The 72,089-nt window shown below is 35.9% G+C and overlaps 3 protein-coding genes across 4 annotated transcripts in view; 2 read left to right on the top strand and 1 right to left on the bottom strand.

Annotated features, from left to right (window-relative positions):
- Positions 1-30,741: 30,741 nt before the first annotated feature.
- Positions 30,742-31,416, top strand: LOC139868200 (uncharacterized mitochondrial protein AtMg00810-like). Its single transcript, XM_071856530.1, has 3 exons — positions 30,742-30,765; positions 30,895-30,910; positions 31,007-31,416. Exons 1-3 carry the CDS (start codon positions 30,742-30,744, stop codon positions 31,414-31,416), a joined length of 450 nt encoding a protein of 149 aa, XP_071712631.1.
- A 15,865-nt stretch (positions 31,417-47,281) lies between these two features.
- On the top strand, positions 47,282-48,749 carry LOC139868201 (protein JINGUBANG-like). The gene is made up of 2 exons (XM_071856531.1): positions 47,282-47,770; positions 48,048-48,749. The coding sequence occupies exons 1-2, from the start codon at positions 47,282-47,284 to the stop codon at positions 48,747-48,749; spliced, it is 1,191 nt and encodes a 396-aa protein (XP_071712632.1).
- Positions 48,750-71,669: 22,920 nt separating this feature from the next.
- The window catches only part of LOC139866673 (inactive protein kinase SELMODRAFT_444075-like), a 4,342-nt gene continuing 3,922 nt past the window's right edge, over positions 71,670-72,089 (bottom strand). For both annotated transcript variants that reach the window (XM_071854966.1, XM_071854965.1), the window contains exons 8-9: positions 72,047-72,089; positions 71,670-71,927 (exon numbers count right to left, since the gene is read on the bottom strand). The exon at positions 72,047-72,089 is cut by the window's right edge and continues 95 nt beyond it. In XM_071854966.1, coding sequence (XP_071711067.1) covers positions 72,068-72,089 — 22 coding nt within the window. In that variant the 3' untranslated portion in view covers positions 71,670-71,927; positions 72,047-72,067. The remainder of the gene's footprint in view (positions 71,928-72,046) is intronic.

A 72,089-nucleotide genomic window follows, 5' to 3' on the forward strand; every position in this document is an offset into this window, starting at 1 on the left:
TTTTTTTTTTTTTTTAATCCTTAACTTATAAAACAATTAAGAAATTAATTTTAAAATTTTGTTTCCCTTGTTATTTAGGACGAGGTCGTTTCGGATCGATGTCCTAGTCCGTCCTTCGACAAAATTTTAAAATTTGTCTTTTTGTAGCGATTGTTTTAAAAGCTAAGATTTTTGGGTTTTTTATTGTTTTTGCATACTTTAAATCAATAAGATTAAAAATAATGATAATAAAAGTTCTCGTCCCTCCCTCGGGTAAAGCAATTTCGGTTCAAAGACCTAGTCTTCAACTTACGACGAATTTTAAAAATCATATTCTTAACTTAATGAGATAAAGTAAATTTTTGTTTTTAAATTCACACAACTTAAATATAAAATTCAAAATTAATATTAAAAATTCAAAATTCACACCAAACTTAAAATTTAAAATGCATAAAATTAAAATTTCATATTTTAAAACTTAAAAATTCACACCAAACTTAATTTAAAAATTCATAAATTCATACCAAACTTATATTAATTTTTCAAATATTTACAATTTTAAAAATATTGTTTTTACAAAGTTTACAATATTAATTTAAGATTTAAATATTAATTTTAAAAACATAGTAAAAATAAAATTAAAAATCTTTTTGTCTTTTTTTTATCCCACTTTAATCAATCAAATATTATCAAAAATATGCGCCCCTCTTTTCGGTAAAGTAATTTCGGTTCCAAGACCTAATTTAACTCCTGACGAATTTTTGAAATATTTTGGGTTGATTTGATTAAAGATATTTATACCTTAAGAATAAACGTTAAATTTCGCAGTGATGTAATAAATTTTTGAATGATATCAATAATTTCGGTCGCCAAACCTAATTTTATTTAATACCAATTTAATACTTTTTAGCGAACAAATTAGCGTTTATTATCAAAAGGTTAAAAATAAAAATAAAAATAAAAACTGTACAGACATACCTGTGAAATAGATTTCTTAGTTATATGATCTATTATATTCATAAGATAGTCGGTTTAATTGGTTTTCCATGGCTGCATAGGCGTAACCTCGAGCATTCATTGTCTTTTCTTCTAAACATATGAACGGTCCGTCTCTGCATAAAGTAACAAATTCGGTATTTGAATAGGTTTGATTATTTGAACATTTACCTCCATGTGACCATTTTCCGCATTTGTGACATTTTTCTAGGTGTCGTGCTCTTCTTTTTGCTGCGGATTTTGATTTTCCTTTACCAAATTGTAACTTATTATCTTCGCATCTGGATCCTTTTCTAACTCCGTCCATTCTTTCTCTGATTACTGATACTATTTCACTCGGGAGTATGTCATTATTACGTTTAGTGATCAAAGCGTGTAGCATTAGACCATGGTTTAGTTCACAGGCAGTCTTCATTTTGTAAAAACCTAAAAAAATAAAAATTCAGAATGGGGGGAGAAGACTAGTTCTTTAGGGTCTGCTAGGGAAAGACCATACGTGTTCCATTTTCGAGAACTACACGAAAACAGACAATCTAACTCTAACAGAAATACTTATTATCCTTTAAAGACTTGATTCTCCCCACACTTAGTTAGCTGTGGTGTCGAAATTGTGATTAACTTCGTTGTCGACTTCCATCGGACCATGTATGTAATGTTTAATTCTGTGACCATTAACTTTAAATTCAATCCCATTTGAATTTATTAATTCTATCGTTCCGTATGGGAAAACTCTTTTGACTATGAATGGTCCAGACCATCTTGATTTCAATTTTCCAGGAAATAGCTTGAATCGTGAATTGAAAAGAAGAACTCTGTCTCCTTCTTTAAATTCTTTTGAACTTCTGATTCTTTTATCATGCCATTTCTTCGTTCTTTCTTTATAGATTAACGAATTTTCGTATGCTTCATGTCTTAATTCTTCTAATTCGTTTAGTTGACTTAATCGTAGACGTCCAGCTTCATGTAAATCAAGATTACATGTCTTCAAAGCCCAAAATGCTTTGTGTTCAATTTCTACTGGAAGATGACATGCTTTTCCATAAACAAGTCTAAAAGGTGTGGTTCCAATTGGAGTTTTGTAGGCTGTTCTAAAAGCCCAGAGTGCATCCTCCAATTTAATGGACCATTCCTTTGGATTTGATCCTACGGTTTTCTCAAGAATACGTTTTAAAGCTCGGTTTGTATTTTCAACTTGTCCACTTGTTTGTGGATGATATGCGGTGGAGATTTTATGAGTTACTCCATATCTTTTAAGAACTTTCTCAAGTTGATTATTACAGAAATGAGTACCCCGATCACTTATTAAAGCTTTCGGTGTTCCAAACCTTGCAAAAAGACGTTTTAAAAAGTTGACTACAACTCGTGCATCGTTAGTTGGGAGAGCTTGTGCTTCCGCCCATTTAGATACATAATCAATGGCTACGAGTATATATAGATTATTATGAGATTTTGGAAATGGACCCATAAAGTCAATACCCCAAATGTCAAATACTTCACATACTTGGATGACATTTTGTGGCATTTCATCACGTTGACTTATTCTTCCGGTCCTTTGACATGCATCACAGGATTTGCAAAGAAGGTGTGCGTCTTTGTAAATTGTAGGCCAATAGAATCCAGCTTCATAAACTTTTCTTGCTGTTAGTTGAGGCCCATAATGCCCTCCTGTTGGTCCTGTGTGACAATGGTTTAAAATTTTACTAGCTTCATCTCCAAATACACATCGGCGTATTATTCCATCGGGACAACTTTTAAACAGATGTGGATCTTCCCAGAAATAGTGTTTTATATCACTGAAGAATTTCTTTCGTCTTTGGTATGATAATCCTTTTTCAAGGAATCCACAAACTAAGTAGTTTGCATAGTCTGCAAACCATGGGATTTCTTTATAATCTATCTTCAATAGATATTCATCAGGAAAGTTGTCTTGTATGGCCGATTCATTCAGAACTTCTAATTCGGGTTTTTCAAGACGAGAAAGATGATCAGCGGCGAGATTTTCTGCTCCTTTTTTATCTCGGATTTCAATATCAAACTCTTGTAAGAGTAAGATCCAACGGATTAATCTTGGTTTAGCATCTTGTTTTGAAAATAGGTATCTAAGAGCAGAATGGTCGGTATAGACCACCGTTTTTGCTAGAACGAGATATGATCGAAATTTGTCAAAAGCAAAGACAATAGCAAGGAGTTCTTTTTCAGTAGTTGTATAGTTCGTTTGTGCTCCTTGTAACGTCTTACTAGCATAATATATAGGTTGAAATCGTTTTTCAATCCTTTGTCCTAAAACGGCTCCCATTGCAAAATCACTTGCATCGCACATTAGTTCAAATGGTAGATTCCAATTTGGTGTTATCATGATCGGTGCATTAGTGAGTTTTTCTTTAAGAATATTAAAAGATTTGATACACTCATCTGAAAAGATGAATGGCGCATCCTTTTCTAGGAGTTTATTCATAGGAGTGGCAATTTTAGAAAAATCTTTTATGAAACGTCGGTAAAAACCGGCATGCCCTAGAAAACTCCTAACTCCTCTAACATTTGTGGGATGTGGAAGTTTAGCAATTACATCTACTTTAGCTCTATCCACTTCAATTCCTTCTTTTGAAATTTTATGTCCAAGAACGATGCCTTCTTTAACCATGAAATGGCATTTCTCCCAATTAAGTACTAGATTTGATTTTTCGCATCTAATTAGCATTCGTTCCAGATTAACTAGACATGATTTAAATGTATCACCGAAGACTGAAAAGTCATCCATGAATACTTCCATGCATTCTTCTATCATGTCGTGAAAAATCGCCATCATACACCTTTGAAAGGTTGCAGGGGCGTTACAAAGTCCAAATGGCATGCGTTTGTAAGCAAAAGTACCATAAGGGCACGTGAATGTGGTTTTCTCTTGGTCCTCGGGTGCTATTGGAATTTGAAAATATCCGGAAAATCCATCTAGAAAACAGTAGTAACTATTTCCGGCTAATCTTTCCAACATTTGATCTATGAAAGGTAAGGGAAAGTGATCTTTTCTGGTGGCGTCATTTAATTTTCTATAATCAATACATACACGCCATCCTGTTACAGTCCTAGTAGGAATAAGCTCATTTTTCTCATTTGTGATGACAGTCATGCCACCCTTCTTCGGCACGCATTGAACTGGGCTTACCCATGGACTATCAGAGATTGGATATATCAAACCTGCATCTAGCAGTTTAATAATCTCTTTCTTAACTACATCTTGCATATTAGGATTTAGTCTTCGTTGACGTTGCACATACGTTTTATGACCTTCTTCCATAAGGATTTTATGTGTGCAATACGAAGGACTTATTCCTTTAATATCATGAATCTTCCATGCAATGGCTGGTTTATGAGCTTTCAACACAGAAATGAGCTGTGATTTCTCATTTTCAGTAAGAGAAGACGATATTATTACAGGTAATTCAGATTCACCATGTAAATAAGCGTATTCCAAATGGTTTGGAAGTGGCTTTAACTCTAATTTCGGAGGTTCTTCTATCGATGATTTATATCGATATCTGTCTTCTTCTTTTAGCATTTGAATTTCTTCTGTTGTTGGTTCATATCCATTAGCTATAAGTGTAGCTAACATTTCAGCTTCATCAATTGGTTCATTACCTTCTCCTAAAGAACATTCTCCTGTTCCTTGTAATTCTGGAAATTCTTCTAATAATTCTGCATGTGCATCTATAGTTTGAATATAATAACATGTATCATCTGCAGATTGTGGTTGTTGCATTGCTCTATCAACTGAAAAGGTGACACTCTCATCCTCTATACTTAGGGTCAGTTTCTTACCGAACACGTCTATCATTGCTTTAGCCGTGTTTAAAAATGGTCTTCCTAATATGAGAGGAACTTGAGAATCTTCTTCCATGTCCAAAACAACAAAATCTACTGGAAATACTAAAGTACCAACTTTAACTAGCATGTTCTCCATTATCCCTCTAGGATATTTTATTGATCTATCGGCTAGTTGTATGCTTATTCTGGTTGGTTTCAATTCTCCAAGGTCTAGTTTAGCGTATAGTGAATATGGCATTAGATTTATACTAGCACCTAAGTCTGCCAATGCTTCTATTGAACTAAGGCTACCCAGAAAACATGGAATTGTGAAACTTCCTGGATCAGATAGTTTTTCTGGTATCTTATTCAACAGCACTGCTGAACAATTAGCATTCATAGTAACAGCCGAGAGTTCTTCCATTTTCTTTCTATTTGTGATTAGATCTTTCAAGAATTTAGCATACCTTGGCATTCCTGAAATCACATCAATGAAAGGAAGATTTACATTTATCTGTTTAAACATATCCAAGAATTTGGATTGCTCGGCTTCAAGTTTCTCTTTCTTCATTTTACTTGGATAAGGAAGAGGTGGTTGGTATGGTTTAACATAAGGTTTAGCCTTAACTGTGTTATCTTCATTAACCTTTTCAACTACCGGTTCTTTTTCCTTATCTTGATCAGGTTGTGGTTCTTGTGGAGTAGGAATAGTTTCATCAGAAGTTACAGGTATTTCAGGTGTTTTAAGTGTTGTACCACTTCTTGTGGTAATAGCTTTAGCTGTTTCATTCCGGGGGTTAGCATTTGTATCACTAGGTAAACTTCCCGGTTTTCTTTCACCTATTAACCTTGCTAGGTTACTTACTTCTTGTTCCAGATTTTGAATAGAAGCTTGTTGATTTCTAAATGCTTGAGCATTTTGTTCATTTGTTTGTTTTTGAGATGTGAAAAACTGCGTTTGAGTTTCAACTAGCTTCGTCATCATATCTTCTAAATTCGGCTTTTTATCATCAGTTTGTTGTGGTGGTTTGTTTTGAAAATTCGGTCTTTGCTGATTATAAGTATTATTGGATACTTGTTGATTGCTAGGACCTTGTTGGTTGTTGTATGGAATATTTCGGTTATAATTCTGGTTTTGATTGTAAATCGGTCTTGGCGGTTGATAATTATTCTGATAATTATTTCCAGGCCTTTGGTTTATGTATGAAATATTCTCTCTTTGTTCCATTGTTAATTCAATACTGAGACAATCTTTTGTCAAATGTGGTCCTCCACACTGCTCACAACTAATTCGTATAGCATGAATATCTTTAGTCATCTTTTCCATTCGTCTCTCGAAAGCATCTATCTTTGCTGAAATGGAATCTAAGTCATGGCTAGAATCGGCTCTAGCTGCTTTAGATGATCTAATGATATCTTTTTCTTGGTGCCACTCATGTGAGTGGGAAGCAGTATTATCAATAATTTTGTAAGCATCAGTTTCGGTTTTCTTCATAATAGAACCACCAGCTGCTATATCTATGTCTTTTCTTGTAGTGATGTCGCATCCTTGGTAGAATATTTGTACTATTTGACAGGTGTCTAAACCATGTTGCGGACATCCTCTTAGTAACTTTCCATATCTTGTCCACGCCTCATATAGAGTTTCATTTGGCTTCTGTGTGAACGTAACAATTTCTGCTTGAAGTCTTACGGCTTTAGATGCAGGAAAGAATTGTTTAAGAAATTTATCAATTAAAACATCCCATGTATCGATCGCCCCTTCAGGTAACGATTCCAACCAATCTTTGGCTTCTCCCTTTAAAGTCCAGGGAAATAACATGAGATATATCTGTTCATCCTCCACTTCTCGGATTTTAAATAGTGTGCAGATCCTATTAAAGGTACGTAGATGTTCATTTGGATCTTCCTTCGGCGCACCACTAAATTGGCATTGATTAGTCACCATGTGTAAAATTTGTCCTTTGATTTCATAATCTGGCGCATTAATGTCTGGATGAGTAATTGCGTGACCTTGGCCAGTGCGTTTAGCTCTCATTCGGTCTTCCATACTTAAAGGTTCCAGATTCTCCATAATTGAATTTGTTGAATCGGTATCACTAGATGATTCTGATTTAATGGTTCGTTCCTCAACAATCTCTGTTTGAATGATTGGTGGTTCCGGAGGAAAGTTTAATGGTTCAGGATCTACGAACCGTTCCTGAATATTCTCTGGATTCTCAATTGTGAGGTTTGTTTCAAAAACTGGATTATCGGAAATTTGAACTGAAGTACTTGGTCGACTGGATGACGATTCTAAAGAAAAATCAACGGCGGTTATATTTGTTAAACGATGTCTTGATCGAGTTACAGGTGGTGAACGTACAAAAGGTGATGAACGTCTTGCTCGGTGCATTCACTGAATATCCTATTAGTTTTTAAAAAGGAAAGAAAAATTATAATAAGTTATCCAATTAATAGACTTTTCTGATTTTGCCCACGTTTCGAATAGCCAAAAGATGCAGCAGAGGGGCAGGATTCGTTTGGTCTCAATATAATTGAGGACTGTTTGGCTCCAATAACCCGGTCCACGTACAAATCCAACTATTACTACGAACCAGAAAATTTTGATGTCTATCAATTTAACTACTTAAAATAAATTTTCGTAATTTTAAGAAATTTAGATAAGAAGTAGAAAAAATTCTAAGTCCTAAAACTAGAATAGCGAGAAATAAGAAAGACAAAGAGTTCGTCGAAAAAGGTCGAAAAAGGAAAAATGGTTGAAAAATAAAAGGTGACGGAAAAATAAAAGAAACTTAAAAAAACTAAAAAAATACTTAACTAATTTAACCTTATTACTACAACTAACTTAAAATTATAATCGCAAATTGATATTACTAATTGGAATGATAATTGGTACATAGTAAAAGGTCTCTAAAAATATTAAAGCTTACAGGAAAAACTAAATCCCAAATGGAAATAACTTAAAAAGAAACTAAAACTTAAAAAGGCGTCGCAAAATTCTAAAGCACCTATATCTTAGTCTAAAGAAAAGGCACTTAAGGAATTCTACGGCAAAGCCTAAAAATCTAAGAGTAAAAATAACTATAGCAAAAACTAAGTTTAAAATTAAATATGAGCTAAAAATACAAATATTACGCTACAACGATTAAAAAGGTACAAAATATAAAAATATACAAAAAGTTATAAAAAGTACAATTTTTATAAAAATATTATTTTTATATTATTTATTTAATAAAACTACTAATTTTACAATTTTAATAAAACTAATTTAACAAAATACATAAATAAAAAGTAAAAAGTAAAAATAAAACTAAAATTAATAATAATAATAATAATATTTAGGTTTTAATAATAATAATAATTAAAAATAACCCGTGATTAGGGTTTTTGTCCGTGTGTCAGAAGCTCTCCGCGAGTCGCGGCTAATAAAGAGGAAAACCCCGCGAGTCGCGGGGTTCAGAAAAACAGTTGACAGGTTTCACTTTTTTACGCGTTTTTCTTTATTTTTTTTTTTTTTTTATTTTCTTTTGTTTTCTGTTTTTAATTAAATAAAAGATATTAAAATTAAAACTTATATTTTTATAAACTAAAATAAAAACAAAGAAACTTATAAAACTTAAATATTTAACAAAATCCTAAAAATACTTATATTTTTGTTTTTCTTTTTTTATATTTTTGAATAATTAAAACGTATTTTTACAAAAACGAATTTTAATAAAAGTAAACTAAAAAAAATCTTTTTTTTTTTTTTTTATATTAGCGTTGCGCTTCCGGCTTTTAAGATTTTTCCCCGGCAGCGGCGCCAAAAATACTTGATGTCAAAGCAGAGGGGTATAAAATACTATTAAATTTTAGCAGAAAATACTATTAAATACGATACAATTTTACACAAGATATTTATTTATTTATAGAATGGATATACTTAAACCTTGCTACAACACTTATAGGCAGTGTACCTAATCGTACAGTAGTGTAGTTTTTAGTAAGTCCGGTTCGTTCCACAGGGAAATCTTTAAGCAAAGCTCAACGCTATATTAGTTTACTTTTATAAAAATACAAATATATATATAAGTAATATTATTATTATAAAGGGGGGTTTTTACCGTTTAATGACCGGTTTGTCGATTTTAAAACTTTAGTCGCAGTTAAAACCTAATGTAAAATATAAAATAAATACAAGACTTTAAATTAAAGCGTAAAGTAAATAACGATAATGAAATTGCGAATAATAAAAATGCGATAAAATTAAATTGCGATAATTAAAAGTACGATAATTAAAAGTGCGATAAAATAACAATAAAAGTGCGATAATTAGAAGTGCAATTAAATATAAAATAAAGGAAATAAAATATGAAATAAAAGAATTATGCTTATTTAAACTTCCGTAATCATGATGTTTGACGTGTTGATTTTAGTTTTATGCCCATGGGTTAATTGTCCTTTGTCCTGGATTATTCAATATGTCCGTCTGGTTTTTGTCCATAACAGTCCATCAGTCATAAATATAAATTGCAAGTGTCCTTGTCAAATTATTATTATACCCGAAGATAAATATTCCAACTAATTGGGGATTCGAATTGTAACAAGGTTTTAATACTTTGTTTAATGAATACACCAGGTTATCGACTGCGTGTAAACCAAGGTTTTACTACTTTGTTAACAATTACACCAATTACCCTTGAATGTAATTTCACCCCTGTTTTAATTATTCTAGTGGCTATTAATCCATTCCCGTGTCCGGTTAAATGAACGATTATTCGTACAAATAAATACCCCGCCCATCGTGTCCGATCGAGTGTATATGGTAATTTATAGGGACGCCCAATTGTAAATCTTTATATTAACATTAACAAACTTTCATTTAGTTAAACAAATATAAAGCCCATTAATAGCCCATAGCCTAGTTTCCACAAGTGTCGTTCTTTTGTCCAAACCCCAATTATGGTACAAAGCCCAATTACCCAATTTTAGTAATTAGCCCAACATCATGATTACTTCGTTTTAAACAAGCATAATAATAACTTAGCTACGAGACATTAATATAAAAAGGTTGAACATAACTTACAATGATTAAAAATAGCGTAGCGTTACACGGACAGAATTTCGACTTATACCCTTACAACATTCGCTAACATACCCTTATTATTAGAATTATAATTAAAATTAAAATATAAATTATAAATATATTACGTATATATTGAGAGAGATTGAGAAAAAAGGATGTTATTTTTTATCAGAATTCGGGTTGATTTATAGCCAGACTTGAAATTTGGGGCTCCGCGAGTCGCGGCCAAATACCCTTAAAACTCCGCGAGTCGCGGAGAGGTATTTACAGTTTACACCCTTGGAGTTTCCTGCTGCCGACGGTTTTAAATATATATATATATAATATATATATAATTAATATAATTAATTATATATTATATTATATTTATATATATAGTTAACTTGTAATTTTTAGTCCGTTGCGTCGAGCGTTAAGAATTGACTCTGGTCCCGGTTCCGGATTTTCGAACGTCCTCGCGTACAATTTAATATCTTGTACTTTGCGTTTTGAATCTTGTACTCTTGTGATTTTGAGACGTTTCTTATCAATAATTGGAACCTTTTTGATTGTCTTTTGTTCTTTTGAGCTTTTTGGTCGTTTGCGTCTTCAATTCGTCGAATCTGTCTTTTGTCTTCACCTTTTATTATTTAAACGAATATCACTTGTAAATAGAACAATTGCAACTAAAAGCTTGTCTTTCTTGAGGAATAATGCTATGAAATATATGTTCGTTTTTAGCATTATCATATATATATATAGTTAACATGCTATTATGATAAGTAAACATATCATTAAGTATATTAACAATGAACTACATATGTAAAAACAAGACTACTAACTTAAGGATTTCGAAACGAGGCATATATGTAACGATTATCGTTGTAACGACATTTAATTGTATATATATCATACTAAGATATATTAATACATCATAATATCATGAAAATGTAATAATTTAACATCTCTTTAGATATAATAAACAATGGGTTAACAACATTTAACAAGATCGTTAACCTAAAGGTTTCAAAACAACACTTACATGTAACGACTAACGATGACTTAACGACTCAGTTAAAATGTATATACATGTAGTATTTTAATATGTATTCATACACTTTTGAAAGACTTCAAGACACTTATCAAAGTACTTCTACTTAACAAAAATGCTTACAATTACATACTCATTCATTTTCATCAACAATTCTGCTCGTATGCACTCGTATTCGTACTCGTACAATATCCAGCTTCTAAATGTATTTATTATTGGTATATACACTCCAATGATAAGCTCTTATCAGCCATTGTGAGTCACCTAACACATGTGGGAACCATCATTTGGCAACTAGCATGAAATATCTCATAAAATTACAAAAATATTAGTAATCATTCATGACTTATTTACAAGTAAACAAAATTACACATCCTTTATATCTAATCCGTATACCAACGACCAAAAACACCTACAAACACTTTCATTCTTCAATTTTCTTCATCTAATTGATCTCTCTCAAGTTCTATCTTCAAGTTCTAAGTGTTCTTCAAAAATTCTATAAGTTCTAGTTTCATAATATCAAGAATACTTCCAAGTTTGCTAGCTTACTTCCAATCTTGTAAAGTGATCATCCAACCTCAAGAAATCTTTCTTATTTACAGTAAGATATCTTTCTAATACAAGGTAATACTCATATTCAAACTTTGATTCAATTTCAATAACTATAACAATCTTATTTCGAGTGGAAATCTTACTTGAACTTGTTTTCGTGTCATGATTCTGCTTCAAGAACTTTCAAGCCATCCAAGGATCATTTGAAGCTAGATCTATTTTTCTCATTTCCAGTAGATTTACCTACTAAAATTAAGGTAGTAATGATGTTCATAACATCATTCAATTCATACATATAAAACTATCTTATTCGAAGATTTAAACTTGTAATCACTAGAACATAGTTTAGTTAATTCTAAACTTGTTCGCAAATAAAGTTAATCCTTATAACTTGAATTTTAAAATCAACTAAACACATGTTCTATATCTATATGATATGCTAACTTAATGATTTAAAACCTGGAAACACGAAAAACACCGTAAAACCGGATATACGCCGTCGTAGTAACACCGCGGGCTGTTTTGGGTTAGTTAATTAAAAACTATGATAAACTTTGATTTAAAAGTTGTTCTTCTGGGAAAATAATTTTTCTTATGAACATGAAACTATATTCAAAAATCATGGTTAAACTCAAAGTGGAAGTATGTTTTCCAAAACGGTTATCTAGACGTCGTTCTTTCGACTAAAATGACTACCTTTACAAAAATGACTTGTAACCTGTATTTCCGACTATAAACTTATACTTTTTCTGTTTAGATTCATAAACTTAAGTTCAATATGAAACCATAGCAACTTGAAACACTCAAAACGGATTTAAAACGAAGAAGTTATGGGTAAAACAAGATTGGATAATTTTTCTTGTTGTAGCTACGTGAAAATTGGTAACAAATCTATATTAATCATATCCTAGCTAACTCATATTGTATTATATATGTATTATAATATATTATGTAATCTCGGGATACCATAGACATAAATACAATGTTTTGACATATCATATCGACCCATCTATATATATATTTCGGAACAACCATAAACACTCTATATGTAGTAATGTTGGAGTAAGCTATACAGGGTTGAGGTTGATTCCAAAATATTATATATACTTTGAGTTGTGATCTAGCCCGAGGCTTGTATACACGAGGTCGTAGATTGATTCAATATAATATATATTGCTTTATTTTCTGTACATCTAACTGTGGACAACTAGTTGTAGGTTACTAACGAGGACAGCTGACTTAATAAACTTAAAACAGCAAAACGTATTAAAAATGTTGTAAATATATTTTGAACATATTTTGATATATATGTACATATTTGTTATAGGTTCGTGAATCGACCAGTGGCCAAGTCTTACTTCCCGACGAAGTAAAAATCCGTGAAAGTGAGTTATAGTCCCACTTTTAAAATCTAATATTTTGGGATGAGAATACATGCAGTTTTATAAATGTTTTACAAAATAGACACAAGTAAATGAAACTACATTCTATGGCTGGATTATTAAATCGAATATGCCCCTTTTTAGTCTGGTAATCTAAGAATTAGGGAACAGACACCCTAATTGACGTGAATCCTAAAGATAGATCTATTGGGCCCAACGAGCCCCATCCAAAGTACCGAATGCTTTAGTACTTCGAATTCATCATGTCCAAAGGGAGTCCCGGAATGATAGGGGATATTCTATATGCATCTTGTTAAGGTCGGTTACCAGGTGTTCACCATATGAATGATTTTTATCTCTATGTATTGGATGTATATTGAAATATGAAATCTTGTATTCTATTATTACGATTTGATAAATATAGGTTAAACCTATAACTCACCAATATTTTTGTTGACGTTTAAAGCATGTTTATTCTCAGGTGATTATTAAGAGCTTCTGTTGTTGCATGCTATTATATGGACAAGATTTGGTGTCAGCATGATTGTATAATATTGTTTAAAACTGCATTCGAGATTTATTTTATTGTAACATATAAATATTTGTAAACCAATATGTATTGGTAGTGTGTAAGTGTGATATTTGTTAGATTATCATTTCTGGATAATCTAAGTGGTGTCTTGTTAACCTTGTCGATAAAATAAAGGTTATGGTTTGTTTTAAAAACGAATGCAGTCTTTGAAAAACGTCTAATATAGAGGTCAAAACCTCGCAACGAAATCAATTAATATGGAACGTTTATAATCAATATGAACGGGACATTTCAGTTGGTATCCGAGAGTTGGTCTTAGAGAACCAGAATTTTTGCATTAGTGTGTCTTACCGAGTTTGTTAGGATGCATTAGTGAGTGTGGACTTCGACCGTGTTTTTCTTCAAAAAAAAAACGATTGCTTAATTTTTTGTTGGAAACTATATATTATTAACATATAAATATTATGTGATATATTAATCTCTTAACGTGTTTGATATTGTGTGATAGATGTCTACCTCTAGTACAAATCCCATCGACTCACCTAATAATAATGAAGAGTCAAATATACTTTGGGAAGATTCACAAATTCCCGAAGAGGAACCGGAAGAAGAGGAACCAGAAGAAGAGGAACCGGAAGAGGAGGAACTGAAAGAAGAGGAACCGAAAGAGGAGGAACTGGAAGAGGAGGAACCGGAAGAGGAGGAACCGGAAGAGGAAGAACCGGAAGAAGAAGAGGTTCCGGAGGAAGAAATATTGATACCTACAGTAAATCGGTTAAATAAAAGAAAATCCTCAACCAACGGACCAAAGTCAATAATGGTCAATGGTGTTTCCGCCGAGGAAGCAAAATATTGGGAAGATTACCAATTTTCCAATGAATCGGATCCCGATGAGGATTCCGATGATGTTATAGAAATTACCTCAACCCAATTTAATAAAGGAAAAGAAAATAATAAGGGAAAAGGTATAAAAATAGAGAAACCTGATTCCAACCCCGATGAACTTTATATGTATCGGCAATGTCCGTATTTCCTAAAATGTAACAATAACCCGGGAACCTCTAAACCACCAGGTTTTTCTAAACCATTGTGGAAAACGACAGCTCGTATTAGGGAAGCATCATATATCCCTAGGAAATTAGCAAAACGAACCAAGTCCAAAGAAGAAGAAACGAGTGAGTCGGATTAAAGAGTTGTAATCATGTTGTGTAATATATGTAATATAGTGTGCTTGTGCTTTTTTGATAAATGTAAAATTGCTTGTATTGTTTGTTAATTATCTTTTATGAATCTAACCCTCGTCTATTTTTACAGTATAAAAACACAAAATGGACGTTAAGGGTAAACAACCGAATATTTTAGAAGACCTACCAGAGGATATGATTGATGAAATCTTGTCTAGAGTCGGTCAGAATTCATCAGCATAATTAGTTATGGCGAAATTATCTTGTCAAACATTTGAAAGAATTTCCAGAAATGCCTTAGTTTATAAAAGGATTTCCTTTGATAGGTGGGGTATATCACATTGGGGAGACCGTAAGTTATGCCGTGTTTTCTTTAAAGTGTTAAATGCGGGGAACCCAATTGAGATTTTTTGCTACGGGTTAAGAACCTATTTTGACTCAACATATCCCAACATAGGATTTCATGAATTAGAAAGAGCTTCTAACATGCAACATAAAGAAGCATGTTATGCTTACGGGTTAGTGATGTTCGCTTCTCACCAAAGTGAGAAAAAGAACATCAGATTATAACTATTAAATGAAACATTCCCACAAGTGACGGACTCAGTAGTTGGGGTAAGAAACAAGGTTTTTAAATTGCTACGAGGCTGTTGGGCATTACGAAACCCTCGTCCTTTTGACGACATTACAACATGCTGCCTAGCCAATGGTCATAACGGTTACTTTTCACAAGATCAAGGATGGGAAGTCGTTTTAGTAAAACCAGAATGCATGACCTGTTTCTGGACTTATGAATTACGTGTCTTTATTGCCTTTGCTGAACAACTTGCGTATTAATTAGAATTACCTTTATAGCTGCCGTGTAGCAAGTTATTATGTGTTATATTTCATCCTATATGTATAATAGTGGTATTGTATGTTTGTAAAATATTGTATAAAAGTTTGAACGCGAAATATTATTGTAATAAGTTTTTCATATAGAATCGTAGTAGTTGAATTGTATAATAGCTACTAAGTATGAACTTAACGGGTAGGTACTACCCGAATTAAAACTATAAAATGCTAATATGAAGAAAAAGCTTTTATAAATAAGTTCATATTATGCTACGAAATACTATTGACTACTCTTAAATTCTATATGATTAACTCAATTCTTTTGGGCTATTTTTGAAGGAAATGGCACCGGCGACTCGTCAGAATTTGAACATGAGCGAGGAAGACTTCCGTGTTTTCCTTGCAGCAAACATAGCCGCAGTACAGGCTGCGATGCAAAATAACAATAACTCTGGATCTAGCAGTGGAACTAATTCCACAAGAAATCGTGTAGGATGCTCCTACAAAGAATTCACTGCCTGCAAACCTTTGGAATTTGATGGAACCGAAGGACCAATTGGATTGAAACGGTGGACCGAGAAGGTCGAATCGGTGTTTGCCATAAGTAAGTGTACTGAAGAGGACAAAGTTAAGTACGCTACGCATACCTTCACAGGTACTGCGTTAATGTGGTGGAACACCTATCTTGAACAGGCAGGACAAAATGATGCTTACGCACTACCGTGGTCGGCATTCAAGCAATTGATGAACGAGCAGTACCGTCCTAGAAACGAAGTCAATAAGCTCAAGGTAGAACTTAGAGAGTTACGAACACAAGGATTCGACATTACCACATATGAACGATGATTCACAGAGTTGTGCCTATTGTGTCCGGGAGCGTTCGAAGATCAAGAAGAGAAGATCGACGCGTTTGTAAAAGGGTTACCAATAAGGATTCAAGAAGATGTGAGTTCACACGAGCCCGCTTCCATACAGAAGGCAAGTCGAATGGCTCATAAACTCATAAATCAGATTGAGGGGAGAATTAAAGAACAGGCGGCCGAAGAAGCCAACACGAAACAACTCAAGAGGAAGTGGGAGGAAAACGGTGACAAGAGTCACCAGTACAACAACAATAACAATTACAACCACAACCGCAACAACAAATCGCAACAATAACCGCAATCCTAACAATAACTACAACAAACATCCCAACAACAACAACAACAACAACTACAACAACCGTTTCAACAACAATAACAATCCCAACAACAACCTCAATAACAACAAACAACAGAAACAACCATGCTTCAGGTGTGCAGAGTACCATCTGAATGTGTTTTGCATAACATTTTGCACCAAGTGTAAGAGAAGTGGTCATGGCGCGGCAAAATGTGAGTTTTACGGACCAAAGAACAACCCAAAAATAAAGAAACAAATAAGGTCGGAACAAATAATGCCGACGTAGTTTGTTATAAATGTGGAAAATCGGGCCACATTATTAGAAATTGCCCAAACCAAGGGAATACTAATGAGCAAGGCCGCGGAAGAGTTTTCAATATTAATGCGGTAGAAGCGCAGGAAGACCCGGAGCTTGTTACGGGTACGTTTCTTATTGACAATACATCTGCTTATGTTTTATTTGATTCGGGTGCGGATAGAAGCTATATGAGTAGAGATTTTTGTGCTAAATTAAGTTGCCCATTGACTCCTTTGGATAGTAAATTTTTACTCGAATTAGCAAACGGTAAATTAATTTCAGCAGATAATATATGTCGGGATAGAGAAATTAAACTGGGGGATGAAACGTTTAAAATTGATTTAATACCAGTCGAGTTAGGGAGTTTTGATATAATAATTGGCATGGACTTGTTGAAAAAGGTGAGAGCAGAGGTCGTTTGTTACAAAAATACGATTCGCATTATGCGTGAAAAGGGAAAACCTTTAATGGTGTACGGAGAAAAGAACAATGCGAAATTAATTCTTATTAGTAGTTTGAAGGCGTAAAAACTAATAAGAAAAGGTTGTTACGTCATTCTAGCACACATCAAGTAAGTTAAACCTGAAGAAAAGAACATCAGTGATGTTTCCGTCGCAAAAGAATTTCTCGATGTATTTTCGAAGAATTACCGGGATTACCCCCACATCGATCCGTTGAATTTCAAATAGATGTTGTACCAGGAGCTGCACCAATAGCTCGTGCTCCATACAGACTCGCACCCAGTGAAATGAAAGAATTACAAAGTCAGTTACAGGAACTTTTAGAGCGTGGTTTCATTCGACCAAGTACATCACCATGGGGAGCTCCTGTTTTGTTTGTCAAGAAGAAGGATGGTACATTTAGGTTGTGTATCGACTATCGAGAGTTGAACAAACTTACCATCAAGAACCGCTACCCTCTACCGAGAATCGACGACTTATTTGATCAACTACAAGGCTCGACGGTTTATTCGAAGATTGATTTACGTTCTGGGTATCATCAAATGCGGGTGAAGGAGGATGATATTCCAAAGACTGCTTTTAGGACGCGTTACGGTCATTACGAGTTTATGGTTATGCCGTTTGGGTTGACCAACGCACCAGCTGTGTTCATGGACATCATGAACCAAGTGTGTGGACCATACCTTGACAAGTTTGTCATTGTTTTCATCGATGACATACTTATTTACTCAAAGAATGACCAAGAGCATGAAGAACATTTGAGAAAAATGCTAGAGTTGTTAAGGAAGGATAAACTGTACGCTAAGTTTTCAAAGTGTGCATTTTGGTTGGAAGAAGTTCAATTTCTCGGTCACATAGTGAACAAATAAGGTATTCAAGTGGATCCAGCAAAGATTGAAACCGTTGAAAAGTGGGAAACCCCGAAAACTCCGAAGCATATATGCCAATTATTAGGACTGGCTGGTTACTACAGAAGGTTCATCCAAGACTTTTCCAGAATAGCAAAACCCTTGACTGCATTAACGCATAAAGGGAAGAAATTTGAATGGAAAGATGAACAAGAAAAAGCGTTTCAATTGTTAAAGAAAAAGTTAACTACGACACCTATATTGTCATTACCTGAAGGGAATGATGATTTTGTGATATATTGTGACGCCTTAAAGCAAGGTCTCGGTTGTGTATTAATGCAACGAACGAAAGTAATTGCTTATGCGTCTAGACAATTGAAGATTCACGAACAGAATTATACGACGCATGATTTGGAATTAGGCGCGGTTGTTTTTGCATTAAAGACTTAGAGGCACTACTTATATGGGGTCAAAAGTATTATATATACCGACCACAAAAGTCTTCAACACATATTTAATCAGAAACAACTGAACATGAGGCAGATGTGGTAGCCGAATTGAATTGTTGAATGATTACGACTTTGAGATTCGTTATCACCCGGGGAAGGCAAATGTGGTAGCCGACGCCTTGAGCAGAAAGTATAGAGAACGCATTCGAATAAAAGCTATGAATATAATGATTCACAATAACCTTACTACTCAAATAAAGGAGGCGCAACAAGGAGTTTTAAAAGAAGGAAATTTAAAGGATGAAATACCCAAAGGATCGGAGAAGCATTTTAATATTCGGGAAGATGGAACCCTGTATAGGGTTGAAAGAATTTGGGTACCAAAATTTGGAGATATGAGAGAAATGGTACTTAGAGAAGCTCATAAAACCAGATACTCAATACATCCTGGAACGAAAAAGATGTACAAGGATCTCAAGAAACATTTTTGGTGGCTGGGTATGAAAGCCGATATTGCTAAATATGTAGGAGAATGTTTGACGTGTTCTAAGGTCAAAGCTAAGCATCAGAAACCATCAGGTCTACTTCAACAACCCGAAATCCCGGAATGGAAATGGGAAAACATTACCATGGATTTCATCACTAAAGCCAAGGACTGCAAGTGGTTTTGATACTATTTGGGTAATAGTTAATCGTCTCACCAAATCAGCACACTTCCTGCCAATAAGAGAAGATGACAAGATGGAGAAGTTAGCACGACTGTATTTGAAAGAAGTCATCTCCAGACATGGAATACCAATCTCTATTATCTCTGATAGGGATGGAAGATTTATTTCAAGATTCTGGCAGACATTACAGCAAGCATTAGGAACTCGTCTAGACATGAGTACTGCCTATCATCTACAAACTGATAGGCAGAGCGAAAGGATGATACAACACTTGAATACATGCTACGAGCATGTGTTATTGATTTCGGAAATAGTTGGGATCGACATCTACCGTTAGCAGAATTTTCCTACAACAACAGCTACCATTCAAGCATTGAGAGGGCACAGTTTGAAGCACTTTATGGTAGAAAGTGCAGGTCTCCGATTTGTTGGAGTGAAGTGGGGGATAAACAGATTACGGGTCCGGAGATAATACAAGAAACTACCGAGAAGATCATCCAAATTCAATAACGGTTGAAAACCGCCCAAAGTCGACAAAAGAGCTATGCTGACATTAAAAGAAAATATATAGAATTTGAAATTGGAGAGATGGTCATGCTTAAAGTTGCACCTTGGAAAGGCGTTTTTCGATTTGGTAAAATAGGGAAATTAAATCCAAGGTATATTGGACCATTCAAGATTATTGATCGTGTCGGACCAGTAGCTTACCGACTTGAGTTACCTCAACAACTCGCGGCTGTACATAACACTTTTCACATCTCGAATTTGAAGAAATGTTTTGCTAAAGAAGATCTCACTATTCCGTTAGACGAAATCCAAATCAACGAAAAACTTCAATTCATCGAAGAACCCGTCGAAATAATGGACCGTGAGGTTAAAAGACTTAAGCAAAACAAGATACCAATTGTTAAGGTTCGATGGAATGCTCGTAGAGGACCCGAGTTCACCTGGGAATGAGAAGATCATATGAAGAAGAAATACCCGCACTTATTTCCAGAAGATACGTCAACACCTGCAACTGCTTAAAATTTCGGGATGAAATTTATTTAACGGGTAGGTACTGTAGTGACCCGAACTTTTCCATGTTTATATATATTAAATGAAATTGTTATTTATATGATTAAGTGTTTCCAACATGTTAAGCAATCAAACTTGTTAAGACTTGATTAATTGAAATAGGTTTCATATAGACAATTGACCACCCAAGTTGACCGGTGATTCACGAACGTTAAAACTTGTAAAAACTATATGATGTCATATATATATATATATATATATATATATATATATATATATATATATATATATATATATATATATATATATATATATATATATATATATATAGTTAACATGGTATTATGATAAGTAAACATATCATTAAGTATATTAACAATGAACTAGATATGTAAAAATAAGACTACTAACTTAAGGATTTCGAAACGAGGCATATATGTAACGATTATCGTTGTAATGACATTTAATTGTATATATATCATACTAAGATATATTAATACATCATAATATCATGATAATGTAATAATTTAACATCTCTTTAGATATAATAAATAATGGGTTAACAACATTTAACAAGATCGTTAACCTAAAGGTTTCAAAACAACACTTACATGTAACGACTAACGATGACTTAACGACTCAGTTAAAATGTATATACATGTAGTGTTTTAATATGTATTCATACACTTTTGAAAGACTTTAAGACACTTATCAAAGTACTTCTACTTAACAAAAATGCTTACAATTACATCCTCATTCATTTTCATCAACAATTCTACGCGTATGCACTTGTATTCGTACTCGTACAATACCCAGCTTCTAAATGTATTTACTATTGGTATATACACTCCAATGATCAGCTCTTAGCAGCCCTTGTGAGTCACTTAACACATGTGGGAACCATCATTTGGTAACTAGCATGAAATATCTCATAAAATTACAAAAATATTAGTAATCATTCATGACTTATTTACAAGTAAACAAAATTACACATCCTTTATATCTAATCCATATACCAACGACCAAAAACACCTAAAAACACTTTCATTATTCAATTTTTTTCATCTAATTGATCTCTCTCAAGTTCTATCTTCAAGTTCTAAGTGTTCTTCATAAATTCTATAAGTTCTAGTTTCATAAAATCAAGAATACTTCCAAGTTTGCTAGCTTACTTCCAATCTTGTAAAGTGATCATCCAACCTCAAGAAATCTTTCTTATTTACATTAAGATATCTTTCTAATACAAGGTAATACTCATATTCAAACTTTGATTCAATTTCTATAACTATAACAATCTTATTTCGAGTGGAAATCTTACTTGAACTTGTTTCCGTGTCATGATTCTGCTTCTAGAACTTTCAAGCCATCCAAGGATCCTTTGAAGCTAGATTTATTTTTTTCATTTCCAGTAGGTTTACATACTAAAATTAAGGTAGTAATTATATTCATAACATCATTCGATTCATACCTATAAAACTATCTTATTCGAAGATTTAAACTTGTAATCACTAGAACATAGTTTAGTTAATTCTAAACTTGTTCGCAAATAAAGTTAATACTTCTAAATTGACTTTTAAAATCAACTAAACACATATTCTATATCTATATGATATGCTAACTTAATGATTTAAAACCTGAAAACACGAAAAACACCGTAAAACCGGATATACGCCGTCGTAGTAACACCGCGGGTTGTTTTGGGTTAGTTAATTAAAAACTATGATAAACTTTGATTTAAAAGTTGTTCTTCTGGGAAAATGATTTTTCTTATGAACATGAAACTATATCCAAAAATCATGGTTAAACTCAAAGTGGAAGTATGTTTTCCAAAATGGTCATCTAGACGTCGTTCTTTCGACTGAAATGATTACCTTTACAAAAATGACTTGTAACCTGTATTTCCAACTATAAACTTATACTTTTTCTATTTAGATTCATAAACTAAAGTTCAATATGAAACCATAGCAACATGAAACGCTCAAAACGGATTTAAAACGAAGAAGTTATGGGTAAAACAAGATTGGATAATTTTTCTTGTTGTAGCTACGTGAAAATTGGTAACAAATCTATATTAATCATATCCTAGCTAACTCATATTGTATTATACATGTATTCTAATATATTATGTAATCTTGGGATACCATAGACACGAATACAATGTTTTGACATATCATATCGACCCATCTATATATATATTTCGGAACAACCATAGACACTCTATATGCAGTAATGTTGGAGTTAGCTATACAGGATTGAGGTTGATTCCAAAGTATTATATATACTTTGAGTTGTGATCTAGCCCGAGGCTTGTTGATGTGCTGAAACAGTACCTTTATTTATGAACGGATTTGAGTTGTTTCGTTACACGAATTGATTTATTGTATATATGGTATTTTAATGAATTTAGGTTGGTTTCAAACATATATAGGCAACTAGTCCTATCCGTGTAGTTTAGTTTGTTGGTAAATCCGGTTCGTTCCACAGGGAGACAGTGTTTAAATTATTTTTATTTTTTTATAGTCTTTGAGGTTAAACTTATTTAAAGGGGGTTTTGGATTAGAAATTTATAATACTACATAATAATAATATAATATAACTTAATCCTAATTTAATTGTAACTACTTATTAATTTATACGAATACATTATTTATAATTATTAACTTAAAAGTGAATTAATTGAAATTATGCTAATAAGTTTATTACTAAATGATAATTAATAAAATAATAACTTTTAATAAAACTAATTGATTAGAATTTTGTTTTGAGCAATTATAATATAAATTTATTTAAATTAACTAAATAACATATTTTAATTAAATTAATAAGAATTAAAAGGAATTATAATAATTAACTAATTATAAACTAATTACTAATTATAAATTATAATAATTAATACTAATTATAAATTAATAACTTAAATATAATAATAAAATATTTAAAACCCTAAATTTTAACCTAATTGCTACAGTACTCGTATTAATACTTACGCATTTCGCGTAATGATATATGCGTTCCGCGTATGTTTTAAAATGTACGCGTATCGTATAGAATTATACACGATCCGCGTATGTTATAGTCCAGGTGACAAACAGTGCTGGTACAGATTTGAGTATTTTGATGTAATTTTTATATTTTAGTGTGTAATAATAATAATAATACGTAAATAATAATAATAATAATTTTACAATATATATAAATGGGAGTGGTTACTTAAATGTGTCACCTCTAGATCCATGGATTGTTTTAAGTTTAAGCTCGTATTAAAATGTTTAGTATAAAACTTATATTTTCTTTTCGAATAAATATAACATTTTAACTAACTAAATTAAATCTAATTTTCATTGGATTATATTTAGATAGTTACTAGTCCTTAAATATTTAAATTGAGACCCAACCCAGTTTTGACCTTCGCCAAAACCCAAATCATAACGGTTTCCCTTTTTACAATTTCACTATTATATGACTCATGATATTACCCAAACCACCGAACTTTATTTCTAATTTAGTGTTAGTAAATTATTCATAAATTCGTCTAGATCACTTTTAATGTTGAAGCTTAATTTATATAGATAAAAATAACTTTCATTATTTTAAACTAACAAATTGAGTGACAGGGGTTGAATATCCAAATACATAATAATGGTTCTTTTAATTAGGCTCAATGTTAAAAATACTAAAATTTACATTTTAATTATTACAAATGATAACAATCCATTTCACTAGGGGCTCTACATCTAAGCAAACACTAGGGAAATTTAGCTATTCATTATACTAGGGTAAACGTAAAAATATAAATATACAAACATAATAATAATGATAAAATTTGATAACGATAATTTTAATGGGATATACTTATGAAAATCTTCACTCTCATTTACTTTAAACGGTAGAAAATTACAATAACAACACCCCTTTAGCGCGTACAATAATACCCTTAATCACGAACAATACACCCTTGAAACTAACTAAAAATTTAACTTGGAACTGAAATTAATATTGGTACTTGAAAATAAAATACAGTAGCTAAAAATGATGTAAATGTTATTGTATATATTTTTGGAGCTGTGTAAATTGTATGTGTGAAAATGTGTCTGTCTCTCTCTGTATGTATCTAGTACTCCGTATTATAAGAGTTGAAGTAGTAGGTAACTTGAGTGTTAATGCCTTTTCTTGCTGTAGCACTGAAAAAGAAGTTATATAAAACACAAAAGCAGCCGTCCCATTTGCATTTGGAATCTAGATCTGGACTCGACATTACGCGTTTCGCGTAACAATCCACACGTTTCGCGTAAGACAAAAATACTACGCGTTTCTCGTACTTATCTACGAGATCCGCGTAATAGTAGTCGACAGTTTTCTTATTTTTATTTTTTCGTTTGTTCTATGTTGATCCCGTGTTTACGTATATCGACTTGGAACTTTTCATTTGAACTCTTCTCTTCGATCATCTTGAACTTGCATTCGGGTAAACATTATCTTGATACATATTTGGTTTAAATCCGTCGTTTTATTGTTGTTTTATCAAACTTCAAGCTCGTGTTTACTTTTGTCGTTTTTCTCGTGAATTATACATTTGAATGTCTTCGTTTCGGTAAAAGCTGATGAAATATAAATGATATTGTATCGAAATATATGTATGTTTAAAGCAATATCACTTGTATACACGAGGTCGTTGATTGATCAAGATAATATATATTGCTTTATTTTCTGTACATCTAACTGTGGACAACTAGTTGTAGGTTACTAACGAGGACAGCTGACTTAATAAACTTAAAACAGCAAAACGTATTAAAAATGTTGTAAATATATTTTGAACATACTTTGATATATATGTACATATTTGTTATAGGTTCGTGAATCGACCAGTGGCCAAGTCTTATTTCCCGACGAAGTAAAAATCTGTGAAAGTGAGTTATAGTCCCACTTTTAAAATCTACTACCTCCGTCTCATTCCAATAGACCAGTATTCCATTTTGGGCTGTCCCAAATTAATAGTCCACTTCCATAAATAGAAAGGAAAGAAGATATTTCATTGGTGGATCTGGAGAGAGAAGATATTTCATTGGTGGAGAAATGAAGTTAGTGGAATTTCCTAAAACTGCATGTTTTTTGTCTGTGGACTATTGGAATGAGACGGAAGTAGTAATATTTTGGGATGAGAATACATGCAGTTTTATAAATGTTTTACAAAATAGACATAAGTAAATGAAACTACATTTTATGGCTGGATTATTAAACTGGATATGCCCCTTTTTAGTCTGGTAATCTAAGAATTAGAGAACAGACACCCTAATTGACGCGAATCCTAAAGATAGATCTATTGGGCCCAACGAGCCCCATCCCAAGTACCGGATGCTTTAGTACTTCGAATTCATCATGTCCGAAGGGAGTCCCGGAATGATAGGGGATATTCTATATGCATCTTGTTAAGGTCGGTTACCAGGTGTTCACCATATGAATGATTTTTATCTCTATGTATGAGATGTATATTGAAATATGAAATCTTGTGGTCTATTATTACGATTTGATAAATATAGGTTAAACTTATAACTCACCAACATTTTTGTTGACGTTTAAAGCATGTTTATTCTCAGGTGATTATTAAGAGCTTCCGCTGTTGCATGCTATTATATGGACAAGATTTGGTGTCAGCATGCTTGTATAATATTGTTTAAAACTGCATTCGAGATTTATTTTATTGTAACATATTAATATTTGTAAACCAATATGTATTGGTAGTGTGTAAGTGTGATATTTGTTAGAATATCATTTCTGGATAATCTAAGTGGTGTCTTGTTAACCTTGTCGATAAAATAAAGGTTATGGTTTGTTTTAAAAACGATGCAATCTTTGAAAAACGTCTCATATAGAGGTTAAAACCTCGCAACGAAATCAATTAATATGGAACGTTTATAATCAATATGAACGGGACATTTCACATAAATAACTTGATATAGAAAGATTAATTAATAAAGCACACTAAGGAGAAATTGGGCATTGCTCAAGTGGTCACTGAGTTCTCAATGAAGCAGGATACTCGGGTTCAAATCTTGGTAACTTTCAAGATAGAATAAATGAGCTTATGACTAGAGGGGAAGCCAATGTGCGCAGTTCTCCCGGTTACAAGTCTTGTGGCTCGGGAGCTCGTCATCCAGGAGTTTTTACTCGCTAGTAGAAATCCAATGCAGTTGTCGCTAGAATGGGAAAGATTTATATATTAATAATATATCATTTGAACATGAGATTTTACTATTCACCACATTATTTTATTTAAAAATGGTATTTTGGTCTTTTAGCTACTACATATTGTTTCTAGATTCTTCACCTCTTCCGTCTCCTTCTTATTGTTATCTACCATCATTTTTCTTTATCGATTGCTTCTCATCTTCAACCACCAACGGCGTTTTGAGTTTCCAGGCCAAAGATGCCCATCGTCGACCGCAGTCTCTTCTCCTAACACCATCGCCGGCGCTGGTGCTACTATCGTCGCCCCTGCTTCCATCGCCATATTGCTTCTCATCTTCAACCACCGCGGTATGAGTTTCCTTACGATGTAACCCTAGCTTTTCGAATTCCGTGGTTTTATCTTCATGATGACGTGAATTGGATAAGGAATTATTTCCTTTATTCAGAATTAGTATAGAAATAAAAATGAACCATTGATCAGGGAAAACTGTTCACAAACTTTGAACATACACAACTGTTGTGTAGTTGCATGTAAAACATAAGTAACAAATATACTCACGTCGATAAAAATTGAAACATCAAACAAACATAACATAAAGTTTCAACATTAAAAGATAGTAACTATCATTTCTATAACCATTTAAGATTAAGGCTTCTCAGTATTGACATCAAATAAGATCTTCTTAGTGGTTGAACTCCTTCAAAACTTTTTATTTACTGCTTGAGGGGTAGAGTTGATTCGGTAATTTGGCTATCCCCTTTCAAAGGAATTGCTGAAGCAATTACTGAATTACTAGTAAAGGATATGGCACCCTTGAAAAACATAACATAGAAACTATATTATTGTTTGACATCTAAAATTAAACTCTTAAAGTTAAATACTTAGTTTTACATTAAACCAGTTAATGCATATCAAACAGTTCTTGTGTGATTTTTTTTTAATGGCAGTTAGGAGACACTTACAAGGCTCTGAACGCGATGTCAGAACCCACTCACCCGATCATTTCCTTGGTTGTACTATTACAGTCCTAGCGCCCCACAAAAGAAAACCCCCACGACGAATCTATACAGGCATCGCGTGTGGTAAAAACCCCTCGGGTGAGGTTCGAACGAAAGACTTTCGCAATCTATGAGGCCCATGGAATGGGCGGGTAACAACAAGTGAAATTTTGCAGCGAGTGGAAGTCTTGACCTCCCATATGTAAAGTCAGGTCATCACCACTACGTCAACTCCTTACTGTTCAGTCTACGTGTGAAATAAATCTTTTCAACAATTCGAAGTATTTGTTTGTTTGGATTTGTAGAGGCGAAGCATGTATAAGAAAAAAATAGATATAATTACTGAAATAGTCCCTATGATTTCAGCAAAATTGTTGATATAGTCCTTAGGCTTTTTTAATCGAGATACTCCTCGTGGTTTGTAGATGTTTCTTAGACAGTCCCTCTTGTTGACGGGCATTAAATACTTCCGTTAAATTGGGTCATATGCGAGGCATGTGAGGGTGTTTCAGTAAATTTACATTCCATCTTCTTCTTTAACCTATCATTTTCACCATATTCATCACGTACATTCATTTATCAAACAATATAATAATTCAAGAACCTTATCACATCAAAAACCACATATTAAAACGAATTCAAAATCAGAACTTAATGAAAATCAAACCTCGTTAATCTCAAAAGGTAATATGGAAACCTCTGCTCTCCAGATCTCTGAGCCACTATGGTTCTTTAATCAATTCAAGTACTTCAATCTATTCGCAAACATGGAAGATAAGAAGTAATTGGGGGGTGGTAGTACCAGAGGAGGATATCGGAAGAAATAGCTCCGATACGACGAAGTGATGGTGGTTTTGACCAGATTCGTTGATGTCTAGACAGATCTGGAAGAGGATTACAAGATCTGGAACAAATTGGGGATTTAGATAGTTTGGTTTGTTGATGAATTTGGTTTAATAAATGGGTTTGTAAATTTGAAATTTTGTTCTTGCGTTATGGTTGAGAAAATAGGGTTTTTATTGATTTTCAATTTGGGGAAAAACATATACTCCCTCCGTCTCATTTCAATAGTCTACAGACAAAAAACACGCAGTTTTAGAAAATCCCACTAACTTCATTTCTCCACCAATGAAATATCTTCTCTCTCCAGATCCACCAATGAAATATCATATTTCCTTTCTATTTATGGAAGTGAACTATCAAAATGGGACAGCCCAAAATAGAATATTGCACTATTAGAATGAGACGGAGGTAGTAGTTAGGAAGAAAAATAACTAAAAAGATAGATTACCCTCACATGTTTAGCATGTGACCTAATTTAATTGAAGTTTTTAACGTCCGCCAAACAAAAGAACTGTCCCAGCAACATTTACAAACTACAAGGACTATCTTGATAAAAAAAACCGTGAGAACTATTTCAGCAATTTTTGTGAAACGACAGGGACTATCTCAGTAATTATGTCAAAAGAATTTCAATTGATAAGCTATGGAAGTGTCAACTAAAGTCATTTAAAATTTTCAATATTGAGATTGATAATATGTACGTGTAAGGTTATCAATGATTTTGTGAATTATATTTGTAGTCAAAGAACACATATATTATGATAAAAGGTAAAGGTTCTTTAAGTAAAGGTAAGATTTCTTTTCTATTTAGAGTGGGTAGATTTCAAGAAGTCTTAGTCTCTTAGAACTGATAAACTTAACAGATTTACAATTTTCATTCTCATGTTGTATCATTAAAACAAAATCCACAATTGTTTTTTACAGTAATTCCGAGTTTACGTTTCATTGATAGTATTTAACAGTATATTCTATTCGCGATTTTAATAGTATAATTTCATGAGTATCCACAATCGATTGTAACAGTACATAAACTTATCCTTGTGCTAATCACGATTTTAATAGTATTGCTAACCAGGATATTGTAGTTTTACCATAAAAGTTTGTATGAGAATTACAAACTTTGAAGATAATTAAATCCAAAGACAAATGATAATCGAGAAAAATTGTTACAGAGATCAATTGTGAAATAAACGTAGGAAGGTGATTTTATTTTCTCATTCATTTCCTTCAATTAAAATACTTGAAATTATTTTAATTAAAATTGATAATTGATAAAATTGATTGATTGACATACTAATAGCCGTGGTTAACTTGGTCATTTAATCAAGAACAAAACGACAATAATGCAAACCCTTTTTCACACTTGATTTTTCATCCTTTCTCCCTCAACTATAAACACCTTACAAAAATTGCCCCAAACTTCAGGGGGTTAAACCATCAATTCGGTAAACTAAAATAAAAATTTCACCCAAACACTTCGACAGCCCGTATCTTCCTCCTCGCTTCGAGTTAAATTTCACCGCCCACACCGTTAAATTCGAAATATTTTTGTGAACAAAACGAAGCTAACTACATTCAAAATGGACACTTTTAAAAAAAAATAAACATAACGACAGCCCGTATCTTTCCGCTCGCCGCGAGTTAAATTTTTTCGAGGACATCGACTTACTCGAAATAATTTTATGAACAAAACGATAAAAAATACGTTCGAAACGGAGACTTTTTAGAAAAACGCTAAACACAACGACAGCCCGTATCTTCATGCTCGCCGCGAGTTAAATTTTTTCGCCAGCACCGTTACACTCGAAATACTTTTATCAACAAAAAGAAACTAACTACGTTCAAACCGGACCAAGAGCCCCCGCCGCAACGCGCGGGCCTGTCCGGACTAGTTTATAGTGTTAAATATAAGATTTATGACATCACCTATAAGACTGTAGTTTTGACACGTATCAGACTCTTGTTTTGTAAATGGGATAAACATTAAAAGATGACATCATCGATACTCTTTCGTAAGATAAAATATAGATAGATACTTTTTATTAGTATTATATATTATACGAAGTATATGTTCTATATGCATGATTTTACGTAATCGATATTGAGTTATTATTAACTTCATAAATAAGAATGATATTTAGATAATGCAATAAATGGTGTTATGATTCTATCTCAAAAATTAAAACCATATATGACGTACGTGATCCAACTTTACAGCTGCGATAATATTATTTATATATCATTTCTTTTTTTCTCGCAAACGATCAAGTGGAATATAGGTTCTACATTAATCATTTTAATACATGAAAAAGAGTATCAACCTCATTTGAAAATAACATTAATACTTAACAATACATAAGAAGTGAATGTATTTCTAACATTAGGTTTGGTTCAATTTTTATTTTTTTCCCGGTTCGGTCCGTCCCGTAGAGAAGATCGAAAACTTGAAAATTATGGAATATACCAAAACTCCTCAGGTATCAATCTTCTTGTTTGCTCGATTTTTCTCGTAATATGCACACCCCTAATTTGCATCATTAATTTAGTATGCAAACAAAACACTGAGTAGAATTTATGTTTTTATCTGATAATCTAATTTTGTGAAGATTTTTCTTGTAAATGGTAAGAATCATTTATGATGAATCATTAATTCCATTTAATAATTTAAAAGCATTTACAATGCAATGAAGTTGTTCTTATAGTTGTTCCGAGTTGCAGGAGCTCTTCAGTACCTCACGTTAACACGTTCAGATTTATCTTATGTTGTGCAACAAATTTTCTTATTTATGCACGATCCTCGTGAGCCCCATCTAATGGCTCTCAAAAGGATCTCGCGGTCTGTTAAGGATACTCTTGATATGGGTCTTCAGTTGTTTTCATCGTCCACGACATCTCTCGTTGGATACTCTGATGCTAATTGGGCAGGCTGCCCCACCACTCGTCGATCTACGTCTAGCTACTGCATTTTTCTTGGCAACAATTTGAGTCAAAGTGTGAAGGCAGAATATCGTGGTGTCACCAATTTAGTTGTTGAAACATGCTGGATTCGCAACCTTCTCCGAGAGCTCCACTTACCGCTCTTCTCGGCTACTCTTCTTTACCATGATAACGTTAGCACAATATATTAATCGTCTAATGTCATAACCCGTCCTTAACCATAAGAACGCGTTAGATAACGTATGATTTCATTGCGAGGTATTGACCTCTATATGAGACATTTTTGAAAGAAAACTGCATATATTATACATTACAAACCATAACCATTATTTTTGTTACAAACTTAAGACAATAAAAAGAAGATTAACGTTTAGCGATAATCTTCGACTTACAAACTTTACAAATGATGACAACAACACGGTTTCTAGCATATTTTACAGTACAACATCTTGGATATGCAGTTTTATTTTTGACACAAACATGCGTACGCAAGATCCTGGTTAGATCCAACATGATGCAGCGGAAGCTTTAGAAATCACCTGAGAATAGACATGTTTAAAAAGGTCAACATAAAGTTGGTGAGATATAGGTTTAATGCCGGCTGCAATATATATATAGACCACAAGATTTCGTATATAATCAGTTTAATAAAAGTATTCTAAGTGGTTGAGCACTCGGTAACCATACTTAACATTTTCACGTCGCATATTCCCTTTAATATGAAATCTTACTACACCGTACCAAGTGTAGTCACAAAAACGAAGTACTGTGCAACCGTTGAATACTGGTCGTCCAGTCCGGTTGGGGTTGTCAGGCCCGATAGATCTATCAACAGGATTCGCGTTTACAATACCGCTGTAAATATTAGTTACCAAGCTACAGGGAAGTATGCCAGTGGTACAACTCAACGTAGAACATATTTTTCAGTTACTTGTGTCCATATCGTAAAACATAAAATACATGTATTCTCATCCCGAAATATTTAGAGTTTAAAAGTGGGACTATATACTCACACTTGTCTTGATGATATATATAATTTGACTCGGTCTTCCGGTTGATATCACGGACCTATCCATATATAATATATCAATATGTTTTCATTTTAAACAAACGTTACATATATATATATACTTGTTATACTTTTAATACTTTGAATATTTCCTTAGTCCGAAGTTAGCATTCCGATGTTAGTAATTCAATTTTTAATGGTTCATTTTTAGATGTTTAATATACCCGCAATAAATAAAACCCCCAACGAAATAAATAAAACCCCAACGTATATGTATTGGTCGAGATTAATCTTGACCCATGGTACCGGTGTTGTCAAATGACGTGTTGCGTACAATCATGGGATCTTATGATTAATCTTCTCGTGTTGTTTACGGGTGATCCTGAACCATATAAAATTGAATTATAAGTACATATATATAAAATATCATGTTATCTTAGAAGTATGTGATTTTATGTAATTTTTTCCAATGAATCCCGAAGTCATTTAAGCCTTGGATAACCAATTTTGTTTCGGTCATAGTTTCTTCGTTACAAGTCCGTTTTCGTTGATTCAACTTGCCATCTCCTTGGATCGAGTCCCTCTTTAAGACTATGAACTGTAAATACCTTAGTTTGTATTCAAAATCACACGGCATAGGTCAAACTTTAGTGAAACTTATGAAGTTAATCATTTTCGTTACAACAAAATCATTTAATGACCATTTTTCTAAAAATACTTATACTTTGAAAAACCAAGTTTTACCTTGTTAAATTATCATATACATAAGTTATATTACAGGTCTTGAAGTATTTTAAAAGTTAAGTTAGAAGGATCTATTTAGTTTGCAAACAAGTTTGAAAACATTCAAACTATGTTCTTGTTGTTAAACTTGTATACCACAAAATATGATAGCTATATATATATGAATCGAATAAGGTTATGAACATATATTCTACCTCAAGTTCCTTGGATGAAGTTGCTGTAAAAGAGAAGTAAGAAGCTAGAATCAAAAGGGTGATAGAAGTGGATGAAAGATTGGAAGTAAGTTGGTGTTCTTGGAGGGTTTTCTTGAAGTGTTTTTGTATGGTTTTCTTATGGTGTTTTAGTATGGTTTTTGAAGCTAGATCTTTATGGAATTTTGCTGGGTTGTTATGGAGTTTAGAGAGTAAGAAAGAGTGTGTGTTTTAGCTAGGAAATTGAAGTAGTAAATGAAGCAAAATGATCATGTATATATACACCATAAAAACGTGAATGATGATGATGATGGACAAGTTCACATGTTGTATTTTTGTGTAATAATTCATGCATGCATCCAAAATCCAATTACCTTGCTCTAAGGGCAGTAACAAGGGTGGGTTAGGTGGTGATTTGATGTGTATTTACTATTAGTAAATACGTATAGAAGCTTGGTATGATACGAGTACAAATACTCTAGGTATACGTATAGAAATTTTGTGAAAAATGGAATGAGGATTCAAATATAGCTATCTTTTGTGAATACACTTATATGATTTTATGTATTTAAGTCTTTAAAAGTGATTAAATACATTACTTATACAATATATGTATAAACATTATAAGTCTTAAGTATTTATGTCAATTAACGTTACGTATTGTTATCATTTTGAAAACTTAAGTTAGTAGTTTCAAAATATACTTATAACTTGTTGTTATTAATACAAAATGAGATATTAAAACATTTATTAATCATGTTAAATATGTATATATACATATATATACACAAACGTATAATTATTATATATTGTATAGTTCGTGATATCATCGGTCAAACTAGACGGTCAAACGTTGCGTAAAACTCTTTTCGGAAATATAAATCTCGACAATTTGGATTGCTTATCATGTTGGCAAGGTTTAATTTATGTAAATATTAATCTTATAAGTATAGTATGATCGAAAAAATGCGGGTCGTTACATTACCTCCCCGTTAAATAAATTTCGTCCCGAAATTTTAAAATTGTACCTATTTTGCGTCATCGAGAAACAAGTGTGGATACTTTTGCTTCATCTGATCCTCTCGTTCCCAAGTAAACTCGGGACCTCTTCTAGCATTCCAACGAACCTTAACAATCGGTATATTGCTCTGTTTGAGCTGTTTAACTTCACGGTCCATGATTTCGATTGGTTCTTCGACGAATTGTAGTTTCTCGTCGACATGGATTTCTTCGAGAGGAATGGTAAGGTCTTCCTTTGCAAGACACTTCTTAAGGTTTGAGACGTGAAAGGTATTATGTACTCCAGCGAGTTGTTGCGGTAACTCGAGTCGATAAGCTACCGGTCCAATGCGTTCGATGATCTTAAACGGGCCTACGTACCTTGGGTTCAGTTTACCCCTTTTGCCGAAACGTATTACACCTTTCCAAGGTGACACCTTTAGCATAACCATGTCCCCGACCTGAAACTCTAATGGTTTCCTTCGGACATCGGCGTAGCTCTTTTGGCGACTACGGGCTGTTTTCAATCTCTCCTTGATTTGTACTATCTTCTCGGTCGTTTCGTGTATGATCTCGGGACCAGTTAAATGCCGATCTCCTACTTCAGTCCAACAGATAGGAGATCTACACTTCCTTCCATACAATGCTTCGAATGGTGCAGCTCCAATGCTCGCATGATAACTATTATTATACGAGAATTCTGCTAACGGTAGATACTTATCCCATCCGTTTCCAAAATCGATCACACATGCCCTGAGCATATCTTCAAGAGTCTGAATTGTTCTTTCACTCTGCCCGTCGGTCTGCGGATGATATGCGGTACTCATATCCAAACGAGTTCCTAGTGCCTCCTGTAGTGATTGCCAAAACTTTGAGGTAAATCTACTATCACGATCGGATATAATGGAAATAGGTATTCCATGCCTTGAAACAACTTCCTTTATATACAATCGTAATAGTTTCTCCATTCTATCCGTTTCCTTTATAGGCAAGAAATGTGCAGACTTGGTGAGACGATCAACAATCACCCAAATGGTGTCGTATCCCCAGGCAGTCTTTGGTAACTTCGTGATGAAATCCATGGTAATACCATCCCATTTCCATTCTGGGATTTCTGGTTGTTGAAGTAACCCTGACGGCTTTTGGTGTTCTGCTTTAACCTTGGAACAAGTTAAACACTCCCCAACATATGTTGCAACGTCTGTTTTTAAATTAGGCCACCAATAACGTGTCTTAAGATCTTGATACATTTTTCCAACTCCAGGATGTATCGAGTATCTTGTCTTATGTGCCTCGTTCAATATCAACTTCCTTAATCCACCCAACTTCGGTACCCAAATACGATTTGCAAAATATCGAATTCCATCTTCCCGCATAATGAGTTGCTTCTCATACTTCTTCATTATTTCATTTCCTACATTTTCTTTAGTAAGTGCTTCTCGTTGAACTTCTTTGATTTGTGAGTTGAGATTCATACGAATTTTTATGTTCATTGCTCGAACTCGAATTGGTTCTCGTTCTTTTCTGCTTAAAGCATCAGCCACCACGTTTGCCTTCCCGGGATGATAACGAATTTCACAATCATAGTCGTTTATTAACTCGACCCACCTACGTTGCCTCATGTTCAATTGTTTCTGATCAAAAATATGTTGAAGGCTTTTATGATCAGTAAACACAGTGAATTTAACCCCATACAAGTAGTGTCTCCACATCTTCAATGCAAACACGACTGCTCCCAATTCTAGATCATGCGTCGTATAATTTCGCTCGTGAATCTTCAATTGTCGGGATGCAAATGCAATAACTTTCTTCCGTTGCATAAGAACACAACCAAAACCTTGTCGCGAAGCGTCACAATATATTTCAAAATCATCGTTCCCTTCTGGTAACGATAAAATAGGCGCCGTAGTTAACTTCTTCTTCAGTATTTGAAATGCGTTCTCCTGCTCCGAGGTCCATTCATATTTCTTCCCTTTTTGCGTTAACGCTGTCAACGGCTTAGCTATTCGGGAAAAATCTTGAATAAACCTTCTATAATAACCGGCTAAACCCAAAAATTGGCGTATATGCGTTGGTGTCTTAGGAGTCTCCCATTTTTCAATAGCTTCAGTTTTTGCTGGATCAACCTGAATTCCTTCGCTATTAACAACGTGACCAAGAAATTGCACTTCTTTCAACCAGAAAGCACACTTAGAAAATTTAGCATAAAGTTGTTCTTTTCTCAACAACTCCAGTATCAACCTTAAATGCTCTTCATGCTCTTGCTCACTCTTGGAATAGATAAGAATATCATCAATGAAAACGATAACAAACTTATCTAAATACGGACTACAAACTCGATTCATGAGGTCCATGAATACAGCTGGCGCATTCGTCAATCCAAACGGCATAACCAAAAATTCGTAATGACCATAACGTGTCCGAAAAGCAGTTTTCGGAATGTCCTCTTCTTTAACGCGTAGTTGATGATAGCCCGATCTTAAGTCGATTTTCGAATAAACACATGATCCTTGCAACTGATCAAATAAGTCATCAATTCTCGGTAGTGGATACCGATTCTTGATAGTTAACTTATTTAATTCACGATAATCTATACACATCCTGAAAGATCCATCTTTCTTCTTAACAAACAAAATTGGAGCTCCCCACGGTGAAGTACTCGGTCGTATGAATCCACGGTCCAGTAATTCTTTTAACTGACTTTGAAGTTCTTTTAACTCGGACGGTGCAAGTCTATATGGAGCACGAGCCACTGGTGCAGCTCCTGGTACTAAATCTATTTGAAATTCTACCGATCTAAATGGAGGTAATCCCGGCAATTCTTCCGGAAAAACTTCAGGAAAATCTCTTGCCACAGGCACGTCGTTGATGCACTTCTCTTCCTTTTCGACTTTATTAACATGTGCTAAAATAGCGTAACATCCCTTTTCTAAACACTTCTTGGCTTTCAAACAGCTAATGAGTTTTAGCTTTGACTTACCCTTCTCTCCATAAATCATCACCGGTATTTTATCCTTACCAGGAATACGAATTGCCTTCTTGGCACAAACAATTTCCGCTCCTATTTTGGACATCCAGTCCATGCCGACTATTACATCAAAACCTCCTAATTCCACGGGTATTAAGTCGATTTTAAACGTTTCTCCGGCTAGATTTATTTCACAATCACGACAAATTTTATCGGCTTTAATTAGCTTACCATTAGCTAACTCAATCAAGTACTTAGCATCTAGAGGTAATGATGAACAATTCAATTTAGTGTAAAAATTTATACACACGTAACTTCTATCGGCGCCAGTATCAAATAAAATAGATGCTGATAAGTTGTTAATGGTAAACGTACCCGTAACAAGCTCCGGGTCTTCTCGTGCCTCTCTAGCATTAATAACAAACGCTCTTCCACGTGCAGGTCCGCCATTCTGATTCGGGCACTGGCTCTTATAGTGACCTTGTTTTCCACACCCAAAACAAGTAATGTTAGCCAAAGCAGTTCTATTTGCGTTGGTGGCAGGAGTCTTGTTACCATTTGCATTTGTAACGAGAGCCTTACAATATTCAGCAAGATGTCCCTGTCTATTGCATTTAGTGCACAACACACTACAGTAACCAAAATGATGTTTGTGACAACGGTTGCATAAAGGACTTTGTCCTTTGTAACCAAAGCCTGAACCACTACCCGCACCTTTCGTGGTTTCTTGTTTCTTATAAGGTTGTTGTTGGTTACCTCGATCATAACCTCCATTCCACTTTTTCTTGTTCCCCAATACCTTCACCTCAGTATTGAATGCTTTCTTGTCCAAAATGACCTGATCCATTAGCTCGTTCGCCATGGTTATAGCTTCATGAATTGTTTTAGGTTTCGATGCCGTAACATTTGCCTTGACCTTTTTGGGCAAACCACCTTTGTACATTTCAATCTTCCGTGCTTCGGTTGGAACCAATTCAGGACATAGTAAAACTAATTCCATGAATCGCTGGTTGTAGTTGGTGATTTCAGTACCAACCACCTTCAAACTTCGTAACTCATCTTCTAACTTAATAACCTCATTCCTTGGACAATACTCGGTGATTATCATTGCTTTGAATTCTTCCCATGGAGTATCATAAGCTACATCTCCTCCTACCGCCTTCACATAATTCTTCCACCATGTGAGTGCACTATCTTGTAAAGTGCACGATGCATACTTGGTCATGTCTTTTTCATCACAACCGCTGATTTTGAACACCGTCTCCATCTTTTCTATCCATCGGGTTAAACCGATAGGTCCTTCTGTTCCACTGAATGATGAAGGTTTGCAAGCTTGAAACGTCTTGTAGGAGCATCCTACACGAGGATTTGGATTAACTGCAGTAGCTCTTGCAGCTTCGACCCATAGCATTCTATCGTTGACTCGCTGGTTGATGAAGTTCTCGACTTCTTGTTCCGTCATTCGGTTCAATCGCGCCATTTCCTAATGAAAGAAAATAATTATTCACATGGATTATTATAGATGTAGTATGTATTTATAGTACATTTATAGCTTGTTAATAATATGAACCAGGTATTATTATAAAAGCCTTTTCTTCTTATTAGCGTTTTATAATTATATCTTGGGTAGTACCTACCCGTTAATGTTCATACTTAATAGCTTAGTACAGAATCAATTACTACAATCTAAATAATACTTAACCATGGAAAATTATTGCATTTCATACTTCGCTATTTTACATATGCTTATCTTACATCAAACTTTAAGCAAACCACACTAATAATATTATACAAAACATTATATGATTCCATGGCTTAATACGGCAGTGCATCGTTCGGTCTATTTTCTAGGGCGTTTAGTTCCAATGAATGGCCTAACGCTTATCCTAGCTGTCTGCCTACGTTTTGGCTGAGGAGCCGAAGAACTAGATGCGGGGATAGCACTAATAGGAATAGCGGGAATAGGGGTGGTAGTGTTGAGTGGAATTGGTGCTACGTCATTCTCACTAAGTTCGGGATTTGAATTTTCTAATTCATTCGCTTTTCGTTTCTTTCCTTGATCGAATTTTTCTTTCGTAATTTCTAGTATTTCTTCCTCGGGTTCACTTTCTTCTTCGGGTTCACTTTCCTCTTCGGGTTCACTTTCCTCTTCGGGTTCACTTTCCTCCTCGGGTTCACTTTCCGATATTTCTATAGTTGGTTCATCTGGAAATTGTGAGTCTTCCCCAAAAATACCATTTTCGTCATCGGATATGTTAATGACTGAAACACAATCTGAAGATTCTGATTCGGAGTCGCTGAATGTGATAATAAGTTTCGAGCCCGACATCTATCACACAACAACTAACCCATTAGTACTTACATAATATTTACATATGAATTTTTAACCAACAGTGATAAGCAATGGTTTTTTTTTTTAAAATCAAACCCGGTCAAAGTCCAGACTTACTAATGTATCCTAACGACTTATCGGTTTAGACACACTAATGCAAACCTGGTTCGCTAAGACCACCGCTCTGATACCACATGTCATAACCCGTCCTTAACCATAAGAACGCGTTAGATAACGTATGATTTCATTGCGAGGTATTGACCTCTATATGAGACATTTTTGAAAGAAAACTGCATATATTATACATTACAAACCATAACCATTATTTTTGTTACAAACTTAAGACAATAAAAAGAAGATTAACGTTTAGCGATAATCTTCGACTTACAAACTTTACAAATGATGACAACAACACGGTTTCTAGCATATTTTACAGTACAACATCTTGGATATGCAGTTTTATTTTTGACACAAACATGCGTACGCAAGATCCTGGTTAGATCCAACATGATGCAGCGGAAGCTTTAGAAATCACCTGAGAATAGACATGTTTAAAAAGGTCAACATAAAGTTGGTGAGATATAGGTTTAATGCCGGCTGCAATATATATATAGACCACAAGATTTCGTATATAATCAGTTTAATAAAAGTATTCTAAGTGGTTGAGCACTCGGTAACCATACTTAACATTTTCACGTCGCATATTCCCTTTAATATGAAATCTTACTACACCGTACCAAGTGTAGTCACAAAAACGAAGTACTGTGCAACCGTTGAATACTGGTCGTCCAGTCCGGTTGGGGTTGTCAGGCCCGATAGATCTATCAACAGGATTCGCGTTTACAATACCGCTGTAAATATTAGTTACCAAGCTACAGGGAAGTATGCCAGTGGTACAACTCAACGTAGAACATATTTTTCAGTTACTTGTGTCCATATCGTAAAACATAAAATACATGTATTCTCATCCCGAAATATTTAGAGTTTAAAAGTGGGACTATATACTCACACTTGTCTTGATGATATATATAATTTGACTCGGTCTTCCGGTTGATATCACGGACCTATCCATATATAATATATCAATATGTTTTCATTTTAAACAAACGTTACATATATATATATACTTGTTATACTTTTAATACTTTGAATATTTCCTTAGTCCGAAGTTAGCATTCCGATGTTAGTAATTCAATTTTTAATGGTTCATTTTTAGATGTTTAATATACCCGCAATAAATAAAACCCCCAACGAAATAAATAAAACCCCAACGTATATGTATTGGTCGAGATTAATCTTGACCCATGGTACCGGTGTTGTCAAATGACGTGTTGCGTACAATCATGGGATCTTATGATTAATCTTCTCGTGTTGTTTACGGGTGATCCTGAACCATATAAAATTGAATTATAAGTACATATATATAAAATATCATGTTATCTTAGAAGTATGTGATTTTATGTAATTTTTTCCAATGAATCCCGAAGTCATTTAAGCCTTGGATAACCAATTTTGTTTCGGTCATAGTTTCTTCGTTACAAGTCCGTTTTCGTTGATTCAACTTGCCATCTCCTTGGATCGAGTCCCTCTTTAAGACTATGAACTGTAAATACCTTAGTTTGTATTCAAAATCACACGGCATAGGTCAAACTTTAGTGAAACTTATGAAGTTAATCATTTTCGTTACAACAAAATCATTTAATGACCATTTTTCTAAAAATACTTATACTTTGAAAAACCAAGTTTTACCTTGTTAAATTATCATATACATAAGTTATATTACAGGTCTTGAAGTATTTTAAAAGTTAAGTTAGAAGGATCTATTTAGTTTGCAAACAAGTTTGAAAACATTCAAACTATGTTCTTGTTGTTAAACTTGTATACCACAAAATATGATAGCTATATATATATGAATCGAATAAGGTTATGAACATATATTCTACCTCAAGTTCCTTGGATGAAGTTGCTGTAAAAGAGAAGTAAGAAGCTAGAATCAAAAGGGTGATAGAAGTGGATGAAAGATTGGAAGTAAGTTGGTGTTCTTGGAGGGTTTTCTTGAAGTGTTTTTGTATGGTTTTCTTATGGTGTTTTAGTATGGTTTTTGAAGCTAGATCTTTATGGAATTTTGCTGGGTTGTTATGGAGTTTAGAGAGTAAGAAAGAGTGTGTGTTTTAGCTAGGAAATTGAAGTAGTAAATGAAGCAAAATGATCATGTATATATACACCATAAAAACGTGAATGATGATGATGATGGACAAGTTCACATGTTGTATTTTTGTGTAATAATTCATGCATGCATCCAAAATCCAATTACCTTGCTCTAAGGGCAGTAACAAGGGTGGGTTAGGTGGTGATTTGATGTGTATTTACTATTAGTAAATACGTATAGAAGCTTGGTATGATACGAGTACAAATACTCTAGGTATACGTATAGAAATTTTGTGAAAAATGGAATGAGGATTCAAATATAGCTATCTTTTGTGAATACACTTATATGATTTTATGTATTTAAGTCTTTAAAAGTGATTAAATACATTACTTATACAATATATGTATAAACATTATAAGTCTTAAGTATTTATGTCAATTAACGTTACGTATTGTTATCATTTTGAAAACTTAAGTTAGTAGTTTCAAAATATACTTATAACTTGTTGTTATTAATACAAAATGAGATATTAAAACATTTATTAATCATGTTAAATATGTATATATACATATATATACACAAACGTATAATTATTATATATTGTATAGTTCGTGATATCATCGGTCAAACTAGACGGTCAAACGTTGCGTAAAACTCTTTTCGGAAATATAAATCTCGACAATTTGGATTGCTTATCATGTTGGCAAGGTTTAATTTATGTAAATATTAATCTTATAAGTATAGTATGATCGAAAAAATGCGGGTCGTTACATCTAATCCGGTCCAACATCCGTGGACCAAACACATAGAGATTGACATTCACTTTTTTCGAAATCTTGTGACTAGGGTTCACCTCCGTCTTCTTCATGTCCCGTCTCGCTACCAGTATGCAGATATCTTCACCAAAGGACTTCCGACTACTTTATTCGATGAGTTTCGCTCCAGTTTTCCCGCTACAAATGCAGAGGAATGTTAACGGACATTTTATATGCTATGGTCCATGTTAGCCTTAGTCCATATTAGCGTGTATCTGGCCAAGGCCATATATATTATTTATATACGATGCAATGTAACTATTGAGATCATAACGAAATATACCAGATTTCAGGATCAAATTAATTTGACTCAGATGTAAGTAGTTTAAATGAATTATCCTATAAGCTTATTCAACCATTGAAAGTTGTACAATATATGTTAGACATGTATTTGAATATCATGATATATACCTTTAGCCATTCTAAGTATGTTAGAGTTCACAAGAATCAACTCAACTTGATATGACAAAACAAAAGGAGAATTGTTGGAGTGCACATGCGTTGTGTGCTTCGAGTTAACTTTATTGTTTTGTCAACATAAGTACTAAAAATATATAGTATATATAAATTTTAGGCTTGCTATTCAGCAGGTGAGAATTAATATACAAAACTTATAGTGATAATATCTTGTTTGGCGTGTTTCTGTAGTGTTTTGAAGTAAGACAAACAAATCTTTTCACTTTAAGTATAAAGTTTGAGTTGGAAAACACTTATTTAATTTCTAGCATTACCATTGCTAAAACGTAATATAAACTATAGTTTATAATAATATTTGCATCAGGGATTCCAGGAATGAAAATGCGTCATGGCACACGTAAGGAATTTGATCAATTAAAAGGCTTTCTAGTGTATTAATGCGAGTGTTTATTTTATCATTATTATAACATAATGGACAAAATGCATCAAGGCAACTACCAATTAACGGGTGTGAGCTGATCAGAGACCAGTTTTAAAGATGTTCTTTTAAAAAGCAAGGAAAAATTCTATTAATATCGAACCAATGTTACAAGTATGTTCCCCATGATAACTATACAAATAGAAAAATCCTATCACTATAGAGACAATATATTGAAGATCATAACCCAGAGCATGAACTTGCATAAACGCAAGTAGAATAGGGAATGGATACAGTGCTGATCAAGCAGCAACAAAGTAGCCGATAACCCCACCCGTTTTACAACGAGATATAAACTCAATGAATGCCATCCAAGTAAAAACAGTAAATGAGAAAACAAAAAGGGAACGTTAAAGACCACGGATATGAAGCCTAAGTATAGTGTAGTTGCTACGCAATCAACCAATATCAGTCTTGTTTGTGTCGATGCAATATGAGATCGGGTTGATTAGCCATTGTGACCATGTAGAACTTGACTTTTTTGCTCTTTTAGATATCCAATTGTAACTGCAAAGCTGGATTTCGAATAGGGCGGAGGAAGTAACCCAATCTTTGTTGCGAAAGACTTTGAGATTTCTATGTTTCCATATGATGTAACCACAAATCCACTTACAAGCATTTTATATCCTTATACCCGAAGTAGTTAAAGTATAGTTGTTGATATCTGTTGATTTCTCGTTGATGGAAAAAGAATTAGGGGTATTCAGACCCCACCAACGATAGAGTTTTTGCCAGACTACTTTAACCGAATTGCAGTTGGTTAGCATGTGATCGACGGTTTCAACTTCATTGGTGCAAATGGGACATAGTGTCGAATCAACGTCCATCCCGCGTTTGTCGAGTTCATTCCTGACTGGAAGGCGCTTCAATCTACCTCTCCAACTAAAAATTTGAACCTTTAATGGTACGATTGGATTGCGGATTGTCTCTGGTTTTTGTGTTGATGGTGGATATTTCTTTATGTCGATTATAGATGCTAAAGTTTTAGTTACAAAAATCCCGTTATTATCCATGTTCCAGGACCACGAATCTCCGTTGTTGTTACCTGTGTTGTTAACGTTGTTGTTGAATGTGAAGTAGCCAATCTGACTGTTAAGCTCCGCAAGATCATCTAAAGCTCTACCTCGAGGATTTCTTGTCCAATTCCATGATCCCGAACTCAAGCCATCGTTGACAGTGATTCTGCTGTTTAATAAGCAGTTTTTTTTCAGATCCAATGCATTTATCTCGTAATCGGTAGTTACCGAGCCAGAAGTCATACCAGAATTCCGTAGTGTTACCATCACGGATTATCCTGCAAAAAGATGTCGAGAAGTCCACTCCTATTTAGGGATGGCAATGGATGAGATATGGATCGGATGATGCCATATCCACATCCATATCCATTTAGTTTTTGCTCATCCATATTCATATCCATATCCGTTTAATCTCAGTTCATCCGTCCATATCCATATCCGATGGATTAATCGGGTTAATGGATATCCGGTGGATATCAAATGAAATGTTAATCTAACGACGATTTTATCAATTTAATATAGATTATTACAAATTTTGATTTGTTAAACATGTTTTGATTGTAATTTGTCGCCGATTGTGAATTTAATTCAGCAATTCAGCAAAATACATTATAATATAAGTAAATATACTTTTAAACTAATCTAAATATGTAACTTTGATTATCGTTAGTAACAATTTAATAATTGTGACTATCACAACTCTTATTTTCGTTAATAATTTAACAATTTGTAGGTTATATGTATATGAATATCAATATGTAGATGTATATGCATATATTTTAGCATGTATATATGTATATATAGATGTATTTCGGGTGATAATGGATATATCCATGGATGATAAATTGTCATCCATATCCGATCCACAAAATATTTAGATCATCCATATCCATATCCATATCCGTTAATCGTCCATTTACATCATCCATATCCATTATAAATGGATCGGATCGGGTGGATGTCCATGAATGGAACATCCATTGCCATCCCTACTCCTATTGCATCAATGTCGCTAGCTACTTTGATGATGTTGTACCAAGTGGAGCCATGTTTTTTTAACATGCCAAGGTTAGATACGTCGAGCCCACCATCTCTACCATAAATACTAGAAATCACCTTAACCCAAAGATAGAATGGATTATGAATTTGATTGATTTTACAGTTTTTGAGACCATAAAATGCATCTATCATATGGAATCAGAGTTCCCACGCCAACTTCTCGCTTCAAGAAATTTGAGTCGTTGGCTTTCGGAAGACAACATTCAGGCCATCGCCTTCATTTTTTACTGAATCAGTTACCCTGACCCGAGCAGGGTTTTGAGTACGTCACTTCTAACAAAAATGTCAAACTATATATTTCATAAACTCTTTTAATCCAATTAGAAAGACAACTTATAAAATTATACAAGAACTCATGAAACAAAATATAATATTTATTGACTTCTTTTCACTGTTCCAGCTCAAGCAGGCCGGTCGTCAGACAAAGCATTCTGAGCAGAGCGTTCTTGAACGACGTCTAACCCGAACACTGTGTTATTATATTTTTTTTCTTGTTTCTTTATTTTTTTCCCTTACGGGTTCCTAGTTTTGAAGAAGAATTGCAGTGGACAAAGTATTTTGGCACGATTCCTGAATTTTGCCTAAATGCATATAATGCGCCTGATCTGTCTAAGATTTTCAACTTTCTCATGTTATAACGCGCCTGATCCGCCTAAGATTTTCAACTTTCTCATGTACGTTTTGGTACGCATGACATTACTTTATTCAACCATGATATTTCTCCTAATCCGCCTAATTTCTAGGCGGAATAGATATTTAGATTTGTAATTGAGAGATGATAGAAAGTGCTTCTTGAAGTATTTATCTCTAAGATTAAAGTAAAATATATTGAAATATACTATCACTTTTATAGATTTCTATTAATTTTTTTTTTTTTTTTTTTTTTTTGCCGGAGGTCCTCACAGAAGCAATCTTTCTACCGTTGAGTAGAGAGGGGGTTGACTTTCCCTTCCTGTGGGTGGAGAATTATTTCTCGACTCGTGATTAGAAAAACGACTTCTCTTCTATTTTAGGGTAGAGAAAGGATTGTCTACATCTCATCTCTTCTATACCTCGCATGTGCGGGATTGGGTATTGTTGTTGTTGTATCACTTTTACAAATTTTTTTAATGACATTGTTTGATTGTCGTTAAAGTACATTTCAATAATCGTCGTTAGAAAGTCAATAATAACCAGTTTGAGCAACCTATCAATGCGCATTAATGACAAAATTAAAGATTGTCGTAAGAAAATACCACTTTTAATAAATTTATTTTTTGAATTCATTATTTTGATTTATTAATATTAATACCATCTCACCTTTGATTGGAATCAATGGCTAATAGATCCGTCGGTTTACCTTAAAATACAAACACCGTAGAATTATATACTGTACATTTTTAGTGGCATTGTTTCCATAGATTTAGCTTATAGTTTCTTGTAAGTATCTCTCTGTACATTCTTCTTTTATAAATAAATTATTTGGTTGCCTTTCAAAAAAAAAAAAATTAATATCATCAAAAATCCAAATCCAAATGAGTTCTCTTTGTGCTCTAATATTATAATGTAGAGTAACATTTTATGCAACAAAGGGAGACAGAAGTGATCGACCCACCAAAAATCATTCTTGATTATGTTTTTCCTCGAATCAATCTAATAACACGTGTCATTTTTCCCTTGTATCCTTCCTATGTTTATACCCTTCATCCAACAATCTTCCTTCACTTTATTTCCCCACCATCCATCACAAAAACAAAACCCTTTACAACAAATTTCCATTATTCATTATTCATAATCTTCATAATCTTTTAACATAACTACCCACATTTTATTCATATCTACTGCTTTTAACAACACATATAATAACTATAATTAACAAATTAGCCTAATCAATCTATCAATGTTTAAAAACTCAAAACAAGCCTCCGTGGCCGATGACGACGATGACTACAACCACGAAAATGACTACGAATCGAACCGTTCTAGCGATGATGGTTCACCAATGATGATGTCACCATGGAACCAAACTAGTCCATTCCAACAATCTTCATGGTCCATACCCGAAAATGGTCTAATAGGTTCATTGGTTCGAGAGGAAGGCCACATTTATTCGTTGGCCGCCTCCGGTGGGCTTCTTTATACCGGATCCGATAGCAAGAATATTCATGTTTGGAAAAACATGAAATTATTCGGAACGTTTAAATCAAACAGTGGTTTGGTTAAGGCAATTATTATATCCGGTGACAAGATTTTAACCGGACATCAAGATGGAAAAGTTCGAGTTTGGAAATCAAATTTAAAAGATCCAAAAATTCATAAACGCATTGGGACATTTCCTACGTTTTTTGATATCTTGAAAAGTTCCATGAAGTCAAAAAATTATGTTGAGGTATATCTTTCATAAAGTACTACGGAGTATATGTTTATGATATATATATTTGTTATTTTAATTCGTTTATTGGCTTAAAAAATATCTATAAACTTTATTAATTATTTAAAAAAAAGTTTGGAATTATTTAGTGCTCTTACTACTCTGGAAAAAGGATACAAACCAAATAAAACTTAAATTAGGAATGTGTATAAATACGTTAACTAATGTTGTAGTGAAATATGTTTATTAACAACATGTACTTCTACTAATTATTTCTATATGCATTATGATCCAGGTGAAGCGAAATCGTACAGCGTTATGGATCAAACATTGTGACGCGATATCATGCCTAAGTGTAAACGAAGAAGAAGGCTTACTTTATTCAGGATCATGGGACAGAACATTTAAGGTATGGAAAATGTCGAATTCTAAATGTCTGGAGTCAGTAAAGGCGCACGATGACGCAGTCAACTCAGTCGTGTCAACAGACGATGGTTTAGTATTCACAGGATCCGCAGAAGGGTCAGTAAAAGTATGGAAGCGAGAAGGAAAAGGAAAAAACATGAAACATATGTACGTACAAACGTTGTTGGATCAAGAATGTGCGGTTACATCGTTAGTTGTGTCGAAATGTGGTCGTTGTTCGGTCGTGTATTGTGGATCGTCGGATGGGATTGTGAGTTTTTGGGAGCGGGAAAACGAGTTGGGAAAAAGGAGAGTACTTAAAGGACATAAGTTGGCGGTTTTGTGTCTTGCGGTTGCTGGAATTAATTTTGTGTTTAGTGGATCGGCGGATAAGAGTATTTGTGTGTGGAAAAGGGATGGGTCAATGCACACGTGTTTGTCGGTTTTGACCGGACATGATGGGCCGGTGAAGTGTCTTGCGGTGGAGGAAGCGGCGGAATCGAGTAATTATTCCGGTGGGAAATGGGTGGTTTATAGTGGTAGTTTGGATAAATCGGTTAAAGTATGGAGTGTGTCGGAGAATGGATGTTGACCGTTGACCGTTGTATGTTGACATATTGACTTTTACATGAGTTGTTTGTTCCAGATTGGTTGCTTGGTTATTGGTTTTTGCTCATGCTATTATTTTTGTTGTGAGTGGACGGTTGAGATTGGTTTACTAGTGGGACCTGCTTGTTTGTACATTAATATATTTAATTCGATGGTAGTGTAAGGTGTCACAATTTCAATTGACGGTAAAAGAGGAGTGAAAAAATGACATATTTATGGTATTTTGTATTATCATTATAATCTTGGATTTAATCCTAATTAAGTAATGAAGATTACCCATATAATCCTCTTACTTTTTCCTTTTTTTCCATACATTTATAGATTTAGTGATGATGACTTGTATGGGTAATAAAATTAAAATTATCTATTATATTGTACTTTTCTGAGATATATAATTGTATATATTTTTTTGAAAGACAAACTCACACACCATTAACACGAATATTTACAAATTACAACCACGAATATGTTCCAAATGGGACTTGAACCCTCAACCTCTTGGTTGGAGGGCCACCAAGATACCGTTGAGCCAAATGCCCGTTGGTTTTTCTGAGATATATATAGATTTGAACGTCTAAGTATTAATTGGCAGTTTACATTCACACCGCTAACTAAAGATTTCTTATTTGAGGACGTCGTATATCTAATGTGTTAAATTGGTACTTATTATTGATATTTTCAGTAACTCATTAATGATACCGCAACCCGCAGGCGCACCACATATGTATGCGGGCAATCATTATTGTGCGTATGCGTGTTCTTGTGTGCGGTATGCGGCGTGCGATTGCCTTTGTTCCCGGTACGGCGGTTGCTTAGCTGTCAAGTAAATATCTTTTCCATAATTATATCCGTGATTCGAGGGAGTCAGTTATGGATGAGATTATCATGATCTGGGACGGTTCTAGATTTAGGGTTCGCCTATAAATACAAACCCTAATCATCACTTACCAGACACGGCACATTACGTAACCATCACATACGATACACATTACGTAAAGCAGCATCATTCAGCATCTTTTCAAGGTTAACAGGTTAGTCTTTTGTAAGCTAGTACCTACGACCTTATTTGGGGCCTCTTGATCGACGACTGTTATCGGAGGTGGACTTAATCACTTGGCCACCCCGCCGACATCATCATGTCGGCCAGGGTTATTCACGGTAGCCGGACCGGAGAGCCACGTTCTAAGATCCTTAAACCCCTCTTTATGTATTGAGCAGGCATATTAAACCCTACGGTTAAAATATGCATGATCAAGTGGTGCTTTCATTGAGAGTCGAATTAATTCAAGACTGTTTAATTGCTTTTTCTTTTAAGGTTTTGAATTGTATGACTCGTTATTTACAAAATTTTTGAATTTTTTCTTTAACAGTATCATGACTTCCGAGGAATCATCGGAACATACCCAAACAGATATTCAGAACGCACCGTCTGGTAGTCAACAGACACGGGTTATGACTACGGGGGCGGCTATTCAGGCGGGGTACACGATGTACCCTCCACCTATATCCGGCGAACCCTTTCAGAGGTACAAGCCGATATATTCAGACGGGGTTACACCGCCAAGAGCAAACTCACCAATCACAACCACGCGGTTGGACTTTTCGTCAGTGGATCCAAGGGTCGTCTTGGCAGGCACTAGCGGTGGAACAACGGGGCCGCATGTGGTTTGCTGCGGCCAGGTACCTATTTACAGTACCACTGTTTCAATACCTCTGCATACGCAGAGCATTCAGCAGAATTCGTCATTTACACCGTTGCAACCTTGGCAACCACCGCGCCCAGTTTCGCAATTTTTAACTCCTGCGGATGCGCAGGCGTTACTTAATAGTTGGGGGTTTGGTGTCATCCCAGATGCAAACTCTCATTGGGCGCCGATAACAGCACAGCAGCAAAGCACAGCGCATACAGTTGGGCTTTTAAGTGTGTATCCTCAGGTTTCGCAGATATCTGCGCCACAGGTTTCGCTTCCTTTACAACCAACTGTGTACTCTGCGTCTTCAAGTCATCCCTCTTTTTCAACGCAGCAGTCTTGGTTATATCCGCAGACGCAGGGTCAACCTTGGCAAAATATTCAAGGACAGGAAAATCTTGCAAGTCAATTCATGCAGGCCGCACCTCCTGATATGGTTCACTTATTTTCACAACCTGACTTTGTTCAGGACATGATGAAGCGTTTCTTTGCGAACTTGAAAGGGGATCCTGTTAAACCACCCTTCGAGCTACCGACTAACTTTGACAAGTTTCCTCCGCATATAACCGCATATCCGTTTCCATCAGCACCAAAGATACCTAGCACGTTGGGTACTTACAATGGCCTGACCGATCCAGATGATTTTTTACAGCATTTCAAGGGCGCAATGCGCACTCAGGGCTGGGTGGATCCGGTTGCGTGTCAGATATTTCCTATGACACTACAGGGTATTGCCCGTGAGTGGTTTAATAAATTGCCGGCGGGTAGTATTGCCGGGTTTATGGATCTGTGGACAAAGTTTTTACTGCAATATCAGAATCAGAGACCACGCAAGCGCACTCACAGTGAATGCCATGACATCGTGCAGAAGTCCAAGTAATCTTTGGGCGAATTTCTCACAAGGTATACTAATGAGTGCCTGCGTATACCAGATCTCAAACCAGAGCAACAGATTTCCGGACTCATACATGGTATAAACTCAGAACGTCATCCAACACTGGTAAGGCGTCTGCGCCATACAGTCCCAACAACTTATGCTGAGGCGCTTAATGAATGCCACGACTATATGCGGAGTGGCGAAGATAATGACATCCCAACAGCTAGCTCACGCAACGAGAGGAAGGACGACGATGATCGTTCGCGCGATCAAAATCGTGGTAACAACTCTCGCGGAAGGTATCCTAGCGGTGGTCCTATCAGGAATGATAAAGGGAAATCAAGTGGCAATTATCGAAACAATAATCAGCGCGGCATCAATAATCAGAACTATGCGCTGCTCAAAAGTTTGTCCAAAACGCCCAAGGAAATTTTGGCAACGGAGCCAATATGCGCGACCTTCGCGGTTCCAACTCCGCTTACAGAATTTGGCAAGCGGGACAAAACAAAGTATTGTGAATTTCATGACGATTATGGTCACGACACCAATCGGTGTAAAAACTTGATGGAACAGGTTCTGGAAGCGCTTCGCGCGGGCAAATTGGATCATCTAAAACCACCTAAAAAGGATAAGGGAAAGGCCGCAGAAGAGGCTTCGAAGTCTAAGACTTTCGCGTGGCAGAAAGTTGACAAAGCGAAAAATGCCGACTTAACCATTAATATGGTTGACGCAGAGAAAATCAGCCAGCGGAGAAAGTACAATGATCACCAGGATTGAGAGCTTCTCCCAATCACTTTCCCTCCTGTAATGTCAATTGATACAATTAATGAGCCCATTATCGTCAAATGTCGCATCCCTAATTGCGGAATCCAGATTAAGCGCATGCATGTTGACACTGGCAGCGGTGTCGATATTATGTATGAGCATTGTTATCGTTTCCTTCCAGCAGAAGTCAAAGCACAGTGTAACGACCCGCACTTTTTCGATCATTCTACACTTATAAGATTAATATTTACATAAATTAAACCTTGCCAACATGATAAGCAATCCAAATTGTCGAGACTGATATTTTCGAAAAGAGTTTTACACAACGTTTGACCGTCTAGTTTGACCGATGATATCACGAACCATACAATATGTGATAATTATACGTTTGTGTATATATATGTATATATACATATTTAACATGATTAAAGAATGTTTTAATACCTCATTTTATATTAATAACAACAAGTTATATGTGTATTTTGAAACTACTAACTTAAGTTTTCAAAACGATAACTATACGTAACGTTATTTGACATAAATACTTAAGACATATAATGTTTATACATATATTGTATAAGTAATGTATTTAATCACTTTTAAAGACTTAAATACATAAAACCATATAAGTGTATTCACAAAAGATAACTATATTTGAATTCTCATTCCATTTTTCACAAAATTTCTATACGTATACCTAGAGTATTTATACTCGTATCATACCTAGCTTCTATACGTATTTACTAATAGTAAATACACATCAAATCACCACCAAACCTACTCTTGTTACTGCCCTTAGAGCTAGGTAATTGAACTTGGACACAAATAAGGCTAGATACATGAAATCATAACTTGAAATTTTTGTCCTTGTCCCCCCATTCCCACGTTTTTAAGGAGTATGAGTACTCCATCATTTTGATTCATTTTATCTCAAATTCTCTAGCAAAACACACACATACTTTGAAGCCTTAAAACCCTTAATCAATTCAGCAAAGTTTCCAAGAAGATCTAGCTTCAAAAACCATACTAAAACACCATAAGAAAACCATACAAAAACACTTCAAGAAAACCCTCCAAGAACACCAACTTACTTCCAATCTTTCATCCACTTCTATCACCCTTTTGATTCTAGCTTCTTACTCCTCTTTTACAGCAAACTTATCCAAGGAACTTGAGGTAGAATCTATGTTCATAACCTTATTCGATTCATATATATATAGCTATCTTATTTTGTGGTACAAAAGTTTAACAACAAGAACATAGTTTGAATGTTTTCAAACTTGTTTGCAAACTAAATAGATCCTTCTAACTTAACTTTTAAAATACTTCAAGACATGTAATATAACTTATTTATATGTTAATTTAACAAGGTAAAACTTGGTTTTTCAAAGTATAAGTATTTTTGGAAAAATGGTCATTAAATGATTTTGTTGTAACAAAAATGTTTAACTTCATATGTTTCACTAAACTTTCACCTATGCCGTATGATTTTGAATACAAACCAAGGTATTTACAGTTCATAGTCTTAAAGAAGAACTCGATCCAAGAAGATGGCAATTTGAATCAACGAAAACGGACTTGTAACGAAGAAACTATGACCGAAACAAAATTGGCTATCCTAGACATTTTCAACTTCGGGATTCATTGGAAAAATTTACATAAAATCACATACTTCCAAGATAACATGATATTTTATATATATGTACTCATAATTCAATTTCATATGGTTCAGGATCACCCGTAAGCAACACGAGAAGATTAATCATAAGATCCCATGATTGTACGCAACACGTCATTTGACAACACCGGTACTTTATGTACGCAACACGTCATTTGACAACACCGGTACCATGGGTCAAGATTAATCTCGACCAATACATATACGATGGGGTTTTATTTATTTCGTTGGGGGTTTTATTTATTTCATTGCGGGTATATTAAACATCTAAAAATGAACCATTAAAATTGAATTACTAACAACGAACTGCTAACTACGGACTAAGGAATTATTCAAAGTATTAAAAGTATAACAAGTATATATATGTGACGTTTGTTTAAAAAAGAAAAGGTATTGATATATTATATATGGATAGGTTCGTGATATCAACCGGAGACCAAGTCAAATTATATATATATCTTCAAGACGAAAGTGAGTATATAGTCCCACTTTTAAACTCTAAATATTTCGGGATGAGAATACATGTATTTTATGTTTTACGATATGGACACAAGTAACTGAAAAATATATTCTACGTTGAGTTGTACCACTGGCATACTTCCCTGTAGCTTGGTAACTAATATTTACAGCGGTATTGTAAACGCGAATCCTGTTGATAGATCTATCGGGCCTGACAACCCCAACCGGACTGGACGACCAGTATTCAACGGTTGCACAGTACTTCGTTTTGTGACTACACTTGGTACGGTGTAGTAAGATTTCATATTAAAGGGAATATGCGACGTGAAAATGTTAAGTATGGTTATCAAGTGCTCAACCACTTAGAATACTTTTATTAAACTGTTTATATACGAAATCTTGTGGTCTATATATATATTGCTGCCGGCATTAAACCTATATCTCACCAACTTTATGTTGACCTTTTTAAAACATGTCTATTCTCAGGTGATTTCTAAAGCTTCCGCTGCATCATGTTGGATCTAACCAGGATCTTGCGTACGCATGTTTGTGTCAAAAATAAAACTGCATATCCGAGATGTTGTATTGTAAAATATGCTAGAAACCGTGTTGTTGTCATCATTTGTAAAGTTTGTAAGTCGAAGATTATCGCTAAACGTTAATCTTCTTTTTATTGTCTTAAGCTTGTAACAAAAATAATGGTTATGGTTTGTAATGTATAATATATGCAGTTTTCTTTCAAAAATGTCTCATATAGAGGTCAATACCTCGCAATGAAATCATACGTTATCTAACGCGTTCTTATGGTTAAGGACGGGTTATGACATGTGGTATCAGAGCGGTGGTCTTAGCGAACCAGGTTTGCATTAGTGTGTCTAACCGAGAAGTCGTTAGGATACATTAGTAAGTCTGGACTTTGACCGGGTCTGATTTTAAAAACCTTTGCTTATCATTGTTGGTTAAAATTTATATGTAAATATTATGTAGTACTAATGGGTTAGTTGTTGTAGATGTCGGGCTCAAAACTTATTATCACATTCAGCGACTCCGAATCAGAATCTTCAGATGGTGTTTCAGTCATTAACCTATCCGATGAAGAAAATAATATCTTTGGGGAAGACTCACAAATTCCGGATGAACCAACTATAAAGAACCCGGAAAGTGAACCCGAGGAGGAAAGTGAACCCGAGGAGGAAAGTGAACCCGAGGAGGAAAGTGAACCCGAGGAAGAAATACAGGAAATTACGAAAGACAAGTTCGAACTAGGAAAGAAACGAAAGGCTAATGAATTAGAAAATTCAAATCTTGAGTTTAATAAGGATGATGTGGCACCAACTCCACTAGACACTACCACCCCTATTCCCGCTATTCCTATTCGTTCTATCCCGGCATCCAGTTCTTCAGTCCCACAGCCAAAATATAGGCAGACAGCTAGGATGAGCGTTAGGCGATTCATTGAACCTAAACGTCTTAGAAAATAGACCAAACGATGTGCTGCCGTATTAAACCATGGGATCATATAATGTTTTGTATAATATTATTAGTGTGGTTTGCTTAATGTTTGATGTAAGATAAGCATATGTAAAATAGTGAAGTGTGAAATGCAATAATTTTCCATGGTTAAGTATTATTTAGATGGTAGTAATTGATTCTGTACTAAGCTATTAAGTATGGACATTAACGGGTAGGTACTACCCTAGATATAATTATAAAACGCTAATAAGAAGAAAAGGCTTTTATAATAATACCTGGTTCATATAATTAATAAGCTATAATGTACTGTAAATATACACTACATCTATAATATTCCATGTGAATAATTATTTTCTTTTCATTCTTATAGAAGAATATGGCGCGATTGAACCGAATGACGGAACAAGAAATCCAGGAACTCATCAATCAGCGAGTGAACGACAGAATGTTATGGGTCGAGGCTGCAAGAGGTGCTGCAGTTAACCCAAATCCTCGTGTGGGGTGCACTTACAAAACTTTTCAAGCTTGCAAGCCCTCATCATTCAGTGGAACAGAAGGACCAATCGGTTTAACCCGGTGGATAGAAAAGATGGAGACTGTGTTTAAAATAAGTGGTTGTGTTGAAAAGGACATGACCAAGTATGCATCGTGCACTTTACAAGATAGTGCACTCACGTGGTGGAAAAATTATGTGAAGGCTGTAGGAGGAGATGTAGCTTATGATACTCCTTGGGAAGAATTCAAAACAATGTTAATCAACGAGTATTGTCCAAGGAACGAGGTTAGGAAGTTGGAAGATGAATTACGAAGCCTGAAGGTTGTTGGTACTGAAATCACCAACTACAATCAGCGATTCATGGAATTAGTTTTGCTATGTCCTGAATTGGTTCCAACCGAAGAACGGAAGATTGAAATGTACAAAGATGGTTTGCCCAAAAAGGTCAAGGCAAATGTTACAGCATCGAAACCTAAGACAATTCATGAAGCTATAACCATGGCAAACGAGCTAATGGATCAGGTCATCATGGATAAGAAAGTATCCAATACTGATGTGAAGGTATCAGGTAACAAAAGAAAGTGGAATGGAAATTATGATCGAGGTAACCAACAACAATCTTTTAAGAAACAAGAAATCACGCAAGGTGCGGGTAGTGGTTTAAGCTTTGGTTATAAAGGACAAAATCCTTTATGTAACCGATGCCACAAACATCACTCTGGCTACTGTAATGTGGTATGCAACAAATGTAATCGAAAGGGTCATCTTGCTGAAGATTGTAGGGCTCTCGTTACAAATACAAATGGTACCAAGACTCCTGCCACCAATGCAAATAGAACTGCTTTGGCTACCATTACTTGTTATGGGTGTGGAAAACAAGGTCACTATAAGAGCCAGTGTCCGAATCCAGAGAAGAATAATGGATCTGCACGTGGAAGAGCATTTGTTATTAATGCTAGAGAGGCGTGTGAAGACCCGGAGCTTGTTACGGGTACGTTTACCATTAATAACTTATCCGCATCTATTTTATTTGATACTGGCGCCGATAGAAGTTACGTGTGTATAAACTTTTACACTAAATTGAATTGTTCATCATTACCTCTAGATGCTAAGTACTTGATTGAGTTAGCTAATGGTAAACTAATTAAAGCCGATAAAATTTGTCGTGATTGTGAAATAAATCTAGCCGGAGAAACGTTTAAAATCGACTTAATACCCGTAGAATTAGGAAGTTTTGATGTAATAGTCGGCATGGATTGGATGTCCAAAGTAGGAGTTGAAGTTGTGTGTGCCAAGAAGGCAATTCGTATTCCTTGTAAGGATAAAATGCCGGTGATGATTTACGGAGAGAAGGGTGATTCAAAGCTAAAACTTATTAGCTGTTTGAAAGCCAAGAAGTGTTTAGAAAAGGGATGTTATGCTATTCTAGCACATGTTAATAAAGTCGAAAAGAAAGAAAAGTGCATCAACGACGTGCCTGTGGCAAGAGATTTTCCTGAAGTTTTTTCCGGAAGAGTTGCCGGGATTACCTCCATTTAGATCGGTAGAATTTCAAATAGATTTAGTACCAGGAGCTGCACCAGTGGCTCGTGCGCCATATAGACTTGCACCGTCCGAGTTAAAAGAACTTCAAAGTCAGTTAAAAGAATTACTGGACCGTGGATTCATACGACCGAGTACTTCACCGTGGGGAGCTCCAATTTTGTTTGTTAAGAAGAAAGATGGATCTTTTAGGATGTGTATAGACTATCGTGAATTAAATAAGTTAACTATCAAGAATCGGTATCCACTACCGAGAATTGATGACTTATTTGATCAATTGCAAGGATCATGTGTTTATTCAAAAATCGACTTAAGATCGGGCTATCATCAACTACGTGTCAAAGAAGAGGACATTCCGAAAACTGCTTTTCGGACACGTTATGGTCATTACGAATTTTTGGTTATGCCGTTTGGATTGACGAATGCGCCAGCTGTATTCATGGACCTCATGAATCGAGTTTGTAGTCCGTATTTAGATAAGTTTGTTATCGTTTTCATTGATGATATTCTTATCTATTCCAAGAGTGAGCAAGAGCATGAAGAGCATTTAAGGTTGATACTGGAGTTGTTGAGAAAAGAACAACTTTATGCTAAATTTTCTAAGTGTGCTTTCTGGTTGAAAGAAGTGCAATTTCTTGGTCACGTTGTTAATAGCGAAGGAATTCAGGTTGATCCAGCAAAAACTGAAGCTATTGAAAAATGGGAGACTCCTAAGACACCAACGCAGATACGCCAATTTTTGGGTTTAGCCGGTTATTATAGAAGGTTTATTCAAGATTTTTCCCGAATAGCTAAGCCGTTGATAGCGTTAACGCAAAAAGGGAAGAAATATGAATGGACTTCTGAGCAGGAGAGTGCATTTCAATTACTGAAAAAGAAGTTGACTACGGCGCCTATTTTATCGTTACCAGAAGGGAACGATGATTTTGAAATATATTGTGACGCTTCACGACAAGGTTTTGGTTGCGTTCTTATGCAACGGAAGAAAGTTATTGCATACGCATCCCGACAATTAAAGATTCACGAGCGGAATTATACGACGCATGATCTAGAACTGGGAGCAGTCGTGTTTGCATTGAAGATATGGAGACACTACTTGTATGGGGTTAAATGCACTGTGTTTACTGATCATAAAAGCCTTCAACATATTTTCGATCAAAAACAGCTGAACATGAGGCAACGTAGGTGGGTTGAGTTAATAAATGACTATGATTGTGAAATTCGTTATCATCCCGGGAAAGCGAACGTGGTGGCTGACGCACTAAGCAGAAAGGAACGAGAACCAATCCGAGTTCGAGCGATGAACATAAAAATTCGCATGAATCTCAACTCACAAATCAAAGAAGTTCAACAAGAAGCACTTAGTAAAGAAAACATAAGAAAGGAAATAATGAAGAAGTATGAGAAGCAACTCGTTATACGGGAAAACGGAATTCGATATTTTGCAAACCGTATTTGGATACCGAAGTTGGGTGGATTAAGGAAGTTGATATTGAACGAGGCACATAAGACAAGATACTCGATACATCCTGGAGTTGGAAAGATGTATCAAGATCTTAAGACACGTTATTGGTGGCCTAACTTAAAGACCGACGTTGCAACATATGTTGGGGAATGTTTGACTTGTTCCAAAGTCAAAGCAGAACACCAGAAGCCGTCAGGGTTACTTCAACAACCAGAAATCCCAGAATGGAAATGGGATGGTATTACCATGGATTTCATCACGAAGTTACCAAAGACTGCCTGGGGATACGACACCATTTGGGTGATTGTTGATCGTCTCACCAAGTCTGCACATTTCTTGCCTATAAAGGAAACGGATAGAATGGAGAAACTATTACGATTGTATATACAGGAAATTGTTTCAAGGCATGGAATACCTATTTCCATTATATCCGATCGTGATAGTAGATTTACATCAAAGTTCTGGCAATCACTACAAGAGGCACTAGGAACTCGTTTGGATATGAGTACCGCATATCATCCGCAAACGGACGGGCAGAGTGAAAGAACAATTCAGACTCTTGAAGACATGCTCAGGGCATGTGTGATTGATTTTGGAAATGGATGGGATAAGTATTTACCGTTAGCAGAATTCTCGTATAATAATAGTTATCATGCGAGCATTGGAGCTGCGCCATTCGAAGCATTGTACGGAAGGAAGTGTAGATCTCCTATCTGTTGGAATGAAGTAGGAGATCGACATTTAACTGGTCCCGAGATCATACACGAAACAACTGAGAAGATAGTGCAAATTAAGGAGAGATTGAAAACAGCCCGTAGTCGCCAAAAGAGCTACGCCGATGTCCGAAGGAAACCATTAGAGTTTCAGATTGGGGACATGGTTATGCTAAAGGTGTCACCTTGGAAAGGTGTAATACGTTTCGGCAAAAGGGGTAAACTGAACCCAAGATATATAGGCCCGTTCAAGATCATTGAACGCATTGGACAGGTAGCTTATCGACTCGAGTTACCGCAACAACTCGCCGGAGTACATAATACCTTTCACGTCTCGAACCTTAAGAAGTGTCTTGCAAAGGAAGACCTCACCATTCCTCTTGAAGAAATTCATGTCGACGAGAAATTACAATTCATTGAAGAACCAATCGAAATCATGGACCGTGAAGTTAAACAGCTCAAGCAGAGCAACATACCGATCGTTAAGGTTCATTGGAATGCTCGAAGAGGTCCTGAGTTTACTTGGGAACGAGAGGATCAGATGAAGCAAAAGTATCCACACTTGTTTCTCGATGACGCAAAATAGGTACAATTTTAAAATTTCGGGACGAAATTTATTTAACGGGGAGGTAATGTAACGACCCGCACTTTTTCGATCATTCTACACTTATAAGATTAATATTTACATAAATTAAACCTTGCCAACATGATAATCAATCCAAATTGTCGAGACTGATATTTCCGAAAAGAGTTTTACACAACGTTTGACCGTCTAGTTTGACCGATGATATCACGAACCATACAATATGTGATAATTATACGTTTGTGTATATATATGTATATATACATATTTAACATGATTAAAGAATGTTTTAATACCTCATTTTATATTAATAACAACAAGTTATATGTGTATTTTGAAACTACTAACTTAAGTTTTCAAAACGATAACTATACGTAACGTTATTTGACATAAATACTTAAGACATATAATGTTTATACATATATTGTATAAGTAATGTATTTAATCACTTTTAAAGACTTAAATACATAAACCCATATAAGTGTATTCACAAAAGATAACTATATTTGAATTCTCATTCCATTTTTCACAAAATTTCTATACGTATACCTAGAGTATTTATACTCGTATCATACCTAGCTTCTATACGTATTTACTAATAGTAAATACACATCAAATCACCACCAAACCTACTCTTGTTACTGCCCTTAGAGCTAGGTAATTGAACTTGGACACAAATAAGGCTAGATACATGAAATCATAACTTGAAATTTTTGTCCTTGTCCCCCCATTCCCACGTTTTTAAGGAGTATGAGTACTCCATCATTTTGATTCATTTTATCTCAAATTCTCTAGCAAAACACACACATACTTTGAAGCCTTAAAACCCTTAATCAATTCAGCAAAGTTTCCAAGAAGATCTAGCTTCAAAAACCATACTAAAACACCATAAGAAAACCATACAAAAACACTTCAAGAAAACCCTCCAAGAACACCAACTTACTTCCAATCTTTCATCCACTTCTATCACCCTTTTGATTCTAGCTTCTTACTCCTCTTTTACAGCAAACTTATCCAAGGAACTTGAGGTAGAATCTATGTTCATAACCTTATTCGATTCATATATATATAGCTATCTTATTTTGTGGTACAAAAGTTTAACAACAAGAACATAGTTTGAATGTTTTCAAACTTGTTTGCAAACTAAATAGATCCTTCTAACTTAACTTTTAAAATACTTCAAGACATGTAATATAACTTATTTATATGTTAATTTAACAAGGTAAAACTTGGTTTTTCAAAGTATAAGTATTTTTGGAAAAATGGTCATTAAATGATTTTGTTGTAACAAAAATGTTTAACTTCATATGTTTCACTAAACTTTCACCTATGCCGTATGATTTTGAATACAAACCAAGGTATTTACAGTTCATAGTCTTAAAGAAGAACTCGATCCAAGAAGATGGCAATTTGAATCAACGAAAACGGACTTGTAACGAAGAAACTATGACCGAAACAAAATTGGCTATCCTAGACATTTTCAACTTCGGGATTCATTGGAAAAATTTACATAAAATCACATACTTCCAAGATAACATGATATTTTATATATATGTACTCATAATTCAATTTCATATGGTTCAGGATCACCCGTAAGCAACACGAGAAGATTAATCATAAGATCCCATGATTGTACGCAACACGTCATTTGACAACACCGGTACTTTATGTACGCAACACGTCATTTGACAACACCGGTACCATGGGTCAAGATTAATCTCGACCAATACATATACGATGGGGTTTTATTTATTTCGTTGGGGGTTTTATTTATTTCATTGCGGGTATATTAAACATCTAAAAATGAACCATTAAAATTGAATTACTAACAACGAACTGCTAACTACGGACTAAGGAATTATTCAAAGTATTAAAAGTATAACAAGTATATATATGTGACGTTTGTTTAAAAAAGAAAAGGTATTGATATATTATATATGGATAGGTTCGTGATATCAACCGGAGACCAAGTCAAATTATATATATATCTTCAAGACGAAAGTGAGTATATAGTCCCACTTTTAAACTCTAAATATTTCGGGATGAGAATACATGTATTTTATGTTTTACGATATGGACACAAGTAACTGAAAAATATATTCTACGTTGAGTTGTACCACTGGCATACTTCCCTGTAGCTTGGTAACTAATATTTACAGCGGTATTGTAAACGCGAATCCTGTTGATAGATCTATCGGGCCTGACAACCCCAACCGGACTGGACGACCAGTATTCAACGGTTGCACAGTACTTCGTTTTGTGACTACACTTGGTACGGTGTAGTAAGATTTCATATTAAAGGGAATATGCGACGTGAAAATGTTAAGTATGGTTATCAAGTGCTCAACCACTTAGAATACTTTTATTAAACTGTTTATATACGAAATCTTGTGGTCTATATATATATTGCTGCCGGCATTAAACCTATATCTCACCAACTTTATGTTGACCTTTTTAAAACATGTCTATTCTCAGGTGATTTCTAAAGCTTCCGCTGCATCATGTTGGATCTAACCAGGATCTTGCGTACGCATGTTTGTGTCAAAAATAAAACTGCATATCCGAGATGTTGTATTGTAAAATATGCTAGAAACCGTGTTGTTGTCATCATTTGTAAAGTTTGTAAGTCGAAGATTATCGCTAAACGTTAATCTTCTTTTTATTGTCTTAAGCTTGTAACAAAAATAATGGTTATGGTTTGTAATGTATAATATATGCAGTTTTCTTTCAAAAATGTCTCATATAGAGGTCAATACCTCGCAATGAAATCATACGTTATCTAACGCGTTCTTATGGTTAAGGACGGGTTATGACACACAGTTACGCCAGCCTGATATTACGCTATCAGGGTTTTTCGGAGAAAACTCGTGGCCGCTAGGCCGGATAGAATTAATGATAGAGCTTGCGGATGACAGGAACTCGCAAATGATCAGACATGAATTGGTCAATTTTTATGTGGTTCGTTCAACTTCATGATATAACGCACTGCTAGGGAGAAACTTCATACGGCGTTTCAACATTATACCATCGGTAGTGCATGGTTTGATTAAGTTTCCCACAGTAGGTGGCGTCGCCACAGTTGCGTCACATCAAGCAACCGAGTTGTGTGGCTCTGTCGCGTCTGTAAGCGCTCCTAGCGTAGAAGAGCAACTTGCAAACTGTGCAGTAATAGCAAATCGCTTGCATCCGGATAAGCGAATTAAAATCGGCGCAGGCTTGTCAGCCGAAACGAAGGGCAAGTTGCATGGAATATTGTCAGCTAACGCAGATATTTTCGCATGGCGCGAGTCAGACATGACCGTGGTTCCGCAGGATATTGCGGAACATAAATTAAACGTTAATCCATCATTGACACCCGTTAGGCAAAAGAAGCGGCATATGGCTCTAGACCGTAGTGATTGGTTGTGCGCAGAGGTGGACAACCTTGTCAAAGCAAACATTCTGCGGGAAGTACGTTATCAGACATGGGTTGCAAATCCTGTGTTGGTAAAAAAGGCTGACGGTAACTGGCGAATGTGCATTGATTTCAAAGACATTAATAAGGCATGTCCTAAGGACAACTACCCTCTCCCGGAGATAGACTAGAAGGTAGAATCACTATCGGGATTTAGGTACAAGTGTTTTTTGGACGCATACAAGGGTTATCACCAAATCTTAATATAGACTAGAAGGTAGAATCACTATCGGGATTTAGGTACAAGTGTTTTTTGGACGCATACAAGGGTTATCACCAAATCTTAATGGCTGCGGAAGATGAGGACAAGACTGCTTTTCATACGCCGCAGGGTATTTATTGTTACACGAAGATGCCTTTCGGTTTAAAGAATGCGGGCGCGACCTATCAGCGTGTAATTGACGCAGCATTCAAGCACCAAATCGGTAGAAATCTTGAAGCGTACGTCGACGACTTGGTAATTAAAAGTAACACCGAAGAAGACATGCTCGCGGACATCCTGGAAACGTTTGCATCTCTGCGCAGGATCAACATGAAGCTTAACCCGCTTAAATGTAGTTTTGGGGAAGAGGAAGGCAAGTTTTTAGGTCATGTGGTGACAGAGCGGGGTATCAAGGCCAATCCCAAAAAGATTGAAGCCATTGATAATTTGCCATCTCCGAAGACAAAGAAAGATGTGCAGAGTCTAACGAGGAAGCTTGCGGCTATCACACGGTTTCTGTCGAAAGTCGCAGAACGACAGTTACCATTCTTCAATACTTTGAAAAATTGTTTGAAGAAAAAAGACTTCGTATGGACTCAGGAAGCAGAATCAGCCTTTCAGGAGATGAAAAAGGTGCTCGCAGAATTACCAACACTTACTGCGCCAGTATCAGGAGAAAGGCTAACACTGTACCTCACGGCATCGAAGGAAGCTGTCAGCTCAGTCCTCATCGCGGATCGCGGAAAGGTAATCCATTAATTTACATGCTTTATTTATATCGCATAAATTTAACGACTGAGGTTTTTCTCAGACGCAAATGCCGGTCTACTTCGTAAGCAAGACGCTGACATCAAGCGAAGTAAACTACTCACCAATAGAAAAGCTTGTATATGCACTAGTCCATACGGCGCGCCGTTTGCGCCGATATTTTCAAGCACATCCAATCGTGGTTCTAACTGATCAACCAATCAAACAGGTTGGTAAACGCCTACTTTGCGGCAATGACCGGGGTTACCGCATTGACTAACGCACTTATTTTTCTTTCAGGTGTTATACAAGCCTGAGATTTCTGGCCGAATGGCTAAGTGGGCAGTTGAATTAGGTGAACATGAAATAAATTTTTCTTCGCGCAGTGCGGTTAAGGGTCAAATACTTGCTGATTACCTAGCAGAATTACCTGCGGATGTCGAGGCATCAATAGAACATCAGGATCCACCTGTACCCACTTTGTCACCATGGGAATTGTACACCGATGGTGCGTGCAACGCATCTGGTGCAGGTGCGGGTGTAATTTTAACAGGCCCAGATGGCGAAGAGCATACATACGCACTGCGGTTTAATTTTGATGTTACGAACAACGAAGCAGAGTATGAGGCTCTGTTAGCAGGTATGCGCATTGCGCATAAGTTAAATGTTAAAATTTTGCACGCATATGTGGATTCAAAGCTAGTATGCAGTCAGGTCAGCGGAGATTTCGAAGCGCATGACATAGCCATGCAGCAATATCTATCGCTTGTTCACAACCTCGCTGACCAATTTGAAACTTTTCAAATCTCTCACGTAATGCGGGGGCAAAATAAGAAGGCGGATGCGCTAAGCAAACTGGCTGCCTTAGCTTTTGATCATATGGGGAAGAAAGTTCTAATAGAAGAACTCAATGCGAAATCCATTGTTATGATGCCTTTAGTGGCACCAGTCGAGGAATCAAGCTCAACATGGATGACGCCCATCGTGGCTTTTCTGCAGGATGGCACATCTCCTGCGAATTCCGCTGATGCAAAGAAAGTCCGCGTTAAGGCACCGCTGTATGCCCTTGAGGGTGACGTCCTATATCGAAAGAATTATTTGGGACCGCACTTAAGGTGCATTGGCCCGAAAGAGGCAGAGGAAGTTGTACGCGAGGTGCATGAGGGTGCATGCGCACTCCATTCGGGGCACAGGTCCATTGTGTCAAAAATAATGCGGCTAGGATATTATTGGCCCACCATGTACGCGGATACTGCGCGCATAGTTAAGCAATGTGAATTATGCCAAATACATGCACCTATTAGCAGAGCACCTGCGCATCCAATGATACCAGTCTCCTCACCGTGGCCATTCTGCAAATGGGCAATCGACATAGTCGGACCATTCCCAAAAGGCCGAGGTAATTTTATCATTTATTTTCTAAACATGTTACTCACATCAGTACTTTACGCACATTCTGCACACGCAGGAAACATTAAATTCTTGATTGTTGCAATCGACTATTTCACAAAGTGGGTCGAAGCGAGACCGCTGGCAGCAATCTCGGGAAAAAGGGTGCGAAATTTTCTATGGGAAGACATCGTCTGTCGATTTGGTATACCAAACAAAATTGTTAGTGATAACGATACGCAGTTCGCGGGTGACCCTTTTCGCAGCTGGTGCGCGGAGCTTAATATTAAGCAAACTTTTACATCTGTTGCGCATCCGCAGGCGAATGACCAGTGCGAAGTCACCAACCGGGATATAGTAGTTGGAATCAAAGCTAGGTTGGGCCATGGTCGCGTAGGTTGGGTGGATGAACTACCGAAGGTTTTATGGGCGCATAGAACAACACCCAAAGTAAGCACTGGTGAGACCCTGTTCAGTTTGGTCTATGGATCAGAAGCTGTTGTACCCGCAGAAATTGGGGTACCAACGTTCCGCATACAAAATTTTGATGAGCAAAATAACTCTGAAGCTTTGCGGGAAAATCTTAATTTGCTGGAAGAGCGCAGACTCTCTGTGGCTGTCAACGAAGCAAATAACAAGCAAAAAATTGCAAAGTACTATAATCAGCGTGTGCGTTCGCGCTCTTACAAGTGTGGTGACTTGGTTTGGCGTCAGAACAACGCAAGTCATGCGGAGGATACTGGGAAACTGGGCCCCCGTTGGGAAGGTCCATACAGGGTAGCGAAGGCAAACAATACCGGGGCGTACCATCTCGAGACATTAGATGGAAAACCCGTGAAACGCACTTGGCATGCGACGTTATTGAAAAAATGTTATATGTAGCTAGGTGGACCTGATCACTCCAGTTTATTGTAGCACATTATTTTTTCTATGTAATTTCCGTCCGTTTGGATGTGTCGCGGTTGTAATTGTGATTAATGCCAATTAAATATTTACTCGCGCATACTTTTGTTGTTTAAATCTTGTTTGTATGCGGTTCCTGCCTACTTAAGGGGTGTCCTCTAGCCCCCGTGCGGCAGAAGCCTGTTTGGTTACAAGGCTAGACACTAACGGCAGGCGAAGGGAATTGGTTTTCTCCTAGCCAAGTGCCACGCAGACTAGATGGCAGCAAAGTCGACTTAAAAAATTACAAGCATTGGTTTGCTTGTGCGTAATTACTCTCGCATTGGTTTGCTTGAGGAACTCTTAAGCATAAAGACATTGGCTTGTTTTTAGTTGCGTTGCTTACCATACAGCTACCGTGCACCTCTAGTACATGACAAAGCAAAAATGCAGTAGCTTCTGAGTCTAAATTGTTAAGGATAAATTGTTAAAGTATTGGTTTATTTTACGCAGTACCATCCGCATACGCATGAGTTTTTGATAACTATGCGCATGGGCATGCGGTTCACATTTTGTTTTGATTCGCGATATATAAACAAATAAACACACTGCGCATGAATATCAGAAATATATATACAGCGTAAAATTAAGTTGTTACATAAGAGGTAATTGTTTGTAACGCCTGCCCAACACGGGACTTAGGGCTGCAAAAATACAAATACCTGCCTAAGCATAGGACTTACGACGCAATCCAACACTAATAATCCTCCTTCAAAAACCCATCGATCTACATGTTCGAGTCTGCAGCAAATGCGTTGATTAGGGGGATAGGGATGGACTTGATGGCTTCTTCCGTCTCCATTAACGCCGCAGCCGTTCCCCCTTTTAGCTTCTTTTGAACGATGTCGGGGAACGACGGTGTTAGACCGCAAGCTTGGATTACCTCCTGCACAGCCTTGTTGATTTCATGGTCCCTGACCGCATCAACGTAGGCATTGAACTTGTCGGACACAGGCTCTGAGTCCATCACCTTTTGCGCAATAGTAGGGAGTGCGGTGCGCAGCTTCGCTAGATCCGCCTCTGCCAGTTCGCGGTTGGTGACCACGTCATCCCTTTCCCTCGTCACTTTCTCAAGCTCCGACCGCAAGCATTCTGCATCCCCCTTCGCCTGCTCAACCGCACCAACCAGCTCACGGCTCTTTTTTCTTTCCTCAATCAGCGCATTTTTGGTTTCATTCGCGGTCGACTCAACCGCCTTGCGCGCCTCCTCAGCAGCATCCCTATCCTTCTTGACCTGATCTACACCCGCCTGCAGTAGCCCTAGCTCTACCTCTTTGCGCAAAGCTAGCTGGTATATGCTGGAAGAACGGCGGGCCTGATCCGCAAACATGCCGAAAAATACCAGGCTGTTTTGAATGAAGGCATTGTGCGCCTGGTTAAACGGTAGAGCGGCCAGTTGCTCGCGGAATTCGGACGGAAAGATTTGCTGCAGGAACGCAGACTGCTCTGCGGCATTTTCCGCAGAAGACTGTGTGAGTTGGCTAAGGTTGGCAAGGCGGAAGCTACCTTGCGGAGGAGTTGGTGTGGAATCGGAATCCACGTGTATTGTCTTATCCTTTGATGTGGCGGTAGCTTGGAGATCTGGGTTGACCCGCGGGGTGGACGGCTGCGTCTCCTCCACATGCTCTGCATATCAGTAAATAGTTATAACGTGAACTTTAGTATGCGGTAAACGTGCAAGGAATGGACGCTTACCAGTAATGGGGGGAAGTAGTTCTGCGGAGCGTGGCTCGATTGGAACAAAGTTATCGTTCCGCATGTCCTCCCTTTGTTTGGGAGTCATCTTCTTCTTCTTATGCTGAGCCGCAGAGGTCTCAGCTGCTTTGCGTTTATTGCCAGATGCCGCAGGCGATTGCTCCGCGTTTTCGCTAGCTTTCTCCTGCTCTAGCTGTACGTTCACATCTTGCTTGCGGAAGGAGATTCCCGCAATCTCTTCCGCAGTCAGCACCTTCTTCATCCTCATTTCTGCAAAGATACGTGCATGCGTTAGATAATATACATACAAAAACAGTTTAGTACGTGATTATACTATCCCTACCCTTTCCATCCGGTCCGACTATGGCTGGGCGCACATCCTCCCATGGCCAATGTGCGGATATCTTCCCTAGCCGCAGTATCACGTTCCCATATGATCGATGCACTAGCTGTGCGTTTGCACACTCCGCTAATAGTTTCCTTTCGTCGTCATTCAGGGTGGGGGTCTTGTTTACATCCTTTTCCACTTTCTCGAACCATATCAGCGTTTGCGAGAAGTTTGCACTCACCACAGTTTGGTCGATGAAAAAGAATGTCTCTTTCCAATTCCCCGCATTCGATTTTGGGGTCTTGGTGAAGTTTTGACGAGCAAAGAAGGTGAACCAAGATTTGTGGTGGTTGGCTAGTCGGTATAAATGGCAAAACACCTTCACCGGGGGCACTTTGTTGAGTGCAACGCACCACATCTCGAACAAGACTATTTTTCCTATAGCGTAAGGATGTAACTGACCTAATCCGACCTTAAAGTGATCTAGCACGCCCAGAAAGAAATCGGTGGGAGGAACCCTAAAGTTGCCATGCTTAAAAGCATGTTCGTAAATAGCCACCTTTTTCTCCGGTGGCTCGTGGGCTCGCTGATTGGACAAAGGGGGCACCAGATTGTACTTGGCTAAGGGGGGGGGGGGGGTACTGTTTCACTAAGTAATCTATGTGCTTCTGCTCTATAACAGACTCTACGCTATCTACATACGTCTCGTTAGCTTTAGTCATTTTCTAGGAGTAATCGGATGAATACTAACCTTTAAATGGTGGCCGGAATGTTTGATTTTTGATCGGAATTCAAATTGGCAGCGTAACGAGGAAGCTTGATGCAAGAAAGTGGAAGTGAGCTGCAAAATGGGCTGTTTATAGGGAAGATTGAGGGTCATGGGATGGAGTGGTGTGATCATGGCTGTACACGTGTAACGCAATCGACGGGTAGCATTTTATTTACGCGCGTGGATGCCAGTTGGGTATGATTACATATACGCGCGTGGTTGGCACGAGCCTGCCACACTACCACTTTATGTCATGTCAGCCGAATGGGCTTCTGCGATTGTGACAGGCATTTAATGGCATCGAGACGCACGCGGAATATTAACTGCTAGCCGTTTTCTTGTTTTTTCTTTTTCGCTTAATAGTTTGATATCATACGCCTCGCGCCATATAACATCAAACTGGGGGGACATAATGATACCGCAACCCGCAGGCGCACCACATATGTATGCGGACAATCATTATTTTGTGCGTATGCGTGTTCTTGTGTGCGGTATGCGGCGTGCGATTGCCTTTGTTCCCGGTACGGCGGTTGCTTAGCTGTCAAGTAAATATCTTTTCCATAATTATATCCGTGATTCGGGGGAGTCAGTTATGGATGAGATTATCATGATCTGGGACGGTTCTAGAATTAGAGTTCGCCTATAAATACAAACCCTAATCATCATTTACCAGACACGGCACATTACGTAACCATCACATACGATACACATTACGTAAAGCAGCATAATTCAGCATATTTTCAAGGTTAACAGGTTAGTCTTTTGTAAGCTAGTACCTACGACCTTATTTGGGGCCTCTTAATCGACGACCGTTATCGGAGGTGGACTTAATCACTTGGCCACCCCGCCGACATCATCATGTCGGCCAGGGTTATTCACGGTAGCCGGACCGGAGAGCCACGTTCTAAGATCCTTAAACCCCTCTTTATGTATTGAGCAGGCATATTAAACCCTACGGTTAAAATATGCATGATCACTCATGTAATAAACTATTAATATAATTGGTTTAAACTCGTTTAACCATCTTGAAATAGCTTAGTGATAGAGATCATCATATTCTTACAAGAGTTATCATGTTCAAACCTCACTAGTAACTTATTTTGGGTGACCGAGGAAATGGTCATAAATACGATAACCAGGTTAGGCTACGTATATCAAGCCCTAGCTACTAGCGGAAATGGTAACTATATTTGAAAACGTAGATCAATGTAGCACGTTAACTTGCTACAAAGTCGAGTACATTAAGCTATTGTTATACGGAAAAACCACACACCCGTAGATGAAATTATTTAATTGTATCGTACATAAGCAATTCATAGATCCACATTAATAGTCTGCTATATGTAATACGTAATCGATTAAGCTAAACTTCAATTTTGAACAAGCATATACTACGTATTTGACTATAGTTTAGGGTTAGGTTAGTTTACTATAACCCGGCTCGTTTGTGAGATTGGGGCTTCTATGTATCTATAAATATCGTATTAATAACACATAATAATCTACGAAGTTTACATTGTTTAACAGCATATGCATTTCAGTGAATCAAAACATAAACTAAGTACATCAATTTAATATTTTTACACACATATTGGGCCGAGGCCCAGCAACTCGATCATAAAAGGCATGAAAATATATGCAGAGGATAGTATATCTATTTTACATCTTTGTATTTACTTTATATATGCAGAAGAGTTATAACTTTCAGTTTTTAAAAAGAAAAACTCACTTGAAGTTTGATTTTAGAATCTGATAAAAGATGTCATTTTTCAAGTACTCAATTTATGAGGGTGTGCAGCTTTCAGCAGCCAACGTGCTACCGTTCTTCCGTTTTCTTGTTTTTCTTCACTCTTTTTTTCGTTAACGCTATACTTTCATATTTTATCACACAACCTTCGAATAGATCAAAAGGTAGACGATTAGTTCAGATATTTTCGACGTAGTATAAATTTTCGAATTTGAATCCCAACATTAGCATTCACTACAATAAGTTATATTAGAAGAAAACATACCAAAAATAATTCGACGCCAATTTAGTATGACAATCTGCGAGAA

The sequence above is a fragment of the Rutidosis leptorrhynchoides genome, chromosome 9 (assembly GCF_046630445.1).
Source record: "Rutidosis leptorrhynchoides isolate AG116_Rl617_1_P2 chromosome 9, CSIRO_AGI_Rlap_v1, whole genome shotgun sequence".
Lineage (NCBI taxonomy): Eukaryota > Viridiplantae > Streptophyta > Magnoliopsida > Asterales > Asteraceae > Rutidosis > Rutidosis leptorrhynchoides.

Bases quoted from the DNA above. Each gene is read 5' to 3' on its own strand.
- LOC139868201 (XM_071856531.1), top strand. From the start codon at position 47,282: ATGTTTAAAAACTCAAAACAAGCCTCCGTGGCCGATGACGACGATGAC. The intron at 47,771-48,047 runs GTATATCTTTCA...ATTATGATCCAG, and splicing joins AGTCAAAAAATTATGTTGAG to GTGAAGCGAAATCGTACAGC.
- LOC139868200 (XM_071856530.1), top strand. From the start codon at position 30,742: ATGGAATATACCAAAACTCCTCAG.